The 62707-nt window shown below is 45.0% G+C and overlaps 7 protein-coding genes and 1 pseudogene across 7 annotated transcripts; 3 read left to right on the top strand and 5 right to left on the bottom strand.

Moving 5' to 3' along the window:
- Nucleotides 1–2030: 2030 nt before the first annotated feature.
- Nucleotides 2031–2636, bottom strand: LOC140223309 (uncharacterized). Its single transcript, XM_072294953.1, has one exon. It carries the CDS (start codon nucleotides 2634–2636, stop codon nucleotides 2031–2033), a length of 606 nt encoding a protein of 201 aa, XP_072151054.1.
- A 3346-nt stretch (nucleotides 2637–5982) lies between these two features.
- Nucleotides 5983–9204, top strand: LOC117863462 (rhomboid-like protein 19). Its single transcript, XM_034747167.2, has 8 exons — nucleotides 5983–6352; nucleotides 6777–6895; nucleotides 6991–7051; nucleotides 7384–7550; nucleotides 7831–7945; nucleotides 8058–8260; nucleotides 8347–8457; nucleotides 8792–9204. The coding sequence occupies exons 1-8, from the start codon at nucleotides 6269–6271 to the stop codon at nucleotides 8886–8888; spliced, it is 957 nt and encodes a 318-aa protein (XP_034603058.1). The 5' UTR covers nucleotides 5983–6268; the 3' UTR covers nucleotides 8889–9204.
- Nucleotides 9205–10000: 796 nt separating this feature from the next.
- Nucleotides 10001–12922, top strand: LOC117863460 (uncharacterized). The gene is made up of 9 exons (XM_034747164.2): nucleotides 10001–10353; nucleotides 10444–10582; nucleotides 10689–10901; nucleotides 11012–11156; nucleotides 11727–11877; nucleotides 11981–12090; nucleotides 12183–12280; nucleotides 12409–12478; nucleotides 12610–12922. Exons 1-9 carry the CDS (start codon nucleotides 10122–10124, stop codon nucleotides 12697–12699), a joined length of 1248 nt encoding a protein of 415 aa, XP_034603055.1. The 5' UTR covers nucleotides 10001–10121; the 3' UTR covers nucleotides 12700–12922.
- Nucleotides 12923–13418: 496 nt separating this feature from the next.
- On the bottom strand, nucleotides 13419–16994 carry LOC117863461 (probable glucuronosyltransferase Os04g0103100). The gene is made up of 4 exons (XM_034747166.2): nucleotides 15824–16994; nucleotides 14989–15241; nucleotides 14423–14635; nucleotides 13419–13840 (listed from the first exon to the last, which is right to left on the bottom strand). The coding sequence occupies exons 1-3, from the start codon at nucleotides 16552–16554 to the stop codon at nucleotides 14465–14467; spliced, it is 1155 nt and encodes a 384-aa protein (XP_034603057.1). The 5' UTR covers nucleotides 16555–16994; the 3' UTR covers nucleotides 13419–13840; nucleotides 14423–14464.
- Nucleotides 16995–26224: 9230 nt separating this feature from the next.
- Nucleotides 26225–29621, bottom strand: LOC117865982 (uncharacterized). Its single transcript, XM_034750267.2, has 2 exons — nucleotides 29137–29621; nucleotides 26225–26935 (listed from the first exon to the last, which is right to left on the bottom strand). The coding sequence occupies exons 1-2, from the start codon at nucleotides 29462–29464 to the stop codon at nucleotides 26322–26324; spliced, it is 942 nt and encodes a 313-aa protein (XP_034606158.1). The 5' UTR covers nucleotides 29465–29621; the 3' UTR covers nucleotides 26225–26321.
- LOC140223547 (uncharacterized) lies at nucleotides 26943–28970 on the bottom strand (annotated as a pseudogene).
- An 11757-nt stretch (nucleotides 29622–41378) lies between the features above and the next one.
- LOC117865996 (BTB/POZ and MATH domain-containing protein 3) lies at nucleotides 41379–42701 on the top strand. The gene has a single exon (XM_034750280.2). The coding sequence runs from the start codon at nucleotides 41379–41381 to the stop codon at nucleotides 42699–42701; it is 1323 nt and encodes a 440-aa protein (XP_034606171.2).
- A 12257-nt stretch (nucleotides 42702–54958) lies between these two features.
- On the bottom strand, nucleotides 54959–59947 carry LOC117862807 (uncharacterized). The gene is made up of 4 exons (XM_034746330.2): nucleotides 59520–59947; nucleotides 59304–59427; nucleotides 55698–58721; nucleotides 54959–55602 (listed from the first exon to the last, which is right to left on the bottom strand). Exons 2-3 carry the CDS (start codon nucleotides 59316–59318, stop codon nucleotides 55737–55739), a joined length of 3000 nt encoding a protein of 999 aa, XP_034602221.1. The 5' UTR covers nucleotides 59319–59427; nucleotides 59520–59947; the 3' UTR covers nucleotides 54959–55602; nucleotides 55698–55736.
- Nucleotides 59948–62707: the final 2760 nt, after the last annotated feature.

The raw sequence follows: 62707 nt of genomic DNA, 5'->3' as shown, positions 1-62707 counted from the left end.
GCTAGAAAGCTTTGGAACTAAGGGAAAGCACTGGAGGAAGAAGAAGGCTCGCGCGCGCTGAGGAAGAAGGACGTGAGCTCGAAAAGGAAGAGCAGGGTGAACTGATATTTAAAGGGCGCCTAAGGAGGGGTAAAAATGGAATTTTTACCGCGCCGGCGTTTCAAGTTTTTCGGGAGTAGTGGTTGTCGTGGGCGCCCGTTTCGAAAAGATTGCAATCATCAGGTTGAAGACCGCGAAACGGAAGGATATTTTCATTGCGGTTGTTTCGGAGGGGAAGTTGAAAAGAATTTCGAAGTAAAGACTACGTTTTACTCTGAAACTGGGGGGCATGTGTTGACGCCAGATTTCGTCGCAAGCAAAATCGGCGTCAGGAGAAGAAGAAATGGGAAGGTACAGTAGAATACAGGGGTGACAGGTGGAAATTGGCCGAAGTGCGCTACAGTTAGAGATTGGTTGGTTGGTGCTACAGTCCAGGATCGGCCGATGCTACAGTACAGGATCGGCCGATGGATCTTTAGGAATTCTGCCTCGCTTAACCCTTGGGGTTTGGATCGGACGCGCCAGGTTCCCGATCGGTTACCCTTTGCCGATAAGAAATCGGCCGATTAGGAGGTTGGAGTAATTGGGCCGGTATGGGCTTGGAAGGGAGCAGGAAGATGAAGAGGAAATCAGCCCATAAAGTGTATAATAACCAACCTAGTACGAATCATACCTGTAAATATTCGTTTTCTATTTGAATTAGGGATAGAGTTCTAGTCAGATAAGGAGTTGTCTGTACGGGGCTATAAATAGCTACCTTTGTAGATCTGTAATCATCAACAAACTCAATACAACAAGTTACTATTTCCTCGTACTTACTTTCAAGCAGGCGACTTCGCCAAATACTTTCTTCTTTTTCACGAGTTCGTACGGGTTGGCGGGGCTGCATCAACTTGACCTCCGGCCGATCTTGTAAGTTCCGTTTACCGAGTAAATTCTAAGCTTTAACTTCGGGCGCATCGCTGTTGTTTCATTTAGATTTATTCACTAGTTATCGATATTTACTAAAATCATAGGTTTTACCTGTTTTTCTAGTTTTATCACCAGTTATCCAGCTAGGAATCGGCAGTTTCGGCTTTCCTTATATTTTGCTATTTAATTTACTTATTTTACACATAGCCGATTAGATCTATTCCTGGTGTTGTTGCTATAGCATTGTGTTGATTACTCCAGTAGTTTTTTGTCTACACTGCTACAGTAATCGGCTGCTTCATAGCCGATTTCTTTATTACGGCAAATCGGCCGATTCGCTGATAAGCTCTCTCGAGATCAGAAATTTAGCCGATCGCGACTTCTGGATCTGACACGTATTCTTCCTTGCCAATCAACAGGTCAGATTGGCTGGCACGCCGCGCGAACCGCACTAGGGCAATCACCCGAACAGGAGTTAAGCAGATTCTCCCGGGTCGTGTGTCAGACGCTGGGGATTCGGTTGACCGATTTCTAGCGCCAACATAATGTTACAAACACATTTATTCTCAAGATCAAGAACATATAATCCATTCACTAATGGACAATGAGCATAGAAAATATCATTATAATAAATTGAACAATGTTTGTTCTTTATTACAATCTCATACCCATTAACTTCTTCCAAACATGAAGAAGAGATAATGTTCAAGGAATGCAATAACAATTATTCAATTCCAAAACTAATCCTGAGGGTAACGACAACTGGTAAGTGCCGACTGCTATGACCGCGACCTTTGCTCCATTGCCGACACGAATATCCAGCTCGCCTCTTGCTAACCTTCAAGTCTTACTTAGTCCTTGCAATAATTTAGAAGTGTGAATCATCGATCCAGTATCAAATATCCAAGATTCACTAAAAGATGTAGCAATATTAATTTCTATAACATTTATACCTGAAGTAGAAGTCCACTTCTCTTCTTCTTCTTATCCTCCAAGTACTTTTTGCAATTTCTAGACCAATGTCCCTTGAGGTGACAGTGGAAGCATTCATCATCAAGAGAAGGGCTAGATTTGCCCTTTCACTTAGGCTTAGAGCTTGGTGGCTCATTGGGAACGACCTTTCCCTTGCCTTTGCCTTTGGGAGGCGTCCAACGCTTCCTTTTTTTGTTCTCCTTCTGAACCATCATCACATGAGTGAGATTTTTCTTAATGCTTTCCTTAGCTATCTTCAGCATGCCATGCAACTCAAGTAATATTTTCTCCATGCCATTCATCTGATAGTTCAGAATGAACGGCTTATAGCTCGTCGGGAGCAACTGAAGAATGATGTCTATAGCCAGGTGATCCTTGAGTTCAAAACCAAGTTTGTCCAGAGTCTCAATGTAACCAATTATCTTGATCACATAAGGACTAACCGAGCTACCCTCCGCCAGCTTGCACGCAAACAAGGACTTTGAGATGTTGTACCTCTCAGCCCTAACTTGGTTCTCAAATATTCCACGCAGCCCCTCAATCATAGTGTGAGCATCCACATGCTCATACTGCTTCTGCAGATCAGGGAACATGGTGGCAAGCATGAGACAGTTGAGTGCATCATCACATTGCTTCTGATAAGCTCTACGGGCTGCAGCATTGGCATCAGCAAGGGCATCATCTGGGTATGGTTGCTCAAGAACATACTCCATTTTCTCTTGCCTGAAAACAATTCTTAGGTTGCGGTACCAATCAATAAAGTTAGCTCCATTGAGCTTTTCCTTCTCAAGCATAGATTGCAAATTAAAATCGGAATTGTTAATAACAAACATGATCTACAACATAGGATAAAAATGCAAAGTTTTAGCACTAAGTTATGTACAATTTTATATTAACCAATTTAATAAAAGATACTTCCACTATATCAATATCGTCTTCCCTCTAACGACATATAGTGGTCAAAGATCCATATTCACTAAAATCCTAGTGACCTTTGGCTTCACTGCTAGAAACTTAGTGACATAGGTAAACAACTATTTGTTAATCATATCTCTATATGACTCTTGTTTGTTGGGTGACATCCAATGCCCCGGCTCCCAACTCCATGCCATAAAGCCCAAAACCGTTTTGATAGCTTTGCTAAGTAAACCAATACTATGCTTGTAGATATCCAACATCCACCCTATTCATAGTGATAGATGGTGGTACTTTGCTTTGGCAAATTTACCATACAACGATAAAAATTTTATAGTTGCAGCTATTAGTAAAAGGCATCAAAAAATCAACTTTTCTGAGGGAAGCTATTCTATCATGACAAAAACATCCACCACATGTAAAGCATAAAAAGAATAGTAAGACAGGAAAGTAAACAGCATAGGCATATAATCATATTATATTGTGAATAGTATGGCCTTTGGAATTATAGTGGTCTCCATCTCCATGGTTCCACCATGATCTCCATCGCCATGCCACCTGTCTTGTGGTGATCACCATCGCCACCATGCTTGAAAAGGCCTCCATGAATATTAGAGCTACTACATCTAATAGCTGATAAATAAATTATATGAGGGATCAAGCATCACAAGTCGACATGCAGGTTGTTATACAATAATGGAACAACCTCAACCCGATTGTGTTAACTTGCAGCAACGCAGGCTGCACAAATATTACACAGAGATCATCACATGACATTGAGGTCATACCATTCACATCATACCCTGCAAAAACAAGTTAAGCGTAGAACATCTTCTACCGAAACACTATGAGGATATCACTATAGCAGATAGCAATGGTGATCCCGCATCTATGAAATTGCTATGGAAATCTCATCGGATTGATCACATCAACCCAATTTCTGAGCCATTCAGAATGTTTCAATTTCCACTAAATCAATCATATTGATTAGTGCGACAAGTGTATATGAGAAGACAACAATACATGACCTTAATCTGTTGGCTCAATCTACTGACTGCGCACATGACTAGCCTCGATGGTGATTCCAACCAGTGGGGACAAGTCACACGCAGAACAAAGAAGGAGCACGAACTAATCTTTTTTGTCACATAATTCAATCTACTCAAACTTATTCCATCCCCTTATGACCAATTGATCTAATCAAGCCGTGCATCAAAAGATCCATTACATGAACTTAACCATAATAGATCACATCTACTACCATCACATATCACCTATATGTGCAAGATCTAGACAAAAACTACGCAAGACGGATCTGATGCCACTGAAGGGAAACAAGTAGGCTACTCTAGCATTACATCTACCGCATACCTAGGAAACTTGCGAGTAAAGGGGTCATGGATCGTTATCGCTAGACGCGCAGCGCAGCGGAAGAAAAGTTGGAGCAGAGCCAATCCAACGTAGTCACGCGTCAGTGTAGGGCAAGTAGTCGATCTCGTCCCACGAACCGATCTCCACGTCCTCATCCCAGCAGCAACCTCACGCCGTCATAACCGATCAGCACAGCAGCAACAGTAGCAGCGCCTCCACGGAGTCCACATGTGCAGGGATGGAACGTCGTGCGCTAGTGTGCTAACACCATGCGCCCGGCTAAGGTTTCGGGTGTAGGCCGAGTGGGGAGGGGCGACTAGGGTTTGGCGAGATGGTTGGTGGCGCCCCCAGCCCCTCCTACATATATATAGAGCGTGCTAATAGGCTTCCACCTTGTAGGCCCATTAGTACCCTAATCGCTCATGGATCAATATCCTTTGGGCCTTCAATCTGAATTGTTATTTTTGCGTCTTAGGCATATCACCAACATATATAAGCAACATCCTAAAGAAAAAAAAGGAATTAGGGAAAGGCTAGCAAAAAATACCATTTTGAGGAAAGGTGGAAATGGACCATAATTGCATTTGCAAAACCACTATCATAGATATTGGAAATATTTCATTTTCTGAATTAGAAAACATACTATGATACATTAAGATATTAGAACTGAAAGTTTATCTATGATTCTTCTTCTTTTAATTCAATAATAGTTGTAAGATAAGATATCGAGTTGTTGTAGTTCTGCCATGCGATTTCTTGGATCTGTATTTGTTACATAAAGTTGAAAAATTTAAACTTCGCCTGTTTTGCTCCAAAGAAAAATAATGGGCGCTCTAGCAGTGGTTGCTCTGTTTGACTTGGTTGGGGGCAAAAAAGTAAGGGCACCCGCAATGGGCCGTTAGTCTCTCTACAAGACCTCCACGTAGGAGAGAGAAGTGAGAAGAGATAAGAAGCTGCCGCTACAGCTGGCAAGAGCCGATAGCACGCGTCCCCATGCTAAGCAGGCCTCGCCATGTGCTCAGCTTCTTTTCTCCCTTTGTGCTCCTTCTACCTTGTGTTCTGGCCCATCTCTTCACTCCTTCGCCGCTCTAGTCAACTGCCCTTGGCGCGACCGGCAGCGCGGGACTAATGAGTCGCCGGCGGTGGCGCAAGGAGTGGCGAGGGCGTGAATATCGAGCAGCGGCATGGGGATGTGGAGGCGCGACCACCAGGCCGCTGGCGCACACGGGGAGGATGAGGAATGGACGCGAGACGCCAGCGCGAGAAGCAGCGAGGCATGGCCGCTGGCCTGCTAGCGCGGGAAGGGTGGCGCGCGGCCGCTGGGTTGCCATGCGCGGGGCAAGGTTGGGGTGGGGTGTGGTGCGGTGGTGTCCTCCAGGTGCTCACGCAGGGAGCTGCAAGGCACGATCGCCGGGCCGCTGATGCGTGGAGGAAGGACGCGGACGCCGACATGGGGAGGTGGAGCACCAGCTTGGACGGGAACGGGGAGAGATGAGAGGGAGGTTGGGGAAGATGAGGACTAGTGGAGAGAGAGATAGGAAGAGATATGGGATTACTAAGAAGTAGGGTCTAAGCAAGAAGAAAATAACAATTGATAAAGTACTTTCGAAAAGATGGGACTTACAAAATGTTGGTATACGTGCTGGAGAACTAATCTATGTTCTATATATACCATTACGGGTGCCCTAAGATATGGGTAGTTGATTAATGGTGGTGCGGGCCCACATAAAAAAATCAAGGGAGGGAGGTTAGCGAAATGGACGCGATGAGGTTAGGACGGAGGACGGACGGTCGCTTCTCCTCCCTCGCTCGCTCGCTTTCCGGTACTGGCTGAGCACACGAGCCGAGCGACGCGGAGGAAGACAAGGGAAGCTTTGAGGAGGGAGGAAGCAGCTGGGTTGGGTTGACCGGAGCGGAGTGGTGGAGTGACCCCCAACAACCCTCCCCCTTCCCTCTCCTTTCTTATTGCCACCACTCCACGTCTCCACCAAACTAGGCAGCGAGAGATTGGTAGCCGGGGAGCGGGAGATCTCCAGCCTTCTGCAGAGGAGGAACAGTGATGATGGAGAGCCAGCCACTGCAGGAGCCGACGGCCACGGCTCCGGCCGCTGGGGAAGAACAGGCCGGAGCGCCGCCCGCCGTCGTAAGCGCCGATTCCTTCCTTTGCCTGTCCTTCTTGCTCTTCTTGCTTGCTTGCTCGCTCGCTGGCTCGTTGCCTATCGAGCTTACCAGCCGGGCCACCCGAATCCGGAGTCTGCCATTCTGGCGATTGGATCTCGAGTTGATAGCTTCTCCCAGCCCGGAGATCTGGGGCTTCACCCTGTTCTACCAACTGCTCTTCTCACCGACCGGAGCCGCGAGATCTGGTGGGATAGTTTTGGGGGATCTGGGGGGAGCTCGCGGCGTTGACCTGGGTTGAGGAAGCATCGCCATGACCAAGCCTTCTACTTGTTTTCCCTCGCATCATTGTCTGACTCTCGCTGGGTGCTCGCGGGATTCAGATCTGCGTGTCTTTGCTGCATTACTGCAACTTCCGCATGCCTGCTGACGCTTGCTGTTTCTTGCAGGTCCCCGGCAAGGAGTTCACCCGCACCTGCAAGGGCCTCGTCGTCGTGCTCATCGGCGGATACGTCCTGCTCCAGCTCCTCCCCTCGTCGCTTAACTACCTCGCTATCATCCCCTCAAAGTACGTAGTACTTGCCTGGATCCACGACACCGCAAAGAAACAGCTTTTCTCGCAGTGAAGTACTACGTTTCTAAGCTTGTTCGGACGTCTTGCAGGACAATTCCGTATGTATGGACTGTCTTCACGGCTGGGTACATCGAACAAGTTCTTCCAGGGGTGAGCTCAATTTCTTCCAAATTGCATTACTCTGCTCTGTTTGATTGGAAATTTGGATATCATGGCTGTGAAATGCTTGTCCTGCCTTGAGTACTTTTCCTATACCATTGCAAATCAAACATTACAGCTCAAGCAAAATTGTGTGTACTGTTGAAATTCATTTATCACATTGCAATTTGCAACTATTATCACCGGTGATGTTTGTTACCTTATCATGATAAGAAGAAAGTAGAAAGAAAGGGAGAGTGACTGACATTACTCAACAGCTTAAATTAGGATCCTTTTCTTTGGTCTATGCCTTATGGTAACCAGAAAAACCCTGCCTTTTACAGGCTATTGGCAGTTCTCTTGGTCTTCTCTTCTGCGGAAAGGACATCGAACCAGTATGGGGCCGCAAGGAGTTCTTGAAGTTCATTATTTTGGTCAACTCCATATGTGGCATCCTTGCATTCTGCATTGCGATTGGACTCTACTATGTCACAGGAAAGGAGAGCTTCCTGTAAGTTTCAGGCCACCATTCAGTCTATTCTTGGTATTAGATATGCACTACACTTAATAGTTCAGTCTATTGTAAGAAATACAGATTACACGAGCTGATATCACACAGCTACTCATCTTTTCAATTATTCTTTGGACACATTGATCACACACTAGAACTGTTGTTATTTTTGCATTATGCCAGTTAATGGGTTACACAGTAACATAGTACTGTCTACGAAATAAAAATTACTGTCTGAAATATGGTACATTACCTGACCTTGCTACGCCATGTTGTACAGTGTCACACCACTTTCTGGTTTCCATGGTTGCCTTGCTGGCTTTCTTGTGGCCCTGAAGCAGCTCTTACCAAACCTTGAGCTCCCCATGTGCTTTTTCTGGAAAATAAAAGCAAAGGTACATTAATTGATGACTCTATCGCCATTTCTGTGCCTATTATACTATTGTAATGGTATACTTCTTCAGCAAGTTTGTTGATACTGAGTTATCTTATATCTTGTTACTGCAGTGGATGCCATTCTTTGTTGTATGTTTCTCAAGCATCATGGCCTTCATCGTGCCTGATTCCATCAACTTCCTACCAACTTTGGTGTCTGGGATGTATGTTAGTTGGCTTTACCTGAGATACTTCCAAAGGAACCCCCTGACTGGACTTAAGGGTGATCCAAGTGATGACTTCTCCTTCCCCAGTTTGTTCCCAGCAGCCATGCGGTAAACTTTCAATCTTCCTTCTGCATCAGCATGTACTCACTATTGATACCACTTTTGACAACATCGCCTCCATTTCCCCCTTGCAGACCAGTGACGGACCCTGTCGCCAATCTGTTTGATAGGATGCTGTGTGCAAGGTCTAGGACTTCCGAAGTTGCTCTCCCAGTTTCAGATCCTACCAAGGCGTCAAGAAGAAGGTATATAGGTTCTCCTTTAGTTAGGTGGGGGTGGTTGTGCATATCAGTCGAACTTGTTGCTCACACCTTTCCATGATTATAATGGTAGTAATACTTTAAGACTGAGAGTGATACCTGTAGATGGTATTAAATTTATAATTCAACTTAAGCTAGTATCAGAACAGTAGTGTTAAACTATGGCATAAACCAGTTACTTGTGTCTTCAATAAAGCTATATGGTGCTCCTCTAAAAAAATAAAACTAAGGTGCTGTGAGACTGAAAATTTGAGAGCTATGACATCTCAAAAAGAAATATTACCAGTTTAAGGCTCACTGATTCAATTAAATATTACAGGGAGCGTGGTGAGAGGGTGCTGGAAGAAAGGTTGGCTGCCGATCATGCTGTTGATACTGAAGCCCCAGCTCACGGCCATGGCACGGCTGAAGATTGAGAACTTTCTCCAGCCCAACACCTTAAATAGGAGCCACGGGTTCCCTCCACCGTCGCAACTCTCCAGATTTGTGTCCTGGAGAGTGCATTCAGTTTACAGAACCAATAATATGATGTCTTACTCCTTTTTTGTTTCTTCGTTTGCGAAGATTTATTGGTTAAATTGTGTTCTAGTCCGATTATTATTGTTACAGTAAAAGAAGAAAAGAGTGGCATTCCCAGCCAGATGTAATGTAGAAAGAAGAATGGCTTGTCAGGATCAACGTTGAGATGATTTTTTTTCTAGTTAACATGATTTGAGTGGATATTAGGGTTCACATGAGAAAATGGTGCATTGAATTTTGTGGCCTGGCTTGCCTCCTTTTCTGAAAGAATATACTGAAGCAATCTTTAATTCAGACTTACAGCAGAGTTTAGAAACGGCTGGCAAGATGGAAATAATGCATTCTTCCTACACGAAATAATGCAGAGCTACTGATAACATCAAACTTGCCACAACTAACCACTTTGAAACAACACATGCACGTGGATTCATTTTTTCAAATGGACCACTGTACAAATCTGACTCGTGTATTGCAGCCTTTAGGCACTGATCCACTACTAGGACCGTCTTGTTGTGTTCCCACTCTACATTTTGTATTTGGAATGATTCTTAACATGCCATTGCGAAATTGTCTAAACTCAACCATGGCCTCCGTCTATGGTATGTGAATAATGGTTAAGTAATTTTGCGAATTTCTCCATACATAAATCGTAATAAAATTTAAATTGACAAACTCTCAAGCTTCCCTAAAACTAAAAGAGTACTCCACCTAGGGAATGATCTTAGACACGACGTTGAAACGAGCTTTTCAGTTTTATTTTGGAGACTGAGGGTTTAAGATTAAGATGATGCGTGGCCTCCGCTAACCAATGATAAATGTGCTTGGTATTATTATTATTAGAGGTATTAGAGGTATTGACTAAATTTGCTATCCTTTGTTTGAATTTGAATCATCGAGACATTTTTTTGTGTGCAATTAGTAATTTACACAGCTGCGAAAAAGGTACCTTCGGAGTTTGCATGGGAGTATACTTTGGGCCGTGGATTGTTGATCCAACGGCTCGAGTGTTGAGAGGTTGGGTGACTGAGTGGAGAACCCTCGCAGTCTCGCACCCGTCTCCTCCCCCCTTCCCCTCTCCGGCGGCGACGGCGGCGGCAGCTCCGGCTCACGCGCAGCGAAGGAGCAACAAGATGGCGACGATCGTGAACACGACGGAGGAGGAGCCCATGCTGGCGGTGGTGCGCTTCACCGCCGAGCTGGCCTGGGCCGACGCGGGCCCGGAGGTCGCCGACCCCGAGGTCACCCGCCTCTGCCTCGAGGCGCAGGAGCACATCCTCGCGGGGTGCTGGCTCGACATGGCCTCCCTCATGCTCGCCTCCGCCGACCTCCTCCTCACCTGCCCGTCGCGCGTCCCGGACAAAGGCACCTTCCCTTTTCTCTTTCTCTTCCAATTGAGGATTTGATTTGGTTGCTCCGGGATGGGGAATTGAGCCTTCAACTCGGCTTTTGCAGATCTCGAGTGCATCCTCTCCGTCATCTGCAGCGTCGTCACCAAGGCCGAGTCGGAGGACCAGGCGCTGCAGATCACCGACCTCATCTGCACCAAGCTCACCCAGCAGCCCGACGACAAGCCAGCGCTGCGCCTCAAAGTGTAAGCAACAACAACTAGCAAACCATTCTATCAATTGAGCTATTTTGTTTCTTGGATGCTAGGTTCGCTTACAAATTACAATGTTGTTCCCAATGTATACATGTAGTCTGTTCAGCTTGTACAACCTGCTCCCGAGCGCCTATGGCAAAGCATTTGTTTACAAGAAGGCTCTCGAGCTCGCCACAGCTGGAAAGGCTGCCGACTACATCATCCCGTCATTCAAGAACATCAACAGCTTTGTCAGTGAGTGGGGAATTGGAAATTCAGAGCAGAGGGAGCTGTACCTTGCCATCGCCAGGATCCTCAAAGACCACAAGGGGTGAGGCGTGCGTGGCGCTTGCTGCTTACCATCAAGTTCCTTTCGTTCATTACTTATCCGGCGAGGTTTTGCACTGATACAATTTGACCCTTTTTTGCCCCCATGGACAGCATGGCCAAGGAGTACTTCAACTTTCTCAACAAGTACCTCGCCACTTTCAAGGGATCAGATGATGACTCTGCTACAATTGGTGATGCAAAGGAAGAGGCTGTTGCAGCAATCATTGAATTTGTCAAATCTTCTAACCTTTTTCAGGTGCTTGATTGCTCCAGCTATGCCTCTGTAATTTTCAATTCTATGAGAAGAAATTCAGGGGATATATAGTGCCTAAGAAGGATGTCCTTTTTTCCTCAGCTGTTCATTAGTGCCTCACTTCTAGAATTGCAATATAACATCCTGTTCTTGTATCATTTATCCAAATGTAAATTTGTCTGATCAGATTGTCGAATTTGGTATTAACTTGCCAGCATTAGTCGTACCGACAAAAAATGCTTTAAAGTTATCCAGCTTACATATAAACAGCGATTGTTCTCTCAGTATCTACTCCAGCCCAAACTTGTGTGATTATGAATTGGCAGATTTGACGTAGGTGTAGATTTACAAGTTGTATTTTTCTTTAATCATTTATGTTGTCAAATCCTTCCATTACTCTTCCATAATGTTCCTTTACATCTTATATGTCAACAATAACTCTGAATTATCTGAGTTGTTGCAAATTTTAATCTTGACAGCTATGAATATGGTGGCCACATTATAAAATCCTTTACCGGCTTTTGTACTTCTGATCAGTGTGCTGGGTTGATGGGAAATTTTTTGTATTTGCAGTGTGACTTGCTCAACATGGCAGCTGTTTCACAGCTTGAGAAGGACGAAAAATATCAGTTAGTTTATGAACTTCTAAAGATATTCCTTACTAAGAGGCTTGATTCCTATATAGAGTTTCAGACTACAAACTCTGCCTTGCTGAAAGATTATGGTATGTTCTCCTGCTGAACCAGTACTAATGATTTTTTCCCTTGCAAATTCAAGTATGCCATACATCTTGGCTTCATTTCTTTGTTTTGATGATCAATCGACAGGTCTGGTTCACGAGGAGTGCATAACCAAAATGCGCCTCATGTCTTTGCTCGATTTGAGCAGCCGTTGCTCTGGCAAAGTACCTTATTCAGCAATCACTGAAGCACTTCAGGTAAATTGTCTGTCTTATTTACTGTTCATTCGATCAAATAACTTTAATTGACCTTGCTGTGTCTTCAATTGACTTTGAGAATGCTTTGTTAGATCAATGATGATGAGGTGGAGCAATGGATTGTGAAAGCAATTGCATTCAAGATATTGGATTGCAAGGTTGATCAGCTTAACCAGACTGTCATCGTCAGGTATTCACTTTGCTAAAACTTTTGCAGATCGTCTTGATATTTTAGTTCTGAATCAAGGTTTCTTCTGTTCATCATAGGACGTTATGTTATTATTTTGGTTAATTTGCGGTCTTCTGTGCAAATTTCAGTCGGCATACTGAGAGGATATTTGGGATGCCACAGTGGCAGGGTCTGCGCACAAAACTGGGAGTTTGGAGGGTAACCTCTTGATTCACATCAAATTTGCAACTTGATCTACGCATGTTATCTAGAGAGCCTACTCTGGTTTATTGACCTGTTTACGTTTATTGTGTTCCTGATTGAGTTTTCTTCTGAAAACTGTGATCCAGGGAAACATCGCCAGTGCTATCAACATAATCCAAGCTAACAAAGTCACTGAAGAGGGAACACAAGCGATGCAAGGTTTGACGATACGCTGATTGGAGAGCCTGAGGTTTGAGCTTATAGCTTGAGGGTTTAGATGAGGAATCTTGTATGAGACAACTTGTAATATGAGTTAGACCTCGTGACTGTGCTGGATAGATTTGATTGCAATGTATGATCGGCAACATTCTGTCAGCACAGCTGTGCAAGTCAGCTGTTACACATACCAATTTTTTTGACAGGATGCAGTTTGTCATGATAATTTTTCTTCATTGTTAATTCCTGTCCTTTCTAAGTCCTTGATCATTCATTTGTGTTCGGCCAGAGCATTTTGGTGACATCCTCATTATTTTACTACCTTACTACCTTCGAGAGTTGGACTTGTACACGAACCAAACATCTCAACACTATTTTTGACTTTTGCAGCCCCGAAACCTGCCTTCAGTAGGGTTGTACAGAGAGTTGCAGTCAAATGTAGCTGTGTTGCTTATATTCATGTTCTGAATCTGAAATTACCACAGCCTATAATTTGTGTACGGCTAATGAATTTTACATCATTACTCATCTCAACAGAAGAAAATATCCGTACTTGCCCATAAAAAAGACACTTTTATTAAATATTAAACTTCTGAAGTAATATGCAGAAGATTTAAACTTTTGTAAATATATCTTTTGGGTTTTGAACTAAAAAATAATACAAAATGCATTTCTGATGCTCAGAAACACGGGAGCTTATTATCTGCTACAATACTAACTTTTACTGATCATCACAAAATAACAAGAAATTCAGCACTTTTTACGGAGCACATCACAAGAACAAGAAATTCAGAATTTTTGATAAAGTGACTCATGCTTTAACTGAAACTCCTAAAATAATCTGAAACTATGCAGAAGATTTAAAACTTTGTATATGTCGCCTTTTGGCTTGTGAACTCAAAAAATGAATACAACAAACATGTACATATACAATGCACAGCTTTGCAGCGAGATTGCTGGCTTCTTTGCTGATGCTGCACTAATTTTCACCCTACAAAATATCTCCCAAAAGTTTGACTATAGCAGCAGAAGTTCCGCATTAGGTTGCGCAAAACTGAAGCCTCCTCTTTCCAAGAGCTGCTTCCCAAATGTAGTCAAACATGGGATTCCTCTGCACTACTCAAGCCAAAGCTTCATGGCTTTTAATTCTACAGTATATGCCTGAAAAACAATAGCAATAATTAGCTGAGGTAAAAATGAATATTAAATTTGATATTAACTTATTCAGCGGTGGAAAGGATAGCAATGGTGAATGCAAACAAATAAAAATTTGGACCACGTGCCAATCAATCAGGTTAGCAAATCTGCAACGCATAATTTGATGCTTCTGAAATGGTCTGAATTATATTACCAAAAGGGTAGAGGTAATCTAGCAAGCACTTTCAATTACAAAAACGAAAAGCACAGGTGATATGACACAAATGTTTTGAACCTAACAAAGAGGGTATAGAAAGTAAAAGCTGACTGTAATAAACCTTATGGGCTCAAGGGCAGATCATCAAAAGTTGAAATGTGTCGCAATCAAAAGTCAATTGATTTAATATAGTTGTGTGGGAGATACCACACTTTCTGTGATTTTGTGGAGCTGATCTCACTGAAATACTAAAGACAAATGAAAGGGAACCGAATAACCCTTTTGTGTATATGCTAGCATGAAGTTGAAGCATGAAAGAAATGGGTAACAACTAAGAACCCATCCATGTGTGGAGAACCAAAGCAGATTTCTGGAAGGTACAAACAAACCTGTCAAAGGAGTTAGTGCTTTGATGAACATAGCTGGTGGTATTATTTAAGAGGAATAATCACATCCAGATTCGTCCCAACTCGCCATCCTTTAGGATAGGCAAGATTCTCAGATCCAAATGGCACATGCCAGTTCATTATATGAGAGCAGTCAGCAGGTATGCCTTCCATCTGGCTTTCATCCTCCACTAGTTGCTCTACAAACGTGGTTCCCTGCAAAGTAACAACCATCTCAGCCGTGATACTACAACAGAAATGCATTAGAAACAAAGTACAAACAAGGGAACAGATAGGTCTTCCATTTGGTGATCATCATGTGTTTGATCACTGGACAGCTATTTGTTAGTCTTATTTTATTCCACTGCAGCCTTTTACTTTCATGCAATTTAACATATCCAGGATTCTATAATACTAGGGAAGAGACAACGTAGATCAATTTTCTACATAGCTTGTTCAGAAAATGAATTAAGGGTAGCCTCCAAAAGCATAAGAACATTGTATATATGGTACTAACTCAGGAGTCAGAATATAAAAAAGAAAGAAGAAAAAAGAAACAGGCAACTTACTTGGAAACCTTCTTTCACCGTGTCCTGATGCCGAATTGAATTCCAGGCCAAATGGGACCTCAGCTTGGGATCCCAGAGCATGGTGCTATTGAATGCGAAACCCGACATAGCAACATGAAATCTACGGAGCTTGCTGCTATCCTCACTTGTATGCCATCCAACCACTTGATTCTGCTTGCACACAGGGCCCTCCAGCACCACACCATCCTTTCTGTCTTCAGAGATCACTGGAACAGGCCATGTGCCAAACCTCCTAATCATCACAAGATTTGCAATAAGTCAAAAGCCTGATTTATATGCAGAGTCCAATTTTTTCAGTAACGCAGAATATTACTATATTTTGATGCTCCGGGCCTAATTTTTGCTTGTCAGGCTTTTAAAAACAATTTTGTTGAGCTGAACAGTATTAAATAGGATGAACTATTGTACCAATGAGCTCCTACAAAGCAAAACATTGATGCTACTGAATCTAGGAGACTAGGACAAGAAAAAATGGTAAGACTGTTGAGGCCCTTAGTGGAGTCAGCAGCAGTAGTATTTGCAAGGACTTGCTAAAGTTTCAACCTTTCAGTCAATTCAGACAGCATAACAGCAAAAGGAAGGATCTTTTGATTCTTTCCCTAGAACTAGGTGATACCAAACAGGCTGCCTGCTTTGGCATCCGAAAGAATTACTACAATCTTGTCTGACAAGAGCAATTGCAAATGACATACCCTTGAACAATTAGAGATGTACGGGTCTGTACCAAACGAAATGATTCACCAAACTAAAGGATGGCTGAATGCCTGAATCTGGTGAAGGACGCAAAGCTGAATCGAATGGGGGCGGGCAGTACCTGATTTGGCGCAGGCGTTGGAAGAGTTCTAGGGAGTAGACGCCCTCCTCGTGGGCGAAGTAGACGATGCCGTCGAGTCGGTGGTTCTCGACGAGCTCGAGCGCTGCATTCATCTGGTGCGGGCGGAGGTCGATGGAGGAGGAGTCGGAGGCGTTGAGCTTATCGCAGCACCCGACGTACCGGTGCATGACGGCGGTGCGTCGCAGCGCGGCGGCGGCCTCGGGCGTGGGCTTGCCTGCCTCGACGACGACCCAGAGCACGGGCGGGTCGACGAGGCGCAGCGTCTGGCCCATCCGGCTGAGGTAGTATGCCTGCGCGGCGCGGGCGCGCGTGGGCGTGACGACGATGAGCAGCTTCTTCCTGTTGGTGTTGGTGTCGTCGTCGTCCTGCAGGCGGACGATGGGGAAGTCGGTGGTGACGGCGGGATTGTTGGGGGAAACGGTGGGTTGGATGTGCGGGGTGTGGGGCAGGTGGGAGAGGAAGTGGAGGAGGCCGAGGAAGGAGCCGAGGAGGAAGAAGGCGGCGAAGCGCGGGAGCGGGCGGCGGGAGAAGAAGAGGAAGGGGTGCGGGTAGCCAGCGGCGGCGAGGTGGTGGTGGTGGTTTCTTGGGGATGAGGAGGAGGTGGAGGAGTGGCGGAGAGGGGAGGATGGCGGGGAGGAGGAGGCGAAGGGGTGGTGGTGGCGGAGCAGGTGCTGCTTGGCCGGCGAGTGCGGCCGGCGGATCGACGCCATTAATGCCTGCTAGATTAAGCTTGTCTTGGTCCCTGGCAAGAAGAAGGGGCCAAATTAATGCCCGCCTCCTCCTCTTGGCTCGGTTGAGGATTGAATTGAGGGGAAGAGCAGAGGAGGTTGGGTTGGGAGATGCTGGCCTGGAAGGGAAGGGAAGGGAGGGGAGGGGATCAGCAACAAGTAGTAGCTCTCAGGAAGGGAGAAAGAGGAATAATCATGGCGCGAATGACGGGGGATGTTGAAGTCAGCAGGAGTTGGGCTGCGGCAGGCCCGAATCAGACGGAGGTGGTAGAGAGAGAGAGAGAGAGAGAGAGAGAGAGGGACGAAGGCAAAGTTCGGTCGGGGTTGGTAGCCGCGTGGGGGGAGGAGGAAGACGAGGAAGGATCCCTGACCGGGAAGGGAGGTCGCCGTGGACCGACCCCGGAAAAGCAAGGAACAACAAGCAAGGAAGACGACGTCACAGGCAAGAGAGGCAGCAAATTCCCGTGTTCCGCTTGCAATCGCAAACCGGCTGCTGTCCCAGACCAAGGTTGCACCAGTTACTGCTCCGCTAGGAGTCATTTGCATTGCACTGCAGGTCAAAGTAACCGGGCTCACCATCTGATTAAATTACCAGTACATACTTACTACTCCTACTTAACAAGTGTCTTTTCTATTGTAGGACTGCCATGTTGACTACTCGGTCAATGCGATTATATATTCACGGTTTTGGACAGGAGAATCCGAAATGAATGATTATATGTAACAAAACCAACCTAACTAACATTAGCATTTGGAACGGGTTTATTAAGTTCATAGCTGAAAATTCTAAGTATCTCCTCAACATTTTCGAAGAAATAGAAAGCCCGACATCCTACCTCAACCAACCTCACTTTGAGGATGGCGTCATGATTATATGTAATAAAACCAACCTAACTAACATTAGCATTTGGAACGGGTTTATTAAGTTCATAGCTGAAAATACATTTTCGAAGAAATAGAAAGTCCGACATCCTACCTCAACCAACCTCACTTTGAGGATAGCGTCATGATAAACTCAACCGAGGGTTCATTTAGTTAATTTGTCACAAGTTAAGAATTAGATTTTTTTAATCGAAACATAACACTGAGGTAATAAAAAAAAAGAACCAGCCAAAATGTGAATGAAAACCAAATATACCGCTGTAACGTTTGGTTTGCATTTTCACCTCCCACCCCTGATGGAAAGGAAAAGGAGGCATTACATTTTTCTGCACTCACTCACTGTAGGCACCACGGTGTTGTGCAGATTAATTTGACTAAGCAAACTAAAAAAGAGAGAATGAAACACTGCAATGCAATTCCATTATTCGCTACAATGAGCTTCGATCTGATGGATCCAGCTGGGAGCAGCAACGCAAAGTGATCGACCAGCAGGTAGGAGTAGCGTGTCAAGGGTGGTGCGGTGCGCGCGTGGACCTTCTCAACGCTTCAATTCCGGTGGTCAAACGTTTCCGGCTTCTCCTTCGTTGCCACGGTCGGTGCTGCAGCGTGTGGGCCCCACTTGCTATTATCAATCGACGATCGAGATGGGCTGGGCCCACCTCCCGACGGCGTACACCGCCAGCGCGGCAGGTGTGGTGTGGTGTGGTGTGGTCTAATTCCAGGGGCACGTCCCAACTATGCTGATGCAGTGGAAAAAGCTAGCAGCTAAGTGCGCGACCCTGGCAGCCCGCTACGGCCTCCTGTGAGGTATTGGGCTACCGCAGCCCACGCCTTTTTTTTTATTATTTTGCTCCATCTCTTACGAATATGATAACTTTCTTAAAAATGTGATAACTTTTTATGAGTTGTATGTTTCAAATTCTGATCACACCACTATATTCCAGGTAACGAGATCTACTCGATTTTGTTGCAAAGCCACCCAATACGCACATGCTTAATAACTTCAACATATATATTTTAATTAATTTGGAGTTGTCAATATAGTCTTCATTGAATATAATTTGGATATTTATGGAGTATAATCTCAAACCCTTTTCAACACTGAGACGGAAAATAATTGCTAATATATAAGAGTTTTTAAAGTTGTCACTCTGGGTTTGCTCTCTGTCCAAGGAAATAAAATCACTTCAACATGATTAATAAACCTAATGCAAGCATTTGATCGGGCTCGATTCGACTAGCTTGGCCTTTCATGGCTCTAAATTGGTGAAAAGATGAGATTAAAAAATTGAGATCATTCACCAAACGGTTTATATGTATGAATCTCAAACTCCAAGTGATGTATGTGGTGTTATTTTTCTTAATTCAAATATAAATAAAAAAAGTGCATGGACAGAGGTGCAATGAGCACCGGCTTCCCAAGGTTGAAGCATACCGCACTGGACTGTTGAAGAATTAAGAAAGGATAAATGATTTGACCTAGCAAATGGGTTATAGTGGACGTTACCTGTGTCTACGTTGGCCGTTCTACGCATACTAAAACACTGTGTTTTTTTTTCTTGCATCACTATAGAAAAGATTTTTTAGAGCTGGTTGAAAACGTATTTGCCATTTGCGGGAGCGGGTCATCCCATCGTCCGCCTGTGGAAACGGCTGTTGTTTCCAGAGACGGCTCGCCCCGTCCGTAATCCATCCGTGTAAATTGATTTATAAGGACGGACGAATTGCTACAGTAATATTGGTTTTTTTTACGGCCGTATGGGGACCTTTTAGTCCGACTAAAAAATATGAGCGCGCCAACAAATCTCTTTTATAGTAGTTCATTGCAAAATCGTTATTAAGACACATCAGGATATATGTTTTATCACAGTCTGCCACGTCATTGCGTTGCAGGCATAGAGTTTTGTAGTTCAAGGTAGGCATTTTTGGAGTGTTGTCTGTTCTCTCAGCTAGCTTGCTTGCAAGCCTTCTTCTGCTGATCCCCTACTTGCCTTGGTCCTTGGACAAGTTTAATTAGAAGCATACTGTATATATAGGACACCTTTGAGGCATATGCAGAGGTTGATGGGATTATTGAAGTACATGCATGTGTTGCTTGTTAGCCCGGCTACTTGAGCTTATTGTTTCTCATCTTGCCCTGCCTTGGACTCTCCCGTATACCTTCCTTCCTAGCCAGTGCTGCTGTGCTGGCAGCATCGATATGATATCCTCGTACGATCAAGATAATACATACATGTACCTATATATGCTCCTCCGTTCCAAAATGAAGGTGGTACCTAAATATAAGATTATATCTAGATACATAGCAAAATTTATATACCTAGAAAAGTCAAAACGAACTACATTTTAGATCGTACCTTCATTCCACCAATATAGAAGGAATTGAAGTTGAGATAATTTCCCACGACACTGGTTCTAGTCTTAATCAATCATGCGGTCTTTCTTTTTTTGGGTTGAAAGGAGAAAAGAAAAGGTGAAAGAACACTCGAAGATTAAAGAAAAAGATGAAAAGGATCTGCCAACGGAACACGAACGAAAGCAGAGTGAGTACATGTACAGGTCGTCTCTCCTCCCTCCATGCAGATGGAAACGGAATGATAGAAAAAGGCTATCGCGCGCGCTAGCTAGCTGTTCTCCAAACTCCAAAGCAGGCCGCTTTGTTTAGTTTTGTTTTGAGCTAGATGGAAACGGACGCGTCATTCGTTTCCATCCACGATCCAATAATCCGCCGCCTATTCCAAGCAGCCCAGCATCTTCTGACCTTTTCTTCCCATGCTTTCGTTTATATTTTTCTTCTTCTTCTGAAAACTAAAAGAAAAAGAATACGCATAGCGGGAAGCAGAGAGTGGCAGCGTGTGGTGGTTTCAAATAAAGACAGGTGGATGATTATTTGCATTTGGAGCAAGTCAAGTGATGATCAGTATATAGTAGGACGACGCAGCAGGCACGCAGGTCTGCTCCACTTGTACGAGAATCAGTCACTCACTCTCGCAGCTATGGATTTGTCTGCCGAAAGCAACCAATTCATTTACGCGTTTCTCCTTTGTCAGTTGTCACCCACAAATCCACAATCCTCCTCTCTTTTTCCTTACAAAAAAAAGAGAAGAAAACACTCGTCGCCCTACCTCTGATCACACACTTCTCTTTCTTCCTCCTCTTCATGGACTAAGATCGGGTAGCAGCAGCTGCCGCCGCGGCGCCGCCTAGTTTTCTTTCGTCCTAATCTTGTAGGTTCCTTGGTACGATTTGGTCTACTCCATATAGCAATTAACAGCTGAATAAATTGTTTGTTTGTTTTCTCCAGAAATCTCAATGATAAATACTATAATTCTTGCTAGATGTACAAGTCAGTCCCCCAGTGAGATTGAGTGGCAGAGAATTAGTAGTATCTCCCAATGCCCACATGGATGCATGCGTGGCATCTGATCTGGAATCTCTCGCTGTAATAATTAGGTCAATCTCAATGTATAATTTCATCATATTGCCATGTCAGCTTTTCAATGAAATGAAATTGTCATTCTCAGTGCAAAGTTTCATTGCACAATTACTGCAATATTTAATTTTTTAATAATGTTATGATCAATTGTGTTATGGGATGAAATGAAAGGGTCTCAGTAGATGTTTCATCTAGTTTTATGGTCTTGGTAATTATGCTGGAGGAGTGTTATGATCATGAAACTTTATTCTTCTCCCCTTTTATAAAACCCTGCCAAGTAGTAAATATGTTGATGTGTTCAGCAATTTATTATGATGAACCTCCCGTAACACCTCCATTAAAACTAGTATATATCCTAAGTACCTACTGTGTCAGCTTCAACATGCAAGCCGTATACGTACGCCTTCTAATTCCACCACCAACTCCAGCCAGTACGTACTTGCATCGTCCGTACATCGCCATCCCTCGATCCAATCACCCAACAAGCCATAACCTACCACGACTGAATTGACTGAATGGGGACATGCCAGCCATCTTAATCGATCAGACGAATTCGCTAACACTCATTTCCCAACTGAATTTGCCAACTCTATCCCGTCGTCGGTCAAACTGCATGCGGTAAAGTTGCAGTAGCTGATGGTTGCGTCCTGTCCTGCTGCTACAATTATGTACTGCTGTAGTACTACTCCCTCTGTCCCCGATTACTATTCGTTTTAACTTTTTTAGGTATATAACTTTTACTATAGATGCATATCAAAGACTATGTACGTAGAAAAGTAATTTGGGACGGAGGAGTAGAACACAAGAACTTTTGATTAAACACAAGAACAACTTTTGATTAAGCCTGCCAACTAGTTTGTAGATGCATGCAAACACTTTATTTCCAAGAGTGCAACCAGGTGTTAGGTACGGTGATTTCAAAATTATCGCTGTAAATGAAAACAGGCGTATCGACCTTGGTGTATAGAAAATTCAATCTGAAGAAGAACAAGACTTTGCTTTTGCCTTGCTTGGCAGTGAGCAGCACATGGAAACAGAGACACCCAACACGCTTGCCGACTCATATAATAAGACATCCATTCCAGAGGCCCTCTCCCTCCTGAAATAATGGAGGATCTGAGACGACCTATATGTATTGTATCAGCAGCGAAACAAACATGCGCCTGCACTGCACAATATCTACTTATCTCGTTGGCAACGTACACAAAGGAAAAAACAATGTGGGAGCCGTCAGTCAGCACAATCTCATGGCTATGTTAGGCAGATCCCTGCAGTATTTGACCAGACGGCCAAAACTCGACTGATCATGAGGATCTGATTTCGCATTAAACAAATCTCGACTTGTGCACTATGTGATGTTGATGAATGAGCTAGGATACATCGCCATCACCATCACCCAGTACACCAGACCAAACCATACCAGAATACATGGGGCCAGCTTCAGAGGAACTCGCTTGGGCTAAACACAGACCACTCTTCAGCTGCTTTTCCATTTGGCTTGGTTGGTTCCAAGTCAGTCAGACAGATGATTGATGAGAGCAACAGCAGACGGCCAAGACCGGCCCTTCCTTCCAAACTGATTTTGCCAACTTTTGTAGTCAAACTATGCTGCGGTGCAGCACATGCATGACCGTGTTCTCCTGGATCATATCAATGCAACAACACAAGCTAGCAAAAGTGCTACGGTGGATTGCCACCAGACTCTGCTGATTGCCATGGCGGAATCTCCGGCTGACCTTGTTCTTTGGAGACTACGCAAAAGATTTGCGCGCTTTTCGTTAGGAGAATTCTGTAGCAGACTTTGGATGCAATGCAAGAAATAAAAGGGGATGATTCATTATGCACCCAAAATAAAAAAAAAATTCACAGACATGCTACCTAACCTCTGTTTCTTTTAGGTTCCCCCTCTCCACAGCCTTTTATAACTAACACTGGATACCATACGGTGGTTTGAAAACTGGTACTACTACTAAGAATCCAACGCCAAGTTAAACTGAAGAGAAGCAACACCGACAGAATACATCAGGGCATCAGGCCATACAGGGGCCAGCGACCGAACCTCTCTTCCTAACTGAATTCGCTAACTTTTGTTGCCATCACGGACAGTGATGGATTGTTGCCGACGAACTAACTGTGGTTGCAAAGGGCAGCATCATTTTCAGCGCGATCTTCTCTTCTTCTTTGGTGTTTTTCCGCAAAGATTTGCGCACTGCTTTAAGATAATCAGTATCTGACTTTGAATGCAAATGTAAGAAACAAGTAGTGTGGATGACACATTGTGCACCAAGAAAAATGGCATACATGCTACCTAACCTCTGCAATCTACCAAAGCCTTCATCGCCATCACGCCAGGAATGCAAAGCGGACTAAACCAAGAGTACACCACAATATATGGGCCCAGCTTCAGAGGAATTCATGACTCCCGCCAAATAAACACAAACCAATCTTCAAACCCTTTTGGATGATTGGATCGGTCGGTTGCATTGGTTCCAAGTCAGACAGACAGATGATTGATGAGAGCAACAGCAGGCAGCGACCGCCCCTTTCATCCTAACTGAATTTGTGCTAGTACAGTTGAACTAGTACAGAACATCACATACGGCAGACCGTGAAGATTTGTGCTACAGCTGTACAAGCATCTCCAGCTGACCTTTCATTCTTTGTCCTTTGGAGGAGAAGATTTGTGCACTTTTCATCAAGAGAATTCCTAGCTGACTTTCTTGATGAAGTACAAGAATATCAGGAGACTAGAGCGGAGAATCATCATGCGCCAAGAATGATCAGAGACAGGCAACAAAATTAACCTTTGTTTCATTTGGGTTCCCACCCGGGCTCTGTGTGGAGACCAGTCTGACAGTATGTCAATGTACTTGTGGAACGGATAGTCCAACTTCATTCAGTTGACATTCATGGAGATAAATATGTATGATGATGCTTGCAGAAGCATCCGAGCAAGCTAAAGTTGAATTACAAGCGCCTGAGATCACAGTTTCAATCCCTTCTTTCCCTGTATCCGCTCAAGGCCCTTTTGATCTGGACATTACTATTTCCAGCATCAAGTTTGAGTAGTTGGTTGATAACTTGATAGGGCAAATTAAAGTCATTTGCCGGAGCATTCTGAAATATGCTAAGATGCCTATGAAGGATATTGATGAAGTTATATTGACTGGGGGAATGGCAAGAGTTCCAAAGATACAGAGAATTATTTCTGAAGTTTTTGGCCACTACCAAAGCACAAGAACGACCCCCTGAGGAAGCCATGGTTATATGTTCTGCAATACAAGCTGCTCTCCTTGTGGAAGATGAGCTAGGGCTCAGTGGAAATATGATTCCACTCTCTATTGGAATCGAGTCTGGGGAAGGCATTTTTACAAGGGTGATCCCAAGGCACACCACAGTCCCGACAAAGTGAACGGTAAAGATTCCTGTGTAGCTTGCTCACGGAGAACGGAAGCTTGTCCGAATTAATTTTGGGCAGCATGTAATGCTTGAGCATAATTTGTGTTTGGGAGAGGTGGAAGTGACCGATAGCCATATGTCAAGCCTCTGTTGTTTTTGAACTGATATTTGAAGTTGGTAAGGAGTTAAGGACTATTGTGGTTAAAGTGTCAGAAATGCTGTTGATCAGGGTGAATTTGCTGATGTTGGAAAGCGTTTCAATCCTTGCAAATAAAGGAGGACAGGTGTGAAGGGAAAGTCAGAAGGGATTTACTTGACTGGGCGACGTATGAGAAAGGAATTGATGCTTGATTGAGAAATCTGGCAAGGCATACAATGAATACTCTTTGTGATATCTTGTCCAACAGATAGGATGCATTACAGCATTAGCTGATTTGCAGAACTCATTGTATGGAGATGCTTGTATTTTGAGAGATAAGATGATCTATGCCCTGAAGGTGGAATCAATGCTGTTGAGCTGGACAACAGCATCAAAATCTGTTGGCAGCGATGATTCAGATTTACCAAAATGCAGATAGATATTGTTCGAAAAGAAAAATGTAGATAGATGAACATGGCAGTTGAAACCTTCTTTTAGCTAACTTATGCTTCAAAAATCTTTCATGGTGCAGTACAAGTTTGTAGGTAAATTTTGTTAGTGAAGTTGGGAACTTGCATTGATTGGAAGGCACTGACATTCAATGTCAGGATGACATGGTAGGAATGGTCACCTGCTAGGGTTCCTAAACATGTGATCTTTTGTAGGGTTTTCACTTTGCAATTGGCTCATTTCTGTAAGTAAATTTTATGTCCTGAAGTTGGTTGCAATCTGCCCTAAGAGTAGGTGTCATCCTTGCAGTTGAACTGATAGTTCTGAAGCCTGGATGTAATGGCAGTGGTTCCTTAGTCGTATTCTATGCTACTGTTCCCTACTTTTCAATTGAATTCTGGATGCTGGATGCTCTGTCTATGTGTATGTGCGCGGAACTGCAGTGTTTGAACTCGTACAAGGATTTAGCTAAAGCAAAATCATCATTAATGTGGTCCATTTGCCCAGTTTAATAAACCCAGGCTCCCAGTTTTTTAGTGCCTTGCAAGTGCTCACACAATCAGTTGCACTCTCTAAGCTTTTACTGCTCGACAAAAAATGAATTTCTAACCGACACAAAGTCTTTCCATAACCCTGCTTCGCAAACTTGTTTCTCAAATACGCATGGAAGTCAACGTGAATAAGAACTCTGTAGTTCTCCCATAACAATAGCTGCTAATCCTGATGATGCATACAAAAGCTTAGGAGGAATTTAGTTGGACATTCACAAAAAGATCTTCAACTCCTTTTGGATGACGCCTACTAGAACAGGAAAAAAAACACAAGGCTACATATAGCAACTGGTTGCCACCAGACTGATCATAAAGGACACCATCTCCAGCTGACATTTACAAAAAGAAAATTGCATGCTATTTTTTTCTCAGAATTTGCACCTGACTTTGTGCAATACAAGAAACAAGTGTGGGTGACTCACTATCATTATGTTATGCACCAACAAAAAACACTGACATGCCACATCTCTGTTCTTTTTCCTCCTCCACATCTGTCTATTTCTGGAATAAAGTCTATGGAGTTATAAACAGATGCTTACAAAAGAGCAAAACTCTTAACACCCAGCTCCATGACTCCAGATGTTAGGTATATAGTACGGTGATTTGGAACTTGCTACAAGTGAGAATGCACCAAAACTGGAGAGGTGACAACACAAGACATGGACCTACTGCTAAAGCATTTTCATTTCCTCCATCTAGTAATTAGTTCCTTGAAAACAAGGTGCAGCGTGATCGCTAAAATGTAGACAGTAGTAAAAATTGTCAAAGCCGCACAATCTAGGGCAATGGAAGGAGTGCAGATAAAGAACATGATTTTCAATGGGGGTAAAATCTATTGCAAATAATACTGAAAACAACATCAACCAGCATCCTAGTTATGCATACAAAAAAACTATGTCTCTTTATTAGATACCTCATTGAAAGATAAGTCAAGGTACTCTGCTAGGCTCAGTCCCGATGTCGACTTAATCTGGCCTTGAGCAGGTGTTTCCTTCTTTTCCCTCAGCGATTTTGGAAGCCACGACTCCGAGTCGCCCTTGGGTATCAGTATGTTGCCAACAATAGGTTGCAAGCCCAGCCAAGGGTCATCAACCATGGACTTAATGAAGTAGCTGCGGTCTTGCCAACCAAATCCGCACCTTCCCCCTCTTCCCCTTGAACCTGAGCTACCATAGTTATTGGGGCCCCTGCCTCGTCCATAAGATGAGTTTAGGCTACCTCTTGGTCCATAATTCATCGGGCTGCCCCCTCGGCCAGGATTAGGGTGCCTGAACCCAAACCTAGGTGAATTTGGATAGGATCCTCTAGCTGGAGGACCAGAATGTGGACCCCAAGGAGGTGGAGCACCAGGAGGTGCTCCTTGGTATCCTGACATAGGATCCTGGAACTGCATAGGACTTCTCCATGGACAGCTCCCTGGTACACCTCGTGGAATCAGGGGTGGGGAGTGGATTGGCGATGGAGCCAAATGATGCTGGTGTGGAGGATTGTTGTCACCATAGTTCCCTGGTCCAACAAAACATGAAAAGTTTGAAGAAATGATTAGGATGAGATTGTGAATACTTATGAATATGATATCCCAGATTAAAACCGAATAAAAAACAATTAGCAAGTTAAGCATGCAGAAAACCAAAGGATGAAACAGCACAGTTATGCTAGACGCATGAGAACCAATAGATGATGGTAATCCTCACATGTTAATGAAACCAGCCACTCAAAACAGTAATGGAATCCTCACATGTTAATGGAAGCAGCCACTCAAAACATGAAGCTTACTGCACACAGTACAAGCAAAATGATTTAGACTTGAAAATCGTTAACCTAAAAATCTAGTATAAGTTTCTTCAGACAATTAATATCCACGATCTACTGTACCATTGCTGTAAGGTTACTGTTCTCATCATGGCAATTAAAGTCTTAGTGGCTTCTCTGGTTAACCAATCCCAGTAAGATGGAGTGTTATAAGAAACATGTATGAATGCCCAGAAATTTCAATCTTACATTAACTAAACTGGAATCCAATAACATCAGCCTGGGGTGAACTAGATACAACCAGTTTTTCTATGCCTTGCTGCCTAACCATCTAATTCCTTAGCTAAAAAAATATTAACAGGCCAATATGTAAAAGTGCAGAATAAAGATTCCTAACTGATCTGCTAGTGTCAGACATGCAACATCCCTGTATTCGAATTTGGAATCAAATAAAACAATCTGCAATACACTCAAGAGATGATTACATAAACTGAGACATCACAGATCAGAACAAAAGCAAGGTTCCATTCAACGGTAACACTTTTAGAGACATCAAATCTGAATGTAGCCCCATTCAAGCAAAATTATGTATGAACCGACCTAAGAGAACACATAGAAACCCCCAGGATGGCACCACTATATGCATCATGCACCCAAGAACACTATCCTTAATAATAGGTTAGTTATATTATAACGTGTACACCGCATACAGATGACCTAAAATAAATTGAAAGCAACGATGATTCAAACAATGGAAGGTTGCTTTGATTCGTCTTCAACACTTGGAGCATCCATGGGTATTAATATATTGCCGACAACAGGTTGCAAGTCCATCCAAGGGTCGTCAACCATGCTTTTGAAGTAGCTCCTCTGGGATTGCCATCCAGAACGATTCCGAGAACTAGCATCTAACCTTCCCCCCCCCCCCCCCCCCCCCCCTCCCTCTTGAGGCTGTGCTTCTGCAGTAGTTTTGGCCTCTACCTTGCCTGTAAGATGAGTATGGGCTACCTCTTGGTCCATAAGTAATATGGCTGCTCCCTTGACTGGGATTAGTGTGTCTGAACCCACCAAAGCTAGGTGAATTTGGATATGAACATCGAGCTGGAGATGCAAAATGTGGAGGTGGTGCACCAAAGGGATTTCCTTGGTACCCTGGCATTGGAGTCTGGAATTGCATAGGACTTTGCCAAAGGCTGCTCCCTGGTACACCTGGCTGCATCAGGGATGGGTAGTGAATGGGTGCTGGGGTCATATGGTGCTGGTGTGGAGGATAGTAGGTACCATAGTTCCTAGGTTCAGCTAAACAAGCAAAGTCAGAAAAATAGTCAGGACAAGATTCTGAAGTGGTTGCTTATGTCATACTACATAAAATTTACAGATCTCAAGCAATTGAGGTTCTTGATTTAACAACATGCACACCATCCTAATGCCAGGTGACAGCTAAGTTTGGCTTCTAAAAGAGCTGCTTTGTTGGCACAACCTCACTGCTAATGGAATACATAGGAAAACCACAATCTGAATGATACAACTACAGAAAAACATCCCTAATGCCAGGTTAGCTGTTGAAGAATGTTTAAACCCTGCATAAATAATGTGGATTAAACTGACAGGTGACTAACTAAGTTTGTCGTCTTCAAATGCAAACCAAGATTGAGTTGAATTGCATAGCAATTGTCTAGGTTCCAAGCAAGCCCGCATTATCATTTTCCCCTTTGCCTATAGGATGGTGTTTGTTTTTGATACTTGTAGCAGGGAGCGATTCGTTAAAGTTAGGTTGAAGTATGACCATAGGCACAGATCAAATTACAGCTGCCAACTCCAGTACTAATACTGAAGTTAAAACTACCAATCGATTGAACTAGACCCTACAGCTAAGCAAAGCAGCCCTACTAATCCACCATAATAGGGAGAAGAGAAACAACAACCGAGCTAGCATGTTAGGGTGGCGTAAGTACCGTAAGCAGGCGGAGGCGGGGCGGGACGCGGATAGTAGCAGGCGGGAGGGCTCTTGCGCTTGTGGGACCAGGTCGGATTGGTGGCGCCGCCGGAGTAGGAGGAGGAGAAGGCGGCGGCGGGGTTGGTGTAGTAGTCGAACCGCTGGGGCGGGCGCGGGCGCTGGCAGGTGGTCTCGTCCCCCGCGAGGTCGGGGTCCGGGAGGAGGCTCCCCGCGGGCGCCGGGGGAGGCGCCCCCGCGGGCGACGCGCTGGCGGCGGAGCGGAGGGCGAGGAGGCGCTCCCGGCGCTGGGAGGAGGACTCCTCCGGCTCGTGCTCGCCGCCGTCCATCTCGATTCCGCTCGATCCGAGTAGAGTGTCTCCCTCTCCCTCTCCCTCTCCCTCTCCCTCTCGCTCGCTCGCTCGCCGGGACGGCGTGGATTGCGGCGGAGAGCGACGGCGCGATTCCGGAAGGGGGACGAGCGGTGGCCACCTATAGGCAGGCGGGCCGACCGGATCCCGACTCTGAACAGGGATCGGTCAGCCCGTCGGCCCATGTAGCGAGCTTTTTCTCTCTTTTTCCAACTTTTTCTCACATATAATTTGATAGATATGATTATTTTATTCTTAGGAGAAACTGATTCCACAACTTTATAGCCCTAATTTTGAAAATGTTCTCACCTGATTTCGCATTTTAACAGCCATGTTAAACAAGTTGGGATAACATGTATCCAATGTTTTATATGTATATAGTTGTTGGAAAGGATGGTGTATTCAATTATTGATATACTAGTATATTGGGTTCCACGTTCCCTTCAAATATATTGTAGAAGTACATTCCTGATGCATACACTTCTCTGTCTCAGTTTGTAATTGCCTAGCCTGCCCTACTTTCATCCATCATGTTGTGGAGCTCCTATGTAGCTTCCCTACGTTGGATAAGCAATATAACTTTAAAGCCCATTAGATCCAAATAAAACATCTAAAATTCAACATTCTAGAAATTAGATTCAATATTTTTAAAAAATACATCAACATTTAGAAATAGTTGATTCAACATTTTTTTCACATATATCAGCATTTTCAAAAAGACTATCTTCAACATTTTAAAAAACCTATTTCAACATTTTTGTAGAATTGATTCAACATTTATCAAAATCAGATCAACATTTTGAACAATTTTTTCACTATCTTCTCTGGCGATGGCAGCAGTACACGGCGGTGGTCTGCGGGAGTGGTGGCGGCCGTGCAGGCTGAGACGGCGTGCAGGGGCTGCGGCGGCCGCATTAGGTGGTGGAGCACCGAGATCGGCGATGGCCGTGTTGGGCAACGGCGCGCCGCAAAGTTTGAGGGCGCGGGGCTCGTCGGCACATGAAGGGAGGCGAGCCGGTTGGTGTCGTGCAAGGGCAGCGGTGACCTCATTGGGCGGTGGAGTGTCGGGGCTCGGCGGCTGCCGCATCAGCCTGCGGCGCGCGGAGCTCGAGGACGCGGAAGTGGCCGTAGGGGGCACAACACGCGACGGCGGCAGGCTGGTGGCGCGCAGGGTCTCCGTTGGGGTTCAAAAAAGTGTCTCACTCTGTTCGACCCATTCCTCCTTCATGATGTCCTAGAGAAATGATTCATTAGGAGGATCGGAGGAGAAGGAAGGAGGTACCGTAGGTCCGAGGGAAGGTTCTGTCAAGGGATTTCTAGATTGATCGGTGTGGACAGAAGGAAGTTCCTTCCCTAGTTGGGCATTGAAGAGATTTGAGGTGTTTCTATGGTTTTTAGATGGATCATCCTCGTATTGAAGAGGGAACTTTGGAGGTTGAATTTCTTCTCTCTCCGATGTTCTTGGTTCGGGCGAGGGTTTTATGGCTAAATTTGCGGATGTGGAAGGTGAAGGATCGAATTCGGCCGCTAGAAGATCCTCATGGCTCGACTTGCACTCTTCTCGGAGGGGTTTGGGCTTGACTGTGAAGGTGGTGTACTGATGATACTATCTAGGATTTTCCTACCTTCAGCTCGAGCCTTATTGAGAAATGACCCTCCAGCGATGACGTCGAGATAATAGGTGAAATTCTTACCGAGACCCTTATAAAAGTTTTGAAGCAACGTGCAATCGGGTATCGATAAGATAGGGCAATTGATTTCTTCTCATTCTGCAGGAAATAGCGGATATCCTCCCGTAGAGCGATGATACGGGACAGGGGAAGAACTCAAGACAAAACTTGTCTCTAAGCTCATCCCAGCTGTCGTTCACACTGCCTATGATATACGTGTACCATTGTTCAACCTTCCCTATAAGAGAATAAGGGAACAACTTCCACTTGAGGGTATCTTGTGCCATGCCTGCAGTGGCAAAGCATGAACACAGTTGCTCGAAATCACGCAGATGGTAGTATAGGTTTTTGCTTTCTAACCCTGAGAAGGATGGTTCCCGAACCAAAGCGATAAGGTCGGGAAGGAGCTCACAGCCGGATATAAGGATTAGTTGTGTAGATGGTGGTGGCTTTAAGAACTCTCCCTTTGGGATAGAGAGGCTTTGAAAGTATGGCTTCTCCATGGGTAGCGGGGATAAAGGTAGAAGGAAAGAAAAGCAAAAGATACGAGGATGACTAGGTATGAAGAAAGATACAACAACTGTTCCCCGGCAACGGCGCCAGAAAGCTTGGTGGTATAATTAACGAATGCGAATAAATCCGCAAGCGCACGGATACCGTTGTAGCTTTCATCTCAGAGTATTCCAAGGGTATCGAATCCAAGGAAACGTGTGTGTACTAGCTTCTAGTCTAGTCGATCTAAGGACACACCCAAATAGGTGGATAGGGTAGAGAGGATTCCTAAAGATAGCACTATAGGTGAGTTAAAGGTCAATCTCTCGGGTCAAATACTCACTTCCGGGTGCCGGCTTACCCTGAATTAGTTAGGTGCCTCCGTGAAGCGTCCCCACATAAGTAGGGACTAAATATGATCCAATTATCAGTCCCAGGAGGCTGATAACACATTTATTCAACAGATAGTTCAGAAACCGTACAACTCCCGAAGGAGCGGGCGGGCAAGCCACACCCAAAGCAAGACTAAAGCGATAACAATACAAATCCAGGTTGCAGTCCAGTCGGACTCCGGGCTGCAATCGGAACTATGCGTCAGCGGAACCATCCTGCAAAAGGGCCAACACCGCAGGCAGCGTTGGGTGCAGACGCAACCTCCTACTCGAAGTCCTCGGCGACGAAGTCCGGATCCTCGTCTGAAGCAACAACACAAGGGTGAGTACGAAAGTACTCAGCAAGTCCAACCCCATCCACGGAGGGGGATACAACAAGAATATGCATATGAATCAACAAGGATATAGCTAAGGTTTATTTGCAATAAAGCTGAATTTTTTACATATGCAGGGTTTCATTTTTAAAGAATTTTCATAAAACATTTTCTTAATAAACGATATATCAAGTGGGGTTGATCCTACACAAAGGATGCAAGTTTTATCGCTACCGGACTCCCCGTCCGCCGTAACGCACGGCACAACTGCCGGACACTTCCAAAATCCCACACACACGCACACCGCAAATACCCGTCATCCCCCAAAAGCTAGTTGTGTGACCGAGCCATAACTCGTCCAATGCCGTGGAAACGGCTACCCGGATAAGTTTTAACTCTGCAGAGGTTGTACACTTTTCCCACAAGTAGGGTACCGTATCACGATCACCTTAGTGACGGTACGGATCCTAACAAAGCCATTACCCACCTTAGCCAACACTGACTAGTCAACACGGAAGCACCCAAGGGGTTAGCAACCCATCCACGGGGCCGAAACCGGGACCTAAGTCACCAAGAGCTTAGTCCTTCTCCAAGGGCTCCCATTGCTCACCAGCACACCTGAAGCCTAGCACTTTAGCTAGTGGGGTTTATGCTAAGCCGTTGCCCATACAACGGTCGAGTGGTTGCACGATGATGGAATTAGGCAAGATGACACATCAACTCGGTCCTTAGCCATGGCAAGATGGATATCTCCCAACTCTGCTCAACCACTAAGGTACGAGCCCAACAACCCGGCATTCCACACAAGAAACGCCCATCCATCTCATCCACACCTCTCTTTACACCCGAAAAACCCAACTCCTCAGTTGAACATACTCACACATTTATATTCCGAATAAACAGATGTAATCATGATTGAATTTGGATAATGAGTTCCTAAGCATTCTAGCAGTATTTATCATCTAAACAGAGCAACTCATATTTAAAGATAAATATGGGACAACAAGGAATAAATATAACAATCAAGGGGTGGCTATCCAACCATGTCTTGCGATAAAACAATATGCATTTTATAAAACAGGCCAATAGGTTGTGTCTGAAAAACTAGGTATTAAATATGCATCAAAGGGTGAGATTGGACTTGCCGTTCTCAAAGCCTTCCGGGAGCTCCTGCTCGCAGTACTGGTCCTCGGGCTCGGGCTCGCGGTTGAACTCCTCCTCGCGCTCCTCCTCGGGTACTCCGCGATCTACAGCACACACAAACGAGTACACAATAAATAAAAAGGAAAAAGATTTTACCCGTTGAGCTCCGAACAGGAAGTATGAACGGAAAATAGGTAGGAGGGGTATTTTCATGAAATTTTGATATGCCTCGGCGGGAATATATGAGAGGAGGCCGTGGTCGAGTTTGGGATCGATTGGAGGAAATTCGGTGCATGAAATGACGGGTTAAAGGAGGTTAGGGTCCTTAAATCAAGGTTTGGGACTAAATTGTGAAAACCGAGGGTTTATTTGTAATTTCTCTAAAAAGTGGAAGGGCTTAGTTGTGAGAATCCCTGGAGAGAGGTGGGAGGACCGGGTTGCAATTAGAGAGAAGGGGAGGGGCAGATCGAGAAAAATGGAATCTCCTTCTCCTTCCTTGGCCGAAACAGAGGAAGGGGAGGAAGGGGGCGGGCGGCCGGCGCCGGGCCGGCCGCCCGGGCCTCGCCGGCGGCAGGCCGGGCGGGGAGAGGTGGAGGGGGCGCACGGAGGTCCATTTGACCCCTCACCTTGAACGATTGGTGGCCGGAGCAAAGGGGGCGACGGCGACGGAAGACGGCGGCGGAGCTTCTGGTGGCGGCGGCGGTTGGCGTTGGGGAAGGTAGGAGGAGGAGGTCCGGCGGCTTGGGGAATGTGTTGGTGGAGTGGGGGAGCTTGAGAGGTGGGGGATGGATGCCGGCCCCTCTTCTATAGGCGGCGGGAAGAGCTTGTGGCCGGCAGTCTCCGAGGAACGCCGCGAATCTCGGCCGGTGGCGTGCCGGAGCGGTGGAGCTCGTGGATGGCGTGGTGGAGGGTGCGGCTCGGTCGACGAGGGTACGGGGGCGGCGACCGGCGTGGGGAGGCGCGCTGGGAGGGGCGGCGTGCGGTGACCGGCGGGCGGGCCGGCCACAGGAGCAGCGACGGGACGGTGTCTTGGCGCGGAGCGGACGGCGCGGCTTGGTTGACTCGGCGCGGTCGTGCGCGTGGGCGAGACCGGCGAGCAGCGCGACCAGGCGCGGCTCGCGGCCCGGGGCGAGGTGGGCCCGGCGCACGCGCGTGCGGGGTTCGGTGCCAGGGGCAAGGCGCCGAGCGCCGGGTGCCAGGGAGAGAAGGAAAAGGTGCCAGCCGCAGGAAGGAGAAGAGGGAAGGGAGAGAGAAGAAAAGAGAAAAGGAAAGGAGGAGGGGAAAGGAAAAGGAGAAAGGAGGAAGAGAGGGAAAAAGGGGAGAAAGGAAAAGAGGGAGTCGGCGGAAATTGCGGGATTTGACGGCACGGGTGATGGACTTGACGGGCACACGGCGAAAATTACGGGGACGGAAAAAGAGGGTTGAAGACGTCGGGACCGGAACGGCGAATCCGACGGAAAGGAGGAGATTTGACGGGGCTCAGCGGTCGGAAAATTTTGGAATGCATTTTTAACGAGTGATTTAATTCGGTGTATTTTTACGGGCGTTACACTCCGGCCAAGAGCCTACTATATATCCAAATGTGGAGGATTACAAAGGACCAATAGGGTTGTCACCACCTACGGCCTACCTCTAGCAACCTGTGGGATATATGGTAAATGAAGGATAACCCTTAGCCCAGACACCATGTCTGCGCTATCAATTACTACTGCAGCCTAACTACGTTCAGGCTCCCCAGCAGACTACAACACTTGTATGAATACAGAGCGACGTACCCGCAAGTAAGAGAACTAATCTCACTCAAATATAAATGCTACTAGTGTATACTATAGACATACATGAGAGCTCTCAAGCCTATACTATGATAGTAAGGGTATATGACTAGCATACGAGCATATAAACCAAGCATACACTGGTCTGTTGTTTCTACTGCCGGCAATGCCGATGGTGTTCTTTATATTTGAAGAGGAGTCGACGTGGCTTTGGATATTGCAATCAGACGTTATTAGCTCTGAAGACAAGTATCAGACTTCTATAATTAGTTTCGGAACATGAAGCATTCATACTCCGAAACTGGGGGGCCTGTGTTGACACCGGATTTTGACCAATCCTATAAATTTAGAGTACAAGATAATTGGAGTCACGTACAACAATAAGAAGCTAGCATGCGTGTATATGAGCACAAAGTCCAAATCGACTTCATTGGATTGATCGGCAAGGAGAGGCAAGGATGATATAAAGGAAAGGCCAGCACGTATGGATAAAAATGATTAGAATATACAACATGGATTCTGGTGCACTTTGCATGCCATGCGTGGGAGGCTTCCAGAATAATTATGCATGCGGCCGATCTGTGCATGTACGGGAGGTTGTTTCATAGAATAAAATATTTTAGAGATAGAGTTGGGTTAGTTAGAGATAGAGTTTTTTATTAGAAAAGATTGTGTACGTGACTTGCCTTGTGCGTGGTTAGATGCCAATTATGTAACGTCCGCCCTATAAATATAAAGGGACGTGGCCATTGTAAAGAATCATCACACGATCAATAATACAACATATTTACCTTTACCTTTCGGCTTCACGCCATTGCCCTAGGAGTAGGAGTAATGTAGATTCTCGACGAGTTCCTTCTAGCAAGCTGGGCTGCATCGACCTCGATCTCCGGCGAGCTGCAAGTTCCGTCACCAGGTGTTCTAGGCTTTAACCACCGAGCATATCGCTGTGGTTTCGTCTAGTTTCATCTACCAGTTATCGAGTATCTTGGATCTTTGACTTACGGCGCATCGCTTCTGTCTCGATCTACGGTATTCACCAGTTATCCCGCCTTGATTAAGCTTGCATCGGCTGATATTTATCTGTTCTTTCGTCTTGCTGTTCAGTTTGCTTTAATTAGCTTTAGATCCGTTCATCATAGATGGTAGATCATTTAATAGCCTGTTGCATCTTAATCTTGGTTACCCCTTCGAGTGCTGTTGGGAGTAAGTTCCATTGTGATTGGATTCATCAGCTGGCGGGGTTCAGATTAACGTCCTGCTAAATATTTCTAGACTGCAACTACCGGGCGCATCGCTGTGGTTTCACCTAAAAATATTGGTGGTGATGTTAGTTTAGATCTCATCGGCTTGTGGCTCTAGCTATGGTGGAGCAACAACTCAACAGCATCATGTTTCCTATCGGCCGTATGGCTGATGATTATTGTAAATTATATTAAATCGGCCCGATCGGCCGACTCCATCGAACTTCGAGAGAATTATCTCCACCTTGTCAGTTGAATGGTCAAACTGACTGGCACGCTCGCGCACACCATGCGCGCCGATTTGGATTCTGCACTGGAGTTAAGCAGATCTCCTAGGTCCTCATGTGGTGATGCAGGGTCCACCACCTTCAGGATTTTGCGCAACACATTTTGGCACACCTGGTGGGACACGGTTATAAGGCTCACATTTTTATTCAATAAAAAAGCATCTTCAGCAGCTGTATCAAGTTCATCGGCATCGGCGTGTTGGAGTTAATTTAAATCAATATAATATTCCAACCAGAAGAGCCGATGGTACAGAAAGATGATCTTAATTTCAATCGGCTGCACATTGTATAGATAAATTTGATGCTAGATTAATTACGGAGGAAACCGATACAACATCGACACCATCATTCCTTACTGATATTATATATCGGCCAGTTCAGGGAAACAAGTATCGGCTGGGCACATAGTAGCTGATGGAGTTTTGTTTTTTTTATCAGCCAAAGGAAACAAAGCATCGGCCGATGGAATATAATCGGCAAGCATAGTGGCCGATGGAATTATTTTTTAGCCAATGGAATTTTTTGTTCAGCCGATAGAAGTATTTTTCAGCTGATGCAACATTTTTTTTAGCCGATTGGAAAAGCTCCAGCAGGTGGGCAAGAGAGAAATAAAAAAAATGCATCGGCAGTTGTATCGGCTGATTGGAAGAATTAAAAGGGATCGGCCGATTGGAAATTGCATCGGCTGATGGAAAATGGGATCGGCCGATTGGAGTTGTATCAGCTGATTAAAAAAAAACAACAGCCGATCGTAGAGAAAGACATCGGTCGATTAGCATCAGTCAGTTGAAATTAGAAAAAAAAACAGAGAGAGGCATCGGCCGATTAGCGTCAGCCTGTTGGAATTAAAAGAAAAAAAATAGAGAGAGGCATCGGCCGATTAGCGTCAGCCAGTTGGAATTGAAAGAAAAAAGAAGCGTGGCATCGGCCGATGGAAAGTTGGTTCAGCCGATTGTGGCATCGGCCGATGGAAAATTGGTATTGCCGATTGAAAAAAATAGAACAAGAAAAAAGTTGGCATCGGCTGATAGAAAAATGGTTTAGCGGATTGAAAATTGCTAATCGGCCGATTTAAGAGAAGCATCGGTGTATTGGTTAAAAAAAAGTGCAGGGAAGCATCGGCGGGTTAGTTAAAACAAAAAGCATCGCCCAGTTGGAATTAAAAAAAAGGAGGAGGCGGTCGGCCGATGGGCAAAGGAACGAGTGAAAGCAGGGCAAAAGAACAAAAAAGAAAGAAAGAAATAAGAGAAGCATCGGCCAATTGATTAGAAAAAAAAAGCATCGGCCACGTTGGTGCGTTGACAAAAGAGAGGGGCATCGGCCATTCGTGCGTCTCCTTATTGATAAAAAAAAAATCGGCCGATTGAAAATTGGATCGGCCGATCAAAAGTTGTATCGAAAGTTGTATCGGCCGATTAATATATATATATATATATATATATATATATATATATATACATCGGCCGATTGAAATAAAGAAAGCATCGGCTGGCTGGTGACTGGTTCAAAAGATGCATCGGCCGATTGAGATAAGGGAAGCATCGACTAATTAAATACATTGGCCGATTGGGATATATATATATATATATATATATATATATATATATATATATATATATATATATATATAAAAAGGGTATCGGCTAATTAAAAAAATTACATCAGCGGATTGAAAATTGGATAGGCCGATTGAAAGTTGTATCGGCTAATTAAAAAAAATGCATCGGCCGATTAACTGTTTGGCAAAAAGCATTGGCTGATTGCTTCGGCCGATTGATTGCTTGGTGATAAGCATCGACTGATTGCTTGGCCAATAAAAAATTCAGCTGATTGGATCAAGCAAAATAGTATCGGCTGCTTATAAAATATATTGGATATTAATTTTGAAGCATGAAATATTCATACTTCGAAACTGGGGGGCCTGTGTTGACAACAAAAGCTTGCTGGTTACTGCACCAAGTTTTGGTGTCAACAGACTGGTCTGTTGTTTCTACTGCCGGCAATGCCGATGGTGTTCTTTATATTTGAAGAGGAGTCGACGTGACTTTGGATATTGCAATCAGACGTTATTAGCTCTGAAGACAAGTATCAGACTTCTATAATTAGTTTCGGAACATGAAGCATTCATACTCCAAAATTGGGGGGCCTGTGTTGACACCGGATTTTGACCAATCCTATAAATTCGGAGTACAAGATAATTGGAGTCACGTACAACAATAAGAAGCTAGCATGCGTGTATATGGGCACGGAGTTCAAATCGGCTTCATTGGATTGATCGGCAAGGAGAGGCAAGGATGATATAAAGGAAAGGCTAGCACGTATGGATAAAAATGATTAGAATATACAACATGGATTCTGGTGCACTTTGCATGCCATGCGTGGGAGGCTTCCAGAATAATTATGCATGCGGCCGATCTGTGCATGTACGGGAGGTTGTTTCATAGAATAAAATATTTTAGAGATAGAGTTGGGTTAGTTAGAGATAGAGTTTTTTATTAGAAAAGATTGTGTACGTGACTTGCCTTGTGCGTGGTTAGATGCCAATTATGTAACATCCGCCCTATAAATATAAAGGGACGTGGCCATTGTAAAGAATCATCACACGATCAATAATACAACATATTTACCTTTACCTTTCGGCTTCACGCCATTGCCCTAGGAGTAGGAGTAATGTAGATTCTCGACGAGTTCCTTCTAGCAAGCTGGGCTGCATCGACCTCGATCTCCGGCGAGCTGCAAGTTCCGTCACCAGGTGTTCTAGGCTTTAACCACCGAGCATATCGCTGTGGTTTCGTCTAGTTTCATCTACCAGTTATCGAGTATCTTGGATCTTTGACTTACGGTGCATCGCTTCTGTCTCGATCTACGGTATTCACCAGTTATCCCGCCTTGATTAAGCTTGCATCGGCTGATATTTATCTGTTCTTTCGTCTTGCCATTCAGTTTGCTTTAATTAGCTTTAGATCGGTTCATCATAGACGATAGATCATTTAATAGCCTGTTGCATCTTAATCTTGGTTACCCCTTCGAGTGCTGTTGAGAGTAAGTTCCATTGTGATTGGATTCATCAGCTGGCGGGGTTCAGATTAACGTCCTGCTAAATATTTCTAGACTGCAACTACCGGGCGCATCGCTGTGGTTTCACCTAAAAATATTGGTGGTGATGTTAGTTTAGATCTCATCGGCTTGTGGCTCTAGCTATGGTGGAGCAACAACTCAACAGCATCGTGTTTCCTATCAGCCGTATGGCTGATGGTTATTGTAAATTATATTAAATCGGCCCGATCGGCCGACTCCATCGAACTTCGAGAGAATTGTCCCCACCTTGTCAGTTGAATGGTCAAACTGACTGGCACGCCCACGCACACCATGTGCGCCGATTTGGATTCTGCACTGGAGTTAAGCAGATCTCCCAGGTCCTGATGTGGTGATGCAGGGTCCACCACCTTCAGGATTTTGCGTCAACACATAGCAAGGGAATAAGGCTATTCATGCAACCAAGTAGAACACTATAAGAAGGAATCACGAACACTTACTTAACTTCAAAGATTGTAGTAGCATCCATAGAGGTACAAGCTAGGAGGGGAGTGCTGACACTCCGGCACTCCTCCCAAACATACGTCACTCTCTTCGTACTCTAAGCACAAGCTAGGCAAGGCTTTGCCTTTGGAATGAGGCTCTAAGCTCTCTTGGATGGTGTTGGTGGTGTCCTCAAATGAGCCCCCTCCTCTACTATTTATAGAGGGGAGGTGCCTTGGGAGAGTGGAGAACCTCCAAGCATCTCAAGGGGATCTTGAGGGAATATTCTCCTCCAACTCTTTTTCTTGTGCCACCTAGCAGGATCCGAGGCTTTGAGGCGGTAACTCCCAGGATAACAGCCACAACCGCCTTTAGGAAGTCACCAGGGGCCGCCATGTGGAAGCTGAGCATGAAGGGAGCCTGCACTGGTTCGGTCGAACCCCGGGCCCTGCCTCTCGTATCGCCTTTCGTCTGGGATGCTGCCTAATAGGCCCTCGAGTCGGTCCTAGGTGCACGCGCCAAATTAAGACGGTTTATCCCCTTTGGTAGGCGCATGGATCCGTGTGCTCTTTCCTGATTGGCTGGAGTTATGTTTCTTTGCACTTGGGTGTGTTTCCTCCTCCTTTCTAAGGATAAGTGACCTGCATACAATTATTCACCAACACTTATAGAAATGGTTAGTAATAAACTCCTACCACTAGGTTGATGCTTATCTTTCCGACGTTTATGCTAGAGTTGACAGCTTAGAATTGGTACTTAAGATCCATCAATAACGAGGACGACATCCAACGGATGTAATTTGTCACACGAATCTTAAACATCGGAAGCCACGTAACATATGGGCTTCTGGAAGCCAGATAGGATTGGCATCATGCTGTTTGTTAGTTAACCTTCACCCGGCCCACCATACCATGTGATTATGGCCCACTGCCAGAGCCAGAGCCCAACGTTGCTCTCTCGCATCAGTTTCCAAAACCATCACGAGAGAAGGCAGGCAGCAACGGCAAGTAAAAAAAAAAATCCTAGCCGGGCGCCGCCTCTCGTGCAACCAGCCGCCGCCATGGCCGTGCCTGCTGCGCTTGAACCGGCGACCACCGACGACGAGCCCCACTCCGCCTCCGCCATTGTCGGGGGATGGGTGACCGGGCGCCGCGTCCTCCACATCGAGAGCTACTCGCGCACCAAGGATGAGCTCCCCACGGGCAAATTCATCGAGTCGCGCCCTTTCAGGATCGGAGGCCGCTCCTGGAGCATGAAGTATTACCCCAATGGCCTCAAGTCCGAGTACTCCGACTTCATCTTCATCTTCCTCCAGCTCGTCGACGCGCGTGCCTCCTCCTCCGATCCTCCTGTTGTCAAGGCGCAAGCCATATTCAGTTTGCTCGATCAGGCCAGCAAGCCGGTGCCGTCCCACACCCAGACCACAGGCCTACTCAAGTTCTCTGTCCCTGGCAACAATGGCATATGGGGCTTCCCTTTGATCAGGAGGGACTTCCTGGAGAAGTCAGAGCATCTCAGAGATGACTGCTTCAGGATCAGCTGCGACGTCATGATCCCCAGGGAGCTTCGAACCGAGGACAGGATGGTACGTCCCAGCAGGACGCCTACCCTCGTCGCTGTGCCGCCGCCCGATCTCAGCCGGCATCTCGGCGACCTCCTCGCAGCCGGGCATGGCGCCGACGTGACGTTCCAGGTTGCCGGCGAGACGTTCAGGGCGCACAGGTACATTCTGGCGGCCAGATCGTCGGTGTTCAAGGCACAATTCTTGGGCGCCATGAGGGAGAGCAATGTCAGCAGCCAAGCGTATCCGATACGCGTGGCTGACATGGAGCCACAGGTGTTCCGGGCTTTGCTCGCTTTCTTGTACACCGACGCACTGCCAGATTATTGCTCTTCGGGTCAAGAAGACGAAGCAGCCGCGATGGCTCAGCATCTGCTTGTCGCCGCAGACAGGTACGGCATGGAGAGGCTGAAGCTCGTTTGCGAAGATAGCCTGTGCAAGCACATTGATACAGGCTCTGTGGCGACCATCTTGGCTTTGGCTGAGCAGCACAACTGCCAGGGGCTGAAGATGGCCTGCTTCCGGTTCATGATCAGGTCCTCTTCAGCTCTGAATGATGTACTGGCAACTGATGGGTTCCAACATTTACCCCGAAGCTGCCCTTCTGTTTTGAAGGAGCTGCTATCCAATTCTTCTACTCCGGACCCAACTAGTTACTACTGGTACCAAGCACTGGTAGTGGTACTTTTTCTATGCTTTGCGGTTTGGGGGTTTGTAGTTTTCATTGTTAACCACTTCTCTCCTGTCAAGCTAGTACTAACTAGCGTCGGCAATTTTCTACTCCCTCCGTTCCAAATTGTACGTCGTTTTGCCTTTTTCTAGACATATCAAAAGCTATGTATGTAGAGAAGTCACAACGAATAGTAATTTCAGATGGAGGGAGTAATTAATAAGGTTTGGTTTGGTGCTGTAAGAAGTAGTGATTGGGGACACAATTCCTCATTTCCAATATAGTTCAATAGGCAGTGCTACTTGTTCAGTTTTTTTTCTTTAAAAGATATGCAGTTCTTTTCAAAGGGACGGCAAAAGCTCTTTGCCCGAAAAATGGACCCGTACGTCATAAAAGGAGGCAATGCACCTTTTCTTGTTTGTTTGATCGTTTTTTTTCTAGCGGCAACTATCGACTTACAAGCCAAGCTACCTAGCTTGTAAGCAAGAGTTGGCAATTGTGACAACGTGATGAATGGTCGAGTTAATTTGCATGGACCTGTAAGTTCTAGTATTCTTTACATGTTCCTAGCAAGAGTTGGCAATTGTGACAACGTGATGAATGCTGTAAGAAATTTGCAGCTGGTAATCCCTAGCTCCAGAAATTATTAGAGCTAGAGTTATATTAAACATGTTCCTATCATTTTCTCCATCTCTTTTTCTCTTTATTGTCCAATTAGTGACTTGTTTTTTGTTGTAATCTCATTGGAATTGCTAACCACAACGTGTCCTATGATTAGCTTAACACTGAACTAATAATATATATATATCTGTAATCCAAAATAAGCACTGCCCACTGCTATATATAAAATCTTAATTAAATCACTAGGATTGTTTCTACTTGTGAATTGAAGAGTTTAAGCACCTAGCTGTGATGTACAATCGTAACGTTAAATAGAAGTGATAAACCACATGTTTGTGTTTGTCTTTAACCAAAAGGTCAAGTGTAGCCTACTCATGAAAGAAGATGCTTTATGTCGATTGTTGATGGCAATGTGGGCAGGCAGTGGTTTTTCTCTTAGATGATGGCGTTTTTTTTATCAAATACGCAAGAGAATTGCGCATCTTTGCATCAACGTGCATCACAAATTGTGCGCCTACGAACCCCCGGAACTACGAGAGACTACTACATAAAGAGTAACAACGTTTTTGTTCGGCGACTCCCATGGGCACCTAGGTCTACTACTCGCCGACGAGACAAGCTAAGTTCACAGCTCCTGCCTTGATCCAGAGTTGGCCCTCCGTCTTGATATTCTGTAGAAGGAGGTTGAGCTGTAGATGATCTCCTCTGAACATCCGCGCATTTCATTCTTTCCATAACTCCCATGTGACAAGCTAAGATCTAAGTCATGTAACCAAACACAAGCACAAGTAGGATGAAAAGTAATATGGCAGATGTATGATGTGTACCCTTAGGCACATGCCAACTTTGCCAAGGCAGAGACAACAAGTATCTTTTCCCTCTACGAGGCTTTCCTAATAGAAGCATTGAACAGTCAAAAATTGAGATGGTACAAAATGATACGTTACAACAATACTCGGAATCAAATATAATTTCTCAAGTGAACAACAAAAACTGTTGCAACTAATAAATCAAAACTAGATGCTGACAGTGCAAATGCTAGGAATGAATAGGTTTTAACTCGAATTTTACATAAACATAGGTACTTATCAAGTTTAAAACGCATGAGGTTAAATGAGAAAGAAAATGAGCATGTCTGGTGCACAAATCCAACTAAAATCCAACATGTTCTTTTACACACTTGACAAGTCCACCACTTGACACAGACTTTTACGCACAGATTCGATAAATTGCAACAGTGTTTTACACATAGGAGACACAAATTGCAACATAGTCTTTCAACACCTAGTGCAACACACTTGAGACATGTAGACGTCGACCCACCGAGATTCGCTCCCAAACCCAGATCTGCAGCAGATACGCACACCCTATCTGCTCACCCTCCAAGATTTGCATCCCTTGCAGTGCATCTGCAAGTGTCACACAACTGCCTGTACAGCCAGGCGAGCACCGTTGAGCCCCAACTGTAGCCACGGATGTTGTCCCAATCCTGATCCAAAATTAGAAGAACCATCCAAGACATGGTGTTCCCAGCCGCATCAGTTAGCAGGAAGGTGCTAACAAGGTGCCACAGCCAAACACGAGCATGCCTCTCCACAACCTCATCAGCTGCTCCCGGTGGGCACACGCTGAAGTGCTCCCTCAACCATGTGGAGCTCACCCCAGAGGTCTTCTTCGAGTTGTCTCCCTCCTCGGGCTCTGGAGGTCTAATTCCAATGTGCAGCTCAACCATGTCACGCTAGTTCTCACTCTGAATGATCCCCGTTACTAGAAGCCCCTCCAGTGGAAGACCAAGGATCATGGCCATGTCCTGCATGGTGATGGTCATCTTGCTACACGAGAGGTGGAAGGTGTGAGTCTCTGGACACCAGCGGTCGACCATGGCGGTCAACAAGGGTCCATCCATCGGAGGGAGGCCCGCAGCAACCTGAACAGCAATGTCCAGAAATCCAGCTCTCTGGAGGTACGACACGTAGCACTCATCCCACCTAAGTGGGGAGTGCACTCGCGGCGGCCGTAATGGCTTCAATTCCTGTAAAACAACCAAATAATTAGAAATAAGATTGTTTCGTACCATACAAGGAAATGTAAATGAATGTAGAAAAGTTCTTTGCAAATAAATGAAAACAAATAGTATCATGTCAAATGGTATATTATCATTCAACTACAAATAACAACATGCAGTGATAAGATTTACACAATCATGCAGACGGGTTCTAAACAAGCAAAAATGGACCACGATGCAACTCACCATTGAACGAGTATCTTTGTGCAAACATGTGTCCGTTTTTAGGTACGAGGTATGTCAAAAAAGCATGAGTCCAGCATGGAGCATGTTCACTGCCATAGCATATTTCATGGAGAACAGCTAAAATTATGAATGTAAAAAACATATGTAAAAAAAATAAGAATGGCCTATGTGATTCAAATATCATGTCAAGAGGGTTTGAAGTCATTTTTAAACAAAAGGTATTTATCATATGTGCACTGAGGTAGAAGATACATGCAAGTGTGAAGTATATATATGGTCAACGTTGCTATGAGCCAAAATATTAAGTTGCACGTGCTTTCTAAGACTATATAAATACCCGACTTTCAGGTGAATATACATAAAAATCGTATATAATCTCATTCATATAATATATAGTACCTCATGGAGGTTAGCGAGGAGGGTCGCGGTGCTGCACGTCGCACATCGTACGCGGCCTCAAGGAGTGGGTAGACTAGGGCCGCCGTTCTAAAAAAGAATAAACAATATTCGATAGTAAAAATCGTTAGTAAAAAGGTTCTTTGCATGATAAGTAGAGGAACAATAAAAATTTACTATCAATAAACATAATTGGATATATTGTACAAATAAACCTATCAATGCCACATACACTACACAAATGCATGAATATCTACCTAAATCGAAGCATGCAACAAGTTCTACACATCAATATCGCGGGCAGAGAGTCTAGTCCATTAGGTACATCCTCCGATCTACCTAATGGAACAGTAAAACAAGGTAAAAAGTTGGGGGATATCTTCCAAACAAAGTGGTGAACGATTCCAACTACTTTCCCAACCGAAATCGCCAGATTTGGGGGTGGCGGGGGCCAGCGGCGAAGGAGTCGGTCGGGCTCGAGGGGTTCTGGAGGAAGGAAGAAAGGAGGGAGCCGGCGCGCGGCTGTAACCCAGGCACTGCCATACCAGGCCATGTCAACGCCGCGCCAGCCCCGCGCCACGCCACCTTGGCACCTGTTGGAGGTATGCCCTAGAGGCAATCATAGAGATGATGATATTCCATTTGTATCCATGATTTGTATATTGTGTTCATTGAATATCCATTAAAGGCTACTTGAATTGATTTGCAATTATGTGAATTGTATGTGAAACTCTTTACTTGTATGGTTATTCTAAAGTTGTCCCTAGTCGGAGTTCATGTGAGGACACACATGAATATTAGACTAGCACATGTATTAGTTGATGACTATGTTTCACAAGTCATGGACATGTAGATGTTGAACTAATAATGTGGACACATGTGGAGACATGTGTTAGGACTGACCCAGCACGAGAAGTAGTTCTCTCTTTAAACAACATATACGCTTTGTCCTTAGACCTGAGATTGTCGCATGTATTCTAGATGTGGATCGACCTACTTAGGGGCTATCAAACGCTACGCCGTAACAGGGTAGTTATAAAGGTAGCTTTCGGGTTTGTCAAGAAGCATGCTATGAGACATGGTCAATCAAGATGGGATTTGCCCCTCTCTGATTGAGAGTGATATCTCTGGGCCCCTCGAGTGATCGGATCCGAAAATGCATGGCCATGCTACGTACGGTTAAGAGTTAACCTACAAAGGGATTCCGAATCACAGGATCGAGAAAGAGCGGTCGGCCTGAAGCTAGACCAAATATCGTGAGGCAAAGGGAATAGCATGTATATTATGTTGTGATGGTTCGTCTGATATGATCTTCGTATGCGTATAGGAGTTGGCACGTCTTGCTAGAGGCCGCTACCGACTATTGGGCCGAGTAGGAGTACTCGGGCCATGTCTATACGTATCCGAACCCATAGGGTCACACACTTAAGGGGCTGGAAGCCCAATTCGGATCTGATCCGAGTTGGATTAGGTTTAGGAGTACTAATGGGCCTCGGATCCAGAGGCCCATCAGGAACCCCTATAAATAGAGGGGTGGGGGCGCCCTAGGGTTTTACACCTTTTGGCTGAACACACTTGCCGCGCCTCCCACGCCCTCGCTTGTTGCAACTCGCGGATCTAGCAGTCCGGCTTGCGACGCTTCCTCCCTGCACGTGTGGATACCTTGGAGGTGTTGCGCCTGCAGCACTTGGACGAGCCATCGACGAGCCGCCGACGAGCCACGACGAGCTGACGACGAGCCGCGGCACCGGAGGCGATCTTGCTGTGCACGTAGACGAGCTGCTGAGGAGCTGCTGGACGTGATCGACTACGTACGACTACGTTGATCGACTACGTACGACTACGTGATCGTCTTCACTGCACCGACGCATATCTACATCTTCCGCACCAGTAGTGCGTCGAGTGGTAATCCCGTGATCCTTATACGGCAGTTCTTCCTGGTTATACGCGGTAGAATTTTGTTTTACGCTAGCGTAGCCTACCTCGTATCCCAATAGTGGTATCAGAGCCGTAGCTGCTTAGTTTTGGATTCGGGATGTGTGCATATGGAGATATGCGAGTTCTCTGTTTGATCTATGTCCTGATTTCGTGCCCTTGCTGCAATGGTAGTGTAACGACATACTCCTACCGGTCGGTTTCCGCCATCGGAGTTAAGTGATACATGTAAATCCAGTTGCAGTGAGGGAAGATCAATATGATTGGTCGAATCGAGATCCAGGGTCATACGCCAGGCGCATTAGATGTGCTATAGTAGATGGGATCTACTGCCGGGGTCGGGATTTTGCCGTATGCGCATGCTTCGGTAAATCAGCCGTAACTTTTCGGTACGATCTCGGATCGGGGCGATTTCTATACGAAAATTGATCTACAGAAAAAGTTACACATGAAATTCAACGGCTTTGCCGTTTTTGGCGAAATTAGATTTCCCAAATTCGGCTTGGAAGATGGAGTTTCGGGCCTCCGAAGTTTGGAACGTTAGGACGCCTAACTCTCTTTTGCAGGATGTATGTATGTATCTTGTGATCAGTATGGCCCCCTTGTGTATGTGATGCATGTGTGTAACTCATTCGTGACCTGCGTGTCGCGCGTACGGCAACACGGCAGGAGCCATATGTGTTGTCACCTTATTGTATTTAATGGTCTGCGTACCAATCTGTGATGATCCAAGCAACTATGTAATCTTCATTACTAGATTCTTTACTAGCTATTAGGCGTAATAGCATAGTTCTTGGAGGACTCATCACCAGGAGGATGGCGCACATGGAACATGGAGATGGAGATCACCATGGTGAACAGGTTCTATGGAGATGGAGATCACCATATGAAAAACGGGCCATACTGTGTCACAACTGTGTGAATGCTATTCTGTTTATGTTTTACTTTCTGCATGCTGTGATGTTAGAAGTAGAACGATCCCTCACAAAGTTTAAGTTAGTATGCCCTCCCAACTAAAACTTGCACCGTCCCATGTCTTGTACAATTAGTGGTGGGTCTATGAAATTAGGGTGCCACTAGTTTTCCTTGACTAGACAGGTTTGTGTCGGACACTTACACGCATAAGGGTTGGTTTGCTTAACAAGGTTATCTTAACGGTTAAGGACTTTGGGGCATAAAGGTTGGGCGCCGAGACATAGAGATGTCACCCAACAACAGGAGTCATATGTGATATGATTAGCAAAAGTTGCTTACCGATTTACCTCGTTTGCTAGTGGTGATGCTAAAGCTCACTAGTAGACTTGTTAGTTGTGGATCCTGAATCACTAAGTTTCAATAGAGGGATATTGATTTTAGTGGGAGTAGATTCTGTTAAAATAGTTTAATGTAATTTGCTCTATCATGGATACGTTTGTCTTAGTGTATTTTGCATTATTTTTGTTGTAGATTAAATGGCACCTAGCAACACCACCGCATCGTTTGCTTTGCGTTCGGTCCTTGAGAAGGACAAGTTGAATGGAACAAACTACTCGGATTGGATCCGTAACCTGAGAATTGTTCTCAGGGCTGAGAAAAAGGAAGATGTTCTAGACACCCCACTACCACCAGTACCTGCTGATGATGCATCTGCTGCCGTTAAGGCTGCTTACAAGAAGGCATTTGATGCTAATCTTGAGGTAAGCTGCCTTATGCTTGCTTGCATGGAACCCGAGCTGCAGATGCAGTTCGAAACAAATCATGAGGCTTACGATATGATCGTGGCGCTCAAGGACATGTTCCAGACACAGGCTAGGACCGAAAGGTTCAATGTGTCCAAAGCCTTTCTGGAGTGCAAGTTAGCAGAAGGCGCAGCAGTAGGACCACATGTAATCAAGATGGTTGGTTACACTCAGCGATTGGAGAAGCTGGGCTTCCCAATGGGCAAAGAGTTGGCCACTGACTTCATTCTCTCATCTCTTCCGCCTAGCTATGGGAACTTCATCTCGAACTACCATATGCATGGGACGGAGAAGGGTCTGAATGAGCTGTGTGGTATGCTCAAGACAGCAGAGGTAGACATTAAGAAAAGCGCTAGTACCAGCCATGTGATGGCTGTACAGAACAAGCCTACCTTCAAGAAGAAGGGCAATTCTTGGAAGAAGAAGGGTAAGGCTGGAGTGTCCAAGCCAAACCCAGCGCCCAAGGCTAAAGCTGGACCTGCTCCAGATAAAGAGTGCTTTTACTGTCATGAACTTGGTCACTGGAAGAGAAACTGCAAGCAGTACCTAGCTTCGTTGAAGAACGGCGGAAGTAAGAGTACTTCTACCTCAGGTACGCTTGTTGTTAATGTTATAGACAACATATTTCTCGCTGATACAGTTATTAATTCTTGGGTATTTGATACCGGATCGGTTGCTCATATTTGCAATTCGATGCAGGGAATGATAAGAAGTAGAAGCGTGGAAAGAGGAGAAGTTGATTTCCGCGTGGGCAATAATGCAAGAGTTGCTGCTTTGACCGTCGGGACGATGCAACTCCACCTCCCGTCAGGATTTATTATGGAGTTGAATAATTGTTATTTTGTTCCTAGTTTAAGTCGAAACATTTTGTCTCCTTCATGTTTGATGAGGGATGGTTATTCATTTGCGAGTGAAAACAATGGTTGTGTGATCTCTAAGAATAATATGTTTATGGCTTTTGCACCCATTGTGAATGGATTATTTGTTTTAAATCTTGATGGTTCACCTGTCTGTAATGTAAGTGCTAAAAGGCCTCGGCCTAATGATTTGAGTCCTACCTACTTGTGGCATTGTCGTTTGGGTCATATAAGTGAAAAGCGCATGAAGAAGCTCCATTCTGATGGACTTCTAACTTCGTTTGATTTTGAATCATACGAGACATGTGAGGCTTGCTTGCTAGGCAAGATGACCAAGACGCCTTTCACAGGATTTCCTGAGAGAGCAGTAGACTTGTTGGAACTCGTACATAGTGATGTATGCGGACCAATGAGCACGACGGCTAGAGGAGGATTCCAATACTTCATAACTTTTACTGATGATTTTAGTAGATATGGCTATGTCTACTTAATGAGGCACAAGTCTGAAACCTTTGAAAAGTTCAAGGAATTTCAGAATGAAGTTGAAAATCAGCGTGGCAAGAAAATTAAGGCCTTACGATCTGATCGTGGAGGCGAGTATTTGAGCCACGAGTTTAGCAATCATCTAAAGAGTTGCGGAATTGTTCCACAACATACGCCGCCTGGAACACCTCAGAGAAACGGTGTGTCCGAGCGACGTAATCGAACTTTGTTAGACATGGTTCGATCAATGATGAGCCAGTCGGACCTACCGTTGTCATTTTGGGGATACGCTCTAGAAACAGCAGCTTTCACACTAAATAGGGTACCATCTAAATCCGTAGTTAAGACACCATATGAGATATGGACTGGAAAGGTTCCTAGTCTGTCTTTTCTAAAGATTTGGGGATGTGAATTGTTTGTCAAGCGACTTCAGTCGGACAAGATCACACCCAAGTCGGATAAGTGCATTTTCGTGGGATATCCAAAGGAAACTTTGGGATATTATTTCTACAACCGATCAGAAGGCAAAGTGTTTGTCGCTCGGAACGGGGTTTTCCTAGAGAAAGAGTTTCTCAAAGGAGAAAAGAGTGGAAAGACAGTGCATCTTGAAGAAGTTCAAGATGAGCCAATCGGGCAAGAATCAATGAGTGATGCTAACGTAGCAGAACAAGTTGAGATACCCATGGCAAGAGAAGCACCGCCACAACCACGAAGGTCGGCAAGGCTCCGCGAAATGCGGGAAATATTATTGTTGGACAATGATGAGCCTGCGACATATGCAGAAGCAATGATGGACCCAGACTCCGAAAAATGGCAGAGTGCCATGCAATCCGAAATAGAGTCCATGGGAGACAATCAAGTTTGGAACTTGGTTGACCCGCCTGATGGTGTTAAAGCCATAGAGTGCAAGTGGATCTATAAGAAGAAAAAGGACATGGATGGAAATGTTCACATCTACAAAGCACGACTTGTCGCAAAAGGTTTTCGACAAGTTCAAGGAGTTGACTACGACGAGACCTTCTCGCCTGTAGTGATGCTTAAGTCCATTCGGATTATTCTAGCTATAGCTGCATATTTCGATTATGAGATATGGCAGATGGATGTCAAGACAGCTTTCCTGAATGGAAACCTAGCTGAGGACGTGTATATGATACAGCCCGAGGGTTTTGTCGATCCGAAAAATGCTGGAAAGGTATGCAAGCTTCAGAGATCCATTTATGGATTGAAGCAAGCATCTAGGAGTTGGAACATTCGTTTTGATGAAGTGGTCAAAGGGTTTGACTTCACCAAAAACGAAGAAGAGTCTTGTGTTTACAAGAAGGTTAGTGGGAGCTCTGTAGTATTTCTAATCTTATATGTGGATGACATATTACTGATTGGAAATAACATTCCTATGCTTGAGTCCGTAAAGACTTCACTGAAAAATAGTTTTTCGATGAAGGACTTAGGGGAAGCGGCATATATTCTGGGTATTAAGATCTATAGAGATAGATCGAGAAGGCTTATAGGTTTAAGCCAAGATACTTACATTGACAAAGTGTTGAAGCGGTTCAGCATGGAAGAGGCAAAGAAAGGGTTCTTGCCTATGTCACATGGCATACATCTCAGCAAGACTCAGTGTCCTTCGACTGCTGATGAGCGGGATCGCATGAGTAGAGTGCCATATGCCTCGGCTATTGGATCTATCATGTATGCAATGATAAGTACTCGCCCAGATGTTTCATATGCGCTAAGTATGACAAGTAGACACCAATCTGATCCAGGTGAGAGTCACTGGACAGCGGTGAAAAACATTCTTAAGTACTTGAGAAGGACTAAAGATATGTTCCTCGTCTATGGAGGTCAGGAGGAGCTCGTTGTAACAGGTTACACCGATGCGAGTTTCCAAACCGACAGAGATGATTCAAAGTCACAATCAGGATTTATGTTCACGCTAAATGGTGGTGCTGTTAGTTGGAAGAGTTCCAAGCAGGAGACGGTGGCCGATTCTACGACAGAAGCCGAGTACATCGCGACTTCGGAAGCCGCGAAGGAAGGTGTTTGGATAAGGAATTTCCTCATTGAGCTTGGTGTGTTCCCGAATGCATCCAGCCCATTGAATCTCTACTGTGATAACAATGGGGCAATTGCGCAAGCAAAGGAGCCAAGGAACCACCAGAAGAACAAACACGTAATGCGGCGATTTCATCTCATTCGAGACTTCGTTAACCGGGGTGAGATCAAGATATGCAAAATACACACGGATCTGAACATTTCTGATCCATTGACAAAGCCACTCCCGCAGGCTAAGCATGATGCGCATGTAAGAGCTATGGGTATTAGGTACCTTCTAGATTGACTCTAGTGCAAGTGGGAGACTGTTGGAGGTATGCCCTAGAGGCAATCATAGAGATGATGATATTCCATTTGTATCCATGATTTGTATATTGTGTTCATAGAATATCCATTAAAGGCTACTTGAATTGATTTGCAATTATGTGAATTGTATGTGAAACTCTTTACTTGTATGGTTATTCTAAAGTTGTCCCTAGTCGGAGTTCATGTGAGGACACACATGAATATTAGACTAGCACATGTATTAGTTGATGACTATGTTTCACAAGTCATGGACATGTAGATGTTGAACTAATAATGTGGACACATGTGGAGACATGTGTTAGGACTGACCCAGCACGAGAAGTAGTTCTCTCTTTAAACAACATATACGTTTTGTCCTTAGACCTGAGATTGTCGCATGTATTCTAGATGTGGATCGACCTACTTAGGGGCTATCAAACGCTACGCCGTAACAGGGTAGTTATAAAGGTAGCTTTCGGGTTTGTCAAGAAGCATGCTATGAGACATGGTCAATCAAGATGGGATTTGCCCCTCTCTGATTGAGAGTGATATCTCTGGGCCCCTCGAGTGATCGGATCCGAAAATGCATGGCCATGCTACGTACGGTTAAGAGTTAACCTACAAAGGGATTCCGAATCACAGGATCGAGAAAGAGCGGTCGGCCTGAAGCTAGACCAAATATCGTGAGGCAAAGGGAATAGCATGTATATTATGTTGTGATGGTTCGTCTGATATGATCTTCGTATGCGTATAGGAGTTGGCACGTCTTGCTAGAGGCCGCTACCGACTATTGGGCCGAGTAGGAGTACTCGGGCCATGTCTATACGTATCCGAACCCATAGGGTCACACACTTAAGGGGCTGGAAGCCCAATTCGGATCTGATCCGAGTTGGATTAGGTTTAGGAGTACTAATGGGCCTCGGATCCAGAGGCCCATCAGGAACCCCTATAAATAGAGGGGTGGGGGCGCCCTAGGGTTTTACACCTTTTGGCTGAACACACTTGCCGCGCCTCCCACGCCCTCGCTTGTTGCAACTCGCGGATCTAGCAGTCCGGCTTGCGACGCTTCCTCCCTGCACGTGTGGATACCTTGGAGGTGTTGCGCCTGCAGCACTTGGACGAGCCATCGACAAGCCGCCGACGAGCCACGACGAGCTGACGACGAGCCGCGGCACCGGAGGCGATCTTGCTGTGCACGTAGACGAGCTGCTGAGGAGCTGCTGGACGTGATCGACTACGTACGACTACGTTGATCGACTACGTACGACTACGTGATCGTCTTCACTGCACCGACGCATATCTACATCTTCCGCACCAGTAGTGCGTCGAGTGGTAATCCCGTGATCCTTATACGGCAGTTCTTCCTGGTTATACGCGGTAGAATTTTGTTTTACGCTAGCGTAGCCTACCTCGTATCCCAACAGCACCTCCACCGCACCAGTGCATGTGGCACGACAGAGGTTTGCCAAAAGGGTTACCTAGTGCTAATAAAGTTGGGAGGGGTTTTTTTATAAATATTTTTTTAAAAAGGTTAAAAATAAAAAAATTCTCGTCCAAGTCACTAAAGTAACTTGTTAGCGTGCTGTCAGAAAAAAAATAGAAAAAACATTGTTAATGTGCCCATTCATTGTTTTCTCTCATATTTCCTGCCTGCGTCGAACGCTCTGCTCCTGCTCCTGCTTAGTCACGCCATGACCAGACCACCTCTATTCTGTGAAAAATTTATTACTCAAGCATTACTTATTCAAGAGGAAGGAAGTAGGAACTGTATAGATTTCGCCGTCACCCAAAGCCTGCAACGTCGACGCCACAGAAATTAGATGGTAAGACGTATAACTCACCACGAAAACGGACAGATCAATATGAACACATACCTTAGATCAGTCTTATGAATTCATGAGCATTAAATTTTGCTGCCACATCAGCAAAATTGCTGACTTGGCAAGGTCATGACGAGGGGAGTTCCATCAGATGAGAGGAGAGTTTCACCCCCACGACACCTAATGAAGCTGTGCATTGAGATTGGCCTTATTAATTGAAACAAGATAAAATAATTAATCACCCAACAATATGCAGCCAGCTTCATTGATTACAAATTTGTTTCAAGAATGTTTCTCGAAATCAACATCGTCACACCATGGGGTTCCAGGGACTGATACACACACAAAACAACATAGTCCCATCAGACCCTCTTATTTCAAAGCGTACACACGTAGCAAAGCAAGACCAAACACATATAGTACGTTTGTCAGAGACGCATACGAATCAACATAGAAAAAAGCATATTAACACACTAAATTTGGCGGATATAGGCAGCATCGGATGCCAATTGTTTATTCTTGAGGAAACACATCGAAGACTTGGCTAGGCAAACAGTTGGACCCTCGCGGCGAGGTAAGCACGCAACAGAAAGCAGAGCTTGCCGCTGTCGTCTCTCCTCAAACCCCCATGAAATCTATGGATGAGTTGATAACACAAGTGATTAATGGAACGTGAAATGAAACTAAAAAGAAAAAAATAATGAAGAGGAAATAACTCATGTGCACGTACCTGGACAGGCGAGCAAGCAGCAAAGTACGTGAGGCCGGTTCACCGGAGAACCGTGGTTCTCAGCAATCGCTTCTTGTAGTACGTCGGGTGGCGTGGCGCAAAGAGGGAGGGCTGGTGGCCGACGTCCAGCCCATCCCACTCCAGGTTGTCCCACCAGTCCTTCTCGCAGTCCACAGCAACAAGACGTCCGTGTCGACGATGGCGGTCAGTGGCCGGGAGGCGCCTCAAGCCCCAGCAGCCCCTGATGCGGATAGTCTCCAGCTCCGGAGCAAATATTTTTGCCTCGCATATCTGTTGCAGGCAGGAGAGATCGTGCAGATACAAGTGCTTGAGCTTTGGGAATTTCAGCATGCCATTTGGATGCCTGGTAGCGACTCGCTCCAAAAAGCCAGACTCCACTAGGAAGACCTGTTTGAGGTCACGGCAGCAGACTATGTGGATGGTCTCCAGGCTGGACAAGGTATGTCTCCATGACAACGGGAGGACAAATTGGAGCCTGGGGCACATGTGCAGATGTATGGCCCGCAGTCTTGAAAAGGATACTCTGTCCTGCCCACCATCAAGTGGTCTTCCTCTGCTCCAGATCGAACGGGCCATCAAGAGATCAGCTGCCCAAAAGGTCTCCAATTGCTCAAACCAATAGTCATTGCCATCATAGTTAGTATGGAAGACAACTTCCAACTTTGGGCATTTCTCCACACGGCACCACTTAAGAGCAGGGTAATGAATTTCCTGGCCAGTTGCTGATGCAATGTGCTTAGGGATGATAGTGGTGATGGAACAACTGTCGTGCACGTGCAACGACATGACCCTGTCCATCATAAAGCTTATAGCCCTGGCCGATGTGCTTTGTGGATTGAGCACTTCAGTGTTGATTGCCCCCTGACCGATCTCAACATGGAGGTCTTGTGGCTCAAACTGCAGCGCACTACTGCCATCAGCTTTATTAGTAGCTATCTCTTCAATGCTGATGTCATTGTAGATGAGGCATGCCATGGAGATTAATGGCTTGTGTAGATTTGACGACCGAACATGTTTTTTAGTCCTGCTAATAAAAATGCCATCATCATTGCTAGTGCACGACGGGTTGAGATTCAGCTTAAACGGGGTAGTGATCCAGCGAAACTCTTCACCATCTGTTCTCACCAACGACTGAAAGAACCTCATGTCTGTGGCAGAAACACGTGCATGACAATACTTTTCCTGATCTGGGCAGACAAGAGAATCACGTGATGTTTCCGTCAACACTAATTCCTGTCGCGTATCAATGCATAGTAACCTCAGTTGTTCCATCCTTTTTTCTGGCCAAATAATTGAACGGAGCTGCTTGCATCCTATCAGGAAGATTCGTTGAAGATTTTGAACTTGGATCTCCTTTTTCAGGTCTAGAATTTTCACCGGTGTGCCAGAGAGGTCCAGCTCCTCAAGCTTTGAGAGGGATCCAAGCAATCTGAACTCGACCAGTTTTGGACAACCGGCCAAGGTGATACGTGATATTTTAGCTGTATTGCGACCATCATCCCCTGCTCCGGCATCGAAACTGAATGACTCAAGTGATGGAGGTAGTCCTGGACCAACATGATCCAACTCCGCACAACCATCTAGGATGAGAGTTTTCAATCCAGTTGCCCCACACAAGCTCGGCAAAACTTGGATGGCATTGTTTCCATACAGGTCAAGGAGCTTGATTACTCGAAGCTTGCAAAGGTTCTGCAGTTGTCCCCATGCAAGGTTGCTGCGCCAAATCCTTCCATTCTTTACATGAATCTCTCTGATGTTTACAGCCATCTGCTCTATCGAGTCTTGCAATAGATCCAATTCCCAATCCATGTTCCTAACATCTAGCACCCATAGGCTATGGAGATATTTCGTTGTTGGTCTCCTTTGCCTGTCCTCTTCTTCCTGCGGTTGATCTTTGCATTTCTCTAATCCAAGGAATCTTAGGCTATGGCAACAGCAGAATGGAGGGGAATAGAAGCTGAAATTGCATCCAGACAGTTTCAGTACACGAAGTCTATACGACTGTTGAAACATTTTAGGTGGCAATGATAATCCGTTTTTGGCACTAAGGAAATAGGATGATGTCCCTTCTTCAATGTTAGATGGATCTTCAATGACAGACTTCCATTGTTCCCTGTATTCATGACCACTGAACTTGACTGTTGGAGATGAGCAGTCCTCTAATCGTATCTGTTGATGGAGAGCGGTAGAGAGCTCCCAGGAGTCATCATCAGACTGACCTTCTTCGATAATTCCATCACAAACCCAATAGTTGGAAGCGTGGGTAGTCCAATCGTAGTCCATGGTACCACCACCCTTTTGATTAATCAACCACAATATGTAGGAGATACACTTGGCAGCTATTGTTGGGGTGATGCTCTGCTTATGCTGTATGGACTTGACAATTTCTGTAGCCTCATCCAATATTAGTTTAGCAGTGTCATGATCGAAGCTCCAGTCAATAGGCCGATAAATATACAAATGTGAACTGTCCACCTTGTCTTTTACTTGCGGGTTGAGCCGAAGCCTTCCTCTGAAAGTCCACAGTATCTTAGAACCAAGGAATTCAGGTCGTGGAATACCACAACTAGCCAAGTCCACCGTATCATTGCTTCCATTGTGAAAGACAACTAAGTATCTGCATCGTAACAGGGATTCAGTTATCAGCAACCCAACTTCTCCAATCTCAGCTCTAGAACCTTCATCTACTCCGCGGAAATCATCCTCCTCATCTTGCCTGTTGAAAGCCGCCATTACCCTCTGAGTAAGGTTGAGTTCATCAGCGATCGCCCTCTGGAGTGCCCTTCGGCTCTTCCACATCGAGCAATCAATGTGAAGGATCTTGTCAAATTTCTTCTTCAGAGATGGTGGAGGGTCCTCTGCTATAGCTCTGAGCACAGCAGAAGCAGCCAGTCCATCCCATCCGTCAAAGTAGATGGCCTTGTGTGCAGTTGTTCCGGTATCCTCCAAGAAACGGATTATTCTTTCAACCGCTGCCTGGACTCTGTACACAGTAGGACCAAGCTGCATGACACGATTTATCAGTTGACGTCACTCTCGACCCCATAAATATACGTAGTAAGTAGTTATTACTGTATCAATTAATTAGCCCGATCTACATATACACACCATATATAATTAGTTAGTTGAGGTCACACCATATATAATTAGTTAGTTTGATTCCTGAGAGTCGATTGTGGTATGTAGCTGGCTGTGCAGAGAAGAGAAACACACGCAACTATAGCATAGCATTTCGCGGGAATAACAAATTGATGGCCTTGCAAATAATTGGTGACCTCGCGGGAATCGACAATGTGGAGCATCTCGGGTTTGGTAATATAAAATTTGTTTGCATATAGTGGGTACATGCCCTGATGATTTCTACAGCTAACGATATACTTCATGAATTTCAGTTATCCTGTCAATGGATCCAAACTCCGTGGGCAGCCATGTCAATGGGAAATTCTTCCGGTTAAATAAAAAATTTGTAACCGGTTTTCCTATTTTATTTAAGTATAGCACCAACATTCTAGACTCGTACATTTGAGCATTTTCACATATCGCTGATATAGTACAAGTAACTGCATGGAGCGGAAAAGGAGGTACCAGCAGTCGAGGCATGGTGAATTTGTCTGTGTAGGAAGGACCCCGAAATTAACGAAAGAAGCTCCAGAAATCTAACCCATCTCTGCACCTCCAGATGAACCTCCACTAGCACCGAATAAAAATTCTAGCCATACAAGAACACATTTGTTAATCAGTGTAGCTATTCTTGAGAGATTAGACTAAAGGTGCATCTAGCAATTGATAATATAAACGTACCTCTTGGGATTTGGCAAGGTAGCTGCAAGGTGTTCTGTTTGGAGAAAACCCCAAGAAACTCTCTCCAGGTGAAAATTTCTTGTGGCCAGGGAGAAGTACACAGAAAATTAACCGTCAAGGCAAACAATTTGCTGGTGTGCAATGAACTCTTCTATTGGTTAGTTGCTCGGGCTTCGGGTAGTAGCTGTGGGTGTGGATTTCAGAAAAGAACATATGCGTTGCTTTCCCTATAGAGGAAGAAAACAGAGCTCCATGGATCTAGGCCATCTCAGGACCTTCACATGGAAAGCACGGGTCTTTGCTTGGGGTTGGAGGAAGAATAAAGATGAATGGGCTGTCGTCCAGCTATGCAAAGTAGACTGGCAAATCGTCGATGCGGCACCAAAGAGAAACCGTTGTTATTCCCTCCGACTCTCCCAGTGCAGATGAAAGAGAAACCGTTGTTATTCCCTCCGACTCTCCCAGTGCAGATGATGTGTTTGGTAACATTTTCAGAAGAGCTCTTTTTTAATGGTGCATTATACTAGATTATACTAGTGTTGCAAAAGGACTAGTATAAAAATATCCAACAGTTAAGATTAATTGTATGCTACTCAAAACTTCTCGTATGGTATAAATAGTATACGTGAGTAGTATAGTTGGTATATGGATATTATAGGAAAGATTGTAAATGGCATTACTGTAATATAGAGAACCCATTCACCTCTCCTCTCCATTCATATCTCCCAATCTTGTGCGGCGGCGATAGCAGTGAAGGAAAGAACTTTGACGTGCCGTCTTGAACTTGGAGACAGAGGGTAGCAAGTACTGACTAGCTTCCTTGTAACCCTTGTATATACCTGAATAAATTGGTGATAGGTTGAAATACAGATTCATGATAGCTGACATCTGACAGTGTAATGAGTAATAATGTATGTCTGCAGTCATGTTTCTTAAATGTAATGTGACAGAATGCTATCTTGATTTTATAAAAGTCATGATAGGAAATTTACATATTAAAAATTTTGCGACACTTTGTGTTTCATCCGATTTTTGTGACACCTGAATTTTCTTTTCAATGCAAAATTGCAAATGAATTAGATTTCACTGTGACATGCTGCCACAATTCTTGTGTGTTAAGGAAAGGAGTTCATCCACCTGAATCTTCATTCAACGTTGATGCCAATGAATCAGATCACAACTAAGAAAGTAGGCAAGTAATTTTCATGTAATTCTGAGCTTGCTTACAAAATTTTTTCGAGAATACGCAGGAGAGCTGCGTATCATTATATTAAGAAAAAAGTAATGATACAATGCGGGTCTTTCCGGACGCACGCACATAGTTTCTTTTAGAATAAAAATCTACAATGTAGTAAAAAACAACCCATGATCGGGTAACATGGATCGGTATCTGAAATGCTTAACCGGCCATATCTAACTCGCTACTAGTGTTGCTCCCGAATGCGGCCATGGGAGGGTAGCGAGAAGCCTTGTGCACCAACTGCACACCATAGGGAGGCCTCATCCAGCATCTCCTGTGTCAGTTGCCCAGGATTCTTCTCAGTTCCCCTTTGATAAACGCGATCGTTCCTTTCTTTCCAAATTTTCCATGAGATTAGCATGACCATCGAATCAATTCCTTTCCTCCTTGCTGAATCAAACCCCCGTCGTCTGATGATCCAGCAGTCTGTCAGCGTTTGGTCTGCAGTAGCAATGATAGTATGAAGGTGCAACATGTAGGGATACGAGGTAGGCTACGCTAGCGCAAAATAAAAATTTTCTACCGCGTAAACCAGGAAAACTGCCGTATATGGATCACGCGATTACCACTCGACACACTGGTGCGGAAGATGTAGAATCGCGTCGGGGCAGCGAAGTCGATCAGCGTAGTCTAACACGTAGTCGATCACGTCGACGTCGAGCAGCTCCTCAGCAGCTCGTCCACGTGCAGCAAGGTCGTCCTCGTGCCGCGGCTTGTCGTTGGCTCGTCATGGCTCGTCGGTGGCTCGTCGTGGCTCGTCCAAGTGCTGCAGGTGCAACACCTCCAAGGTATCCACACGTGCAGGGAGGAAGTGTCGCAAGCCGGACTGCTAGTCCGCGAGTTGCAATAGGGCGAGGGCGTGGGAGGCACGACAGATGTGTTTCGGCCAAAAAGGTAAAACCCTAGGGCGCCCCACCTTTCTATTTATAGAGGTTCCTGACGGGCCTCTGGGTCCGAGGCCCATTAGTACTTCTAAACCTGATCCAATTTGGATCACATCCGAATTGGGCTTTCAGCCCCTTAAGTGTGTGACCCTATAGGTTCGGATACGTATAGACATGACCTGAGTACTCCTACTCAGCCCAATAGTCGGTAGCGGCCTCTAGCAAGATGTGCCAACTCCTATACGCACACGAAGATCATATCAGATGAACCGTCATGATATCATGTACATGGTATTCCCTTTGCCTCACGATATTTGGTCTAGCTTCAAGCCGACCGCTCTTTCTCGATCCTATGATTCGAAATCCCTTTATGGGTTAACTCTTAACCGTACGTAGCATGACCATGCATTTTTGGATCCGATCACTCGAGGGGGGCCAGAGATATCACTCTAAATCAGAGAGGGGCAAATCCCATCTTGATTGACCATGCCTCACAGCATGCTTCCTGACAAACCCGAAAGCTACCTTTTTAACTACCCTGTTACGGTGTAGCGTTTGATAGCCCCTAAGTAAGTCGATCAACATCTTGAGTACATGTGATAATCTCAGGTTTAAGGACAAAGCGTACATGTTGTGTAAAGAGAGAACTACTTCTCGTGTTGGGTCGGTCCTAGCACATATCTCTACATATGCCTACATTATTAGTTTGACATCTCCATGTCCATAACTTGTGAAACATAGTCATCAACTAATATATGTACTAGTCTAATATTCATGTGTGTCCACACATGAACTCCGACTAGGGACAACTTTTAGAATAACCATACAAGTAAAGAGTTCCACATACAATTCACATAATTGCAGATCAATTCAAGTAGCCTTCAATGGATATTCAATGAACACAATATACAAATCATGGATACAATCAGATATCATCACCTCTATAATTGCCTCTAGGGCATACCTCCAATAGTCTCCCACTTGCACTAGAGTAAATCTAGAATATATCTAACACACATAGCTCTTATGTGCGCACCATGCTTAGACTACAGGAGAGGCTTTGT

This window comes from Setaria viridis, chromosome 7 (assembly GCF_005286985.2).
Source record: "Setaria viridis chromosome 7, Setaria_viridis_v4.0, whole genome shotgun sequence".
In the NCBI taxonomy this organism is placed as follows: domain Eukaryota; kingdom Viridiplantae; phylum Streptophyta; class Magnoliopsida; order Poales; family Poaceae; genus Setaria; species Setaria viridis.
Note: the sequence above shows the minus strand (reverse complement) of the source record. Positions and strands in the feature narration are given on the sequence as shown.

What these genes read in the sequence shown, in the direction of transcription:
- LOC117865996 (XM_034750280.2), top strand. Translation starts at nt 41,379, where the DNA reads ATGGCCGTGCCTGCTGCGCTTGAACCGGCGACCACCGACGACGAGCCC.
- LOC117863462 (XM_034747167.2), top strand. Translation starts at nt 6,269, where the DNA reads ATGATGGAGAGCCAGCCACTGCAGGAGCCGACGGCCACGGCTCCGGCC. An exon ending in TCGAACAAGTTCTTCCAGGG is followed by an intron (nt 7,052 to 7,383) that starts GTGAGCTCAATT and finishes TGCCTTTTACAG; the next exon opens with GCTATTGGCAGTTCTCTTGG. An exon ending in TCTGGAAAATAAAAGCAAAG is followed by an intron (nt 7,946 to 8,057) that starts GTACATTAATTG and finishes TTGTTACTGCAG; the next exon opens with TGGATGCCATTCTTTGTTGT.
- LOC117863460 (XM_034747164.2), top strand. Translation starts at nt 10,122, where the DNA reads ATGGCGACGATCGTGAACACGACGGAGGAGGAGCCCATGCTGGCGGTG. An exon ending in CCAGCGCTGCGCCTCAAAGT is followed by an intron (nt 10,583 to 10,688) that starts GTAAGCAACAAC and finishes GTATACATGTAG; the next exon opens with TCTGTTCAGCTTGTACAACC. An exon ending in TGCCTTGCTGAAAGATTATG is followed by an intron (nt 11,878 to 11,980) that starts GTATGTTCTCCT and finishes ATCAATCGACAG; the next exon opens with GTCTGGTTCACGAGGAGTGC.
- LOC140223309 (XM_072294953.1), bottom strand. Translation starts at nt 2,636, where the DNA reads ATGGAGTATGTTCTTGAGCAACCATACCCAGATGATGCCCTTGCTGAT.
- LOC117863461 (XM_034747166.2), bottom strand. Translation starts at nt 16,554, where the DNA reads ATGGCGTCGATCCGCCGGCCGCACTCGCCGGCCAAGCAGCACCTGCTC. An exon ending in CAACGCCTGCGCCAAATCAG is followed by an intron (nt 15,242 to 15,823) that starts GTACTGCCCGCC and finishes TGTGATGATTAG; the next exon opens with GAGGTTTGGCACATGGCCTG. An exon ending in CGGTGAAAGAAGGTTTCCAA is followed by an intron (nt 14,636 to 14,988) that starts GTAAGTTGCCTG and finishes GTTACTTTGCAG; the next exon opens with GGAACCACGTTTGTAGAGCA.
- LOC117865982 (XM_034750267.2), bottom strand. Translation starts at nt 29,464, where the DNA reads ATGGACGGCGGCGAGCACGAGCCGGAGGAGTCCTCCTCCCAGCGCCGG. An exon ending in CCCGCCTCCGCCTGCTTACG is followed by an intron (nt 26,936 to 29,136) that starts GTACTTACGCCA and finishes TTGTTGGACCAG; the next exon opens with GGAACTATGGTGACAACAAT.